We start from the raw sequence: 72,089 nt of genomic DNA, 5'->3' as shown, positions 1-72,089 counted from the left end.
TCCCAGCACCCTGAGATCATTACCTGAGCGGAAGGCAGCCACTGAACTGACTGAGCCCCCCAGGTATCCCTGGAACAATGGCAGGGTTAACCAAAGCTGATACTCAGAAAACACTAGAGCAAGGAAGAGACAGATCTGAGGGATCTGAGGAAGGAAAGGAGAGGAAGAAGAAAAGAATAGTTTTAAAGGAAAGAAGGGAAAAGCAACAGGATAGAACAAAGTCTCTCACAAACTCAGAGGCTCCGGCTGTGAGTTAAGGCCCCAGTGGAGAACAGTTGGAAAAAGCCAGTCCAAACTGGAAAACCCCCAGCAATGTTGTGGGACCGAGCCAAACCCCAATGCCATGCCTTACATTTCTGGCTGTCTGACACACATTGATTTAATAACAGACCTCCGGAAGGGGTGGGGAACTGGGGAACCAACCCTTCATTAGCTGTGCACATAGATGTTGTGGTTTCTCAGAGGCAATAATTAACAAGCCTTCCTCTTCTGAGTTCCGAGCCCACTGACAATAGATACCAGTGTTATTTAGGAAATAAGATATCAACTTCATCATGGATAAAACTGGATTGGAGAACTACAGCTTGGATCTGCTGCCAAGAGGAGGTGTTGGATGTTTTCCAAGTCTAGACCACCATCCCATCTTGGGTGGAGTTTGCAAAGCAGTAGACCTGCAGGGGAACATTTAGCTGCAACAGAAAAAGGCACCCCTTTGGTGAGAGCAGCCCCCTGGGTGCATGGCCTGGCACACACAGTGAGGGCTGCAATCTCAGCCCCCACTGGTCCTCATGGCCACGTGCTTTTATTAGTACACTAACCACTCAATTCCTCGCTGTTCTGCCAAGTAAGCACTCACTCCTCAGTCTGCACACTGGAGAAACTCAGCCTGGCTCCAACCTCCCGATCCTAACAGAGCACCAGGGAAACCATGGGCTCTAAACCTGCCTCCAGAAAAGACCCTGGGTCCAGGTGTCCTGACAGTCTTGGAGATGAAGCAAACAAAGGAGACATTGTGCTCCTTAAGCGGGCCTGAGAAAGTGAAGACAAAGCAGACCACGCAGACCCTATAATGGGCCATCACAGTCAAGGGACATCAACTCATGCAGAAGTTTAAAAAGTTTTGACCGAGACCCACAGTAAGAGATATGTTTTAGTTGGTGGGAATGCAAACTGGTGAAACCACTGTGGAAAACAGTATGGGGGTTCCTCAAAAACTTAAAAACAGAACTACCGTATGATCCAGTAATTCTACTACTGGCTATTTATCCAAATACGAAAACACTAATTCAAGGAGATATATGCACCGCCCCTTTTTTTAAAGAAAGGCAGACTGCCACCTGCAGCACCTTATTTGGATATGTGTGGAGTCTTGGAAGCTTGACTACCCTAAGTTCTCTTACAGGTGGACCTTGAGAGCTTGTTTGGAGGTTCTAGCAGGGAAGCGCAGCTACTCCTGTACCCTTGCCTGAAGAATAATCCTCCTTCCCGGGGGAGGTCATCTTCTTCGACTGACTAAGTGTGCAGCTTCGGGAGGGATGCACAAGGAGCAGTGAAGGGAGAGGAGACACTAGTGACAACGGGGTGACAGATGTTGCAGCCAGATCCCCTTCACATCCTATGCACCCCTATGTTTATTACAGCATTATTTACAATAGCCAAATTATGGAAGCAGCCCAAGCATCCATCAACTGACGAATGGATAAAGAAGATGCGGTGTACATATATAACGGAATATTACTCAGCCATAAAAAAGAATGAAACCTTGCCATTTGCAACAATATGGAGAGAACTAGAAAGTATAATGCTAAGAGAATAAGTCAGAGAGAGACCAATACCATATGATTTCACTCATGTGGAATTTAAGAAACAAAACAAATGAGCAAAGGAAAACAAAAACAAAAACAAAATAGAGAGACAGACAAAGAAACAGGCTCTTCACTATAGAGAACAGACTGATGGTCACCAGATGGGAGGTGGGTGGGGGGATGGGGAAATAGGTGCTGGGGATTAAGGAGGGCACTTGTTGTCATGAACACCGGCTGCTGTATGGAATTGCTGAATCACTAAATTGTCCACCTGAAACTAATATTACCCTGTATTTTAACTAACTGGAGTTACAATACAATAAATTAATAAATAAATGCATAGAGATATGTTTTATATTGTGATCCATCGCACATGTGCACACACATCCCAAACTGAACTAAATCTTTCAGTAAACATATTTACAACATTCTCCATATTTATGTGATGTAAATCTCAACCTTTATTGATTTCAACCTTTAATCAGTCACAACTCCAGTTTGAAAAGTTCTGGTCTAGTGGAAGTCAAACTCCTACCCCATCAATCAAATAAATGATTCTTCCTTCCTTACGGAGGATTCCGTGACAGGGGTGGAGGGAAAAGCATGCATCACCTTCCTGATACTTCATACTTCATCACCTTCCTGCACGTTCTAGGGGCCCCAGAAACGTGGGGAGGAAAAGACCATCGGAGCCTGCCCTGAGTGGTGGATGACAATCTCAGAAATACCAAAATGGTTCAAGTGCTTCTTTTTCTTAAAGAAACATGTTTTGTTTTGGTTTGGTTTGGTTTTTTTTTTTTTTTTTTTTTTTGAACTGTGACTTGAATCAAAAGTATTTTTTTTGTTTGTTTTTTCTACAAATATGCCTCCTGGATGGTTTCAAAGTGTGACCAAATCAATGCATTATCTGGTGATTCAACTGGAACAAACCAAAACAACAAACACATCCTTCAAGCTGAACCAATATTTTGTTCCCTTCAAGCCTCAATGGATCCTGAGACTTCAGGCTTCTGAAGTGTTGATCCCAGAAGCAGGAGGGCCCTGGACTTCAAGCCATTCTGTCCCCCTAACTTGTAGCCTGTATCCCCATTGTTTTCAGTTACTCTCAGTTCCTGTACGATCCCCAAACACTTAATGCCTCCAAGCCTCTGCTCACACAGCTCCTTCTGCTTGGACTGCCCTTCCTTCTACCCCTTGCCTCCCTGCCTGCTTGCCTCCCTACTCATCTCTCAAAGCTCAACTTCATGATCACTTCACTCATTAATTCATTCACTTTTTCAACAAACTTTAGTTGAAGATTCACCATATGCTAGAACCCATCCTGGTTTCTTGGGGAATCCAAAGGTGAACAACAGATGGTACTACCTGACACAATGCATGGCATTATTCAAGTGCACTAGGCACTTATAAAATAACGTGGTGAGGGTGATCATCCGAGCAAGCATACAGGGTATCATTAGAGCACAGAGCAGGGTCCCCTAACTCAATGTAACGGGTCATATAAAGCTCCCTGGAGGAGCTATTGCTTGACCTAGTTGAAGACGTGGAGAGAGTGGGGATTCTAGGGGTCAGCAATAATGGAATTAAATATCATTATTCCCAATTTACAGATGAAGAAACAAAGGCACAGAATGGTTAAATCCATTTCCCAAGGTGCAAAGTTATCAATTAACAGAGCTGATATTTGATCTTATTGCACACTGACTCCAAGGTAGGCCTCTTAATCAGTAACTTGAATCATCTTTCATTTGCCATAGGAATTCAGACAAGAAGGCAGCACCATGGACAAATAGGAAAAAGAAACTCAGTGGGGTAGGCATGGCTCTTAGATCCACGGTGAAGCCAAGTACTAAAGCCCAGAGAGGATGCCAGAGGGGGTGGGGCTTGGGACAGGGGATCGAGACAAACCCGCACGCACAGGACCTGTAACAGAGCATTAAGTCCTTGGACAATGAATTTATACTTTGTCAGCCTCCCTTTCTGTGTCTGTACGATGAAGCTAGCATTGTGTCACCCTGAGGGGCTGTGATGAAGATTATATTAAGTGGATAAAGCACCAAGCATAGTTCCTGGCACACAGCACGTGCTGATTCACATTACTTCTGCTTTCCCTTTGCAGCCCTTAGGTTTTCCCTCCCGTGCTGAGAATACATGCCAAGGTCCATCCACTTCCTATGCCACAGAGCGAGCAGCAGCCTGAAACCCAACCCCATCCTGGTACAAGTGAATCCCTGGCATAACCCTGCCAGGGAGTGCCTGGGAGCCGAGTCCCAGGGCACTGAGCAGAGCTTGTTAGAGTGGAAACGGGGAGAACAGGGTCAGTCTTCAAGAGCTATCCAAGGAAGCATGGAACCACCCACCCCCTGCAGGAAGGAACTGCTAATTGAGTTATTAATAATACTTAGCATTCTCCCCATGCTTTTCCAAGCTAATTAATTCTGCTCCAAATCCTGGAAAACAAATGACTGGGTGTGTTGGAGACAAGCTTCTGTTTCTGAGATAGAAGGGTGGAGAAGCTTTGTCCTTTGTAATGACTGGGGGAAGGGAAAAACTGTTTCACCACTTCCTAGGGTCAAGTCATTCAGAATTCACAGAGGGCTTTCAGTCCTCGTGGGGACTTACCCTCCACCCCAAAGACCTTCTTCAAACAGGAATAACCACCCAAAGGTACAAAGATACAAGGCTCGCCCTGCCCTAGGACACTGCCCAGAAGTGGCAGGTGTTGTTAAGCTGGTACCATGGTCTGGAGGTAAAAGTTTATCCTTCTATTTCCCCAGAACCCAGGGTAGAGCTCATGCGCCAGAAGACAGGATGTGTAGTTAGCTAGTCAACTCTGCTGCCCTTTAACTCAGTGGGGACTCACTTTACAGACCAGAATCTGTGGGTACCAAGAGTATGACCCGGTTCCGTCCCCTCACGGAAGTGCACAGTCAAGCATGAGACACAGAAGTAGCAGGTAAGCAGAGAGAAAGCTACAATAAAAAGAATGACTCCGATAAATGAGCACCAAGAACCTGGAGCAGTCTGAGAGGAGCAGAGTGGGGTCCTGGAGGAGAGCATGTTTGAGCTGTTTGGGAGGTTGTTTAAGAGACAACAAAACAAAGAAATGGAGAGGTTGGTCAAGTGAGGACTAGCTGTGCCGGTGCTTAGCGTCAAGAGGAAGCAAAGCACATTTGGGAATGTGCACGTAGTCCCATGCGCTGTGGGGGTGGGGGAATTGAAATTAGACAGTGACTTTGTCATCACCGAGTGAAGACAGGCTCGTGGGAAAACACACAGATGTAGAGGCATGCATAATACATGAGGAGGGGCTCTGGTGAAGAAGAAGGGATTGAAGGAAGTTGACACTGCTTTTGCCTTTTGGGGAAGGGTCAAATCGGCGACAGATGAACAGGGGAGTGTCCTGGCTTGAGGCCAGAGGAAGCATTTCTCAGGCATGAACTTTTGCCAGAAGCTCCTACCCCCACAAGATTCTGATTCAGTAGGTCTGGTTGGGGACCAAGAACCTACACTTCTAGCGAGCACCCTAGTTTACACAGATGTGGTTCGTCCACAGGTCTTCCTTGGGAGGTGTGGTAGAGAGGTCTTGGTGCCCAGGCTGGCCTCATGGGTACTCTGACTCTGGTCTGTGCTATTTGCAAGAAATCCCAGAAGGGGCAGCATCCACTGTGAGATGGGTATGGTGCTGCAGGGGAAACTTCCATACCTCCTTCCAGTGTTCTCCCTTTTCAAATCCAGAAAAGCTCCTAAAAGAAAACTTTCCAGATTCCATCCCTTGTAGCAAGGTCCTTGAGAGAAGGAATGCATCTTATTTGAAGGTACATCCCAGTTCCTAGAGCAGAGACTGCCCAGGTGGATTTCACATGCTTGTTTAATAAATGGAACTGATCTTCATTCCTTTTCTGAGAAGTGTCCAAATGTTAGCAGCCATCATGGTTATTTGAATGGATATAACCTGCATAGGTGACTCCCTATCCTAATTTCTCTCTTAAGAAAATGGGAATGTGGTCTCTAGTTATTCTTGCACCACATTTGGCACAGGGACCAATGATTTCATGCGCTGGTGGGGTTCTGTTGCCTGTGCAGTCACTGCAAAGTGCAACGGACATAAGAAAACTCAGATGTGTGAATTTGCTAGTTACTGGCTACAGAACTCCAGGAAAGTGAACTACTGTCTCCATATTGCAATTCCTTCTTTCATAAAGGGAAGGAATTAAATAATGTATTCATTGGTTCATTCACTCAATAAATAAGAATCAAGCACATACAGAAAGACGACTATGCACTATCCTAGTTGCAGGGGGTCAGTGGTCGATAGGACACACTCCACCCCCACCCCCACCCCCACCCCGTCCTGATGACATGCTGCTGGATAAGATCACCCCCTCTCCATACAATCACCCACACCCAAAGCATCTTGGAACTGTCCTCCTTCTATATCCTCCTACGAATCACTCTGTCTAGATAATTCTACTCCCTAAATAACCCTATAATCAATCCCCCCTTTTTCCATCCCCATTATTGTACAGATATTCCAACCATCTCGTAAGTGGTCCTTGCCTTTCATAGGACCCAGTAAGTCTCTTCCTTTTCCGTGGCCCCCACCCATGCTTCCTCAAATGTAAATCTTGATTCTGTTTCTACTCTGTTTATTTGCCCTCCTTGACTCCCTGAAGTCACTGGGTCATAGTGATAATTGTTCTAAAGGGCCTTGCACACTGTAACTCAGTGACTCCCAGCAACCATGCAAAGTAGTTTCCAGCCTGTCCCCATTTGTGCTGGTTATTTGTCTGGTCAGTGTCAGCTCCATTCCTGTCCTTTCGGGTTCTCCTTGATATTGCAGGGGGTGTGGAAGCCTGCAAATGACAGTTCCCAGGCTCCCTGGTCCACTGACCTCTGGCCGGGCTCTGCCAGTGGGAGGCATTGGGGAGAGACTGGAAAGCTAGAGGAAAGGAGCAGCTTGTCTGTGCCTTGTTTTGTTTGCTCCCCACTCGTGCTTCCCCACAATGGTAGTGGTCCTGGTGGGCGAGCAGCTTCTGGTCTGCACAGCTGTAGGGCCTGCCCGATGGCGGTGGTAGCAATGGCCCACCTCGCCGATGCGCAGCACACACAGGCTGGGCTCCTCCTGCAAAGTCCGGTAAGCACCTCCTCACCTCTTTGCATTCTTTCCTCCCATTTATTCTTCCATCTCTTCCCAAAGACTCTAACTAATGATCTGCATTGACTCCGTCCCTCACTGCTGGAAATACCTGCAGTGTGCTCTGTTTTCTTGACTGCATGTTGATGGATACACCACTTAACGCATGAGAAACTGAGGCACAGAGGGGTCGAGTAACTTGTCTCAAGTTCAACAGCTAGGGGATACCAGAAAGCACTGATAAAGGTGGGGAAAAAAAAAAAAAACAACAGATACTACATGAAGTCGGAGTTCCTTAAACATGTCATTCAAAGTCCTTCCTAACTGTTTTCCTGTCTGCCCCCACACCTCACAGTCTAGTTGGAGAATGACACCTGGTAGGGGATTGTGTTCTGTTCTTATTTCTGTTGCTGAATAAATGAATGAACGAATGCCAAATGTACCAGACTTGTGTAAAACCCCAGCAGGATCTGTGACTGTAGCAGATGTCTGATGGATCAGTGAAGAAGCACATAAACAAATGAGTGAACTCTAAGCACACGAGCTGACCTGAGAAGCCATCCGCTACCTCTTGTGTCCCTTCCAGTCTCGGTATCAGAGTGCGCCACATCCAAGACACTGAACATTCGCATTCCTTACACAGAGCCAGTGTACAATAAATACACATTTGTTAAATGAATGGATGAATCAATCAAGCAACCATGTGATCAATCAAAGCCACGGCTCAATGCTGTTTGGAATTCTAGTTTATCAAAATATAAAATTTTCCAGGAGCATGGCACAAAAAGAAGCATTACATTTTCCTAAAAACAAAAATCTTCAATGTAGCAGCCCACAGATAATTAGATGTTAATGTTTCTAACTTGAAAAAAAAAAAAAAAAAGAAGCCACAGTTAATCTCGGGGGACATCCTGTATGAAAAAGGAAAAACAATGAGTCATGGATTCTAACTTCCTATTTATAATCTGCGTCCACAAATGATCTGTTGCTAAAGGAGAAAAAAGCCATTAATCTCCCAACTCAGGGAACAATTTTATATTTTGAATAAAAACAAAATAAACAGCATTAAGGAGAGAAATAAATCAGATATGCAGTAATTAGTTTGAAAGGGCCGGATTTTCCTGCCTAACACTCTCTTTGGAACTTAAGCCTCATCCATCAAAGCGAAAGTGTATCCGATGACACGGAGATTTTCCATTCCCTTTTCAGACAAAATTAGTCAGTTGATCTGAATAGTAAATTGACAGGACCCAGCGGGGGGCGGGGAGGGGGAGTGATGGGGCTATTGCAGAAGTGGGATCTGATACTTAATAACATTTGGTGAAGCCCAGACTCCTGTGCTTTTAACCTCCTACCCTCTTTTTATTCATCAAGTTATTAGTTTTCTATCTGTGAAATCTTAAAAGACCGAGGATTTTTAAAAATAGAATCTAAAAGGCACCTTATTCATTTTCTAACCCAGTGTCCTTATTTCACAGATGTAGAAAGCTCAGCCCCGTGACAGTAACTGACTTGCTTAAGTTTGCGCAACAAAATCCGCTGAAACTCCAGAACCCACATCCTCCCAGCCCTTTCTCACAAAGCTCAAGAAAGACAAAAGCTCCAACAATCATAAAGGGGCTCCTGACTTCAGGTGAGATCTTTGATTTTTTGCACCACTTTCTGGATGGGAGCCCCCTTTATGCTAAATTATGGAGAGGGTCTACTTCCCTTTCAGATTCTACTTTCTGTAAGCTCCCTCAGCCATTTTTCTGTCCAATCAAAAACCTTTCTCCTCTATCACTTGTTGGTACCTTATTCTGGATTCTAATTATTATGTGATATCCCCTCTCCCTATTATTTTTGAATGTCCTACTAGACTTTTTTCAGCAGCAGTTTGGTTAGTAATTCATTTGAGGCACAAACATAATACGTCTGTCCAGATATATTTACAAATCCCTGCATAGGGGTTTTTAAAATATTGTGAATAGAGCTCTGTGTATAGCATGTCTTTTTCCTCTCCCACAATCCCAGCTATTTGGTTTGGGTCTATATATCCAAAGATTAATGATCATATCAGTGGAAAGAGCAGGGAGATGTAGAAAGATTAAGGATCTCATCAAAGCATTGATTGCTAATAATAATAATATTGGATAATATTAATTATATACATAATTTCTAATAATATTAATTATCAGAATAATTCAAAAGTTGGCTATAAGCTATATGCCTATCCATAATGAATAATTAAATTATCATTCATTCATATAACAAAAATCTATTTAACCATGAAAATGATTCAGGGAAGCACATGTATTAACATCGAAAGGTGTTTGCAGGGCCTGGGTGGCTCAGCTGGTTGGGCGTCTGCCTTCAGCTCAGGTCATGATCCCAGGGTGCTGGGATCAAGTCCCATGTCGGACTCCCTGCTCATCGGGGAGTCCCATGTCGGGCTCCCTGCTCACTGGGGAGCCTTTTCCCTCTCCCACTCCTCCTGCTTGTGCTCTCTTTCTGTCAAATAAATAAATAAATAAAATCTTTAAAAAAAATAGGTGTTCAAAGTGGATTGTTAATATGGGGAATGTGAAGATATATCAAGTGACACTTAATATATGATCCTATTTTTTACCAAAAACAAATGAGCAGATTTTTACTGAAAAAAGTATGTAATGATGTTTCCAACTTTTTGTTTGTTTGTTTGTTTGTTTAAATATTTCATTTATTTATTTGACAGAGAGAGACACAGCGAGAGAGGGAACACAAGCAGGGGGATTGGGAGAGGGAGAGGCAGGCTCCCCGCCGAGCAGGGAGCCCGATGCGGGGCTCGATCCCAGGACCCTGGGATCATGACCTGAGCCGAAGGCAGACACTTAACGACTGAGCCACCCAGGCGCCCCTGTTTCCAACTTTTGTATTGCATTTTATAACAGCACATAGATTCCTTTTGCTATTTTAAAATGCAAAGTAAAAACGACTCGGGCCATTGCCCTGCACAATTCGAGAAACAAGGTAAGAAATGATGCCTAAGTGTTCTCACTCGGGGAATATGTAAATACTGGGGCAAAGAAGAGGGTTCTGGGTGGTCCCATCCTCCTTCCCAGGACCATGCTTTATTTTGCGTATTGGTTTTGTTTGTTTTCATACATGACGTTCTCTTTGAACAAAACCTCCCAAGGGCAGATCCATGTGTTCTGCTCAATTTCCTTCAGTAATGATCGGAATAAGTCCTTTTCTATGGGTATTTTCTTGGTGTGGACAAAAGTAGGAACATAAACAGTCACTGAAAGGCTTTGATGTATCAGGTGTCGTCCTAGGACTTTTCCAGAAGGTATCCTGTTTGTCCTCAGCTCTGAGAAGCAAGTATGATTTCCTCTAATTTTGAAATGCAGGAGTAGAAGCTCAGATTTGCAGCGACCTGTCCATATTCTCTCAGGCAGACCATGGTGAGATGGAGAAAGGAACCCAGAGCCAGGAGAAACAAGTCCTGACTTCTAGCCAACTCACAGCATGTGGTCTACCAATGTGGCTGGTGTTGGGGGTTGAACTGTGTCGCCTCCCCAAATTCATATGTTGAAATCCTAACCTCTCTCAGTACCTCAGAATGTAACTTGATATGGAGATAGGGTGTTTACAGAGGTAATCAGGATAAGACAAGGTCATGCTGGTGGGCTCTAATCCAATATGACTGTGGTCCTTATTCTAAGAAGGGGAAATTTGAACACAGACATGTACAGAGGGAAGACCATGTGACCAGGTGAAGCTACAGGGAGAATGCCATGTGAACATGAAGGATGACCAAGCCAAGGAGAGAGGTCTGGAACAGAGCCTTCCCTCACAGCCCTCAGAAGGAACCAACCCTGCCAAGACCTTGACTTTGGACTTCAGCCTCCAGTAGATGAGGCAATAAATTTCTGTTGTTTAAGCCACTCTGTCTGTGAAACTTTGTTACAGTAGCCCTAGTAAACCAATATAGCTGGTCACCCTGTGAACGCAAGACATGTCAGTTTTGATGGGAGAAGGGGTACCCCCAAGAACACAGGGAAGTTTGAGGCCCCTATATAGCTTTGAGGAATGGAATAGAGACACAGAAGGCTTTGAGAAATGGAACAGGGAAGAGGGGGAACATGCCCAGTAAGAAAGAGGCCCCACAAAGCCTTTCTACCCATGTGGCCTATGCCAGCCCTATGACCAGGAATAAATCCACAAGGTAAATTATTCAGAATCGTGTATATTGGGGCCAGAAATGCATTATTTAATTTTTTTGCAGCAGATGTACCTTTTTAATTTGGTTTTATTTTAGGCTAAAATTACAATATTAAATTTTAATATTCAAACATTAGCATGACTTTGCATTCCCTGCATATCTAGGTCTTGGGGAGCCATGGAAGGTTGAGCATCTCCAAGTGTTGGTAGGTGTGTTCACTGAGCAGGGTCCCTATAGATGTTTTGGAACCCAAACAAAAGTTCTTAGTGCCTGTTCCATATCCTCTTTATAAATGATAAAACACAAAATTTATATGTATGCTAAAAATAAAAGATTTTCTGACTGCAAAATCTTGGATTATTTATTGAAGCTTCTATGATTGTAGAGGCATGTGTGTGTGTGTGTGTGTGTGCGTGTGTGTGTGTGCGTGCACGCGCACACGCATGCAACTACATCACATAGGAGGTGCTTCAGTTTCCTTGGTATCCCCAAGCAGGTTCTTTGTCTTTTTAGGGTGGTAATTAAGCTTTGAAAAGCAGGTGCTTCAGTAACACTTCCTATTCTCCATGTGAGGGGCTGCTTCTTAATTTCTACTGTTGGTGAGAGTATGAGTTGGCATCACTTTACTTAGTACTTGGATCTTCTCTACAGCCCCACAGGCTGGGAATCTCTCTGCTGTGACTGATATCCTCACCCTAGAGAAATTCTTTGCCAAAACTTGGAATGAAATTGGGTAGAGAAATTGGTCTCTTCTGGCCCCCTTCTTGATCAGCCCCATCAGTCAAATCCAGCAGACTGCAAAAATGCTGGAAGTTCACTGAAGAGTCAGGTAATGCCAGAAAATTATTATGACATAGTAAGAGCAAATAACTACTTCCCTGCTCACTTAGAATTTTCCTAGAAAATGCTTCTGTTCTTAGGCCTTAGAGGAGGGATGCTCTGCCATATAACATAACCTAATCAAGGAGCTGACCTCCTTTGCCATATTCTGTAGTTCAAAGCTAGCCACTGGCTCTGCCTGCACTGCAGAGGAGGAGATTATACAAGGGGTACCTCATTGAGAGTTAGCTCAGGGTGTGTCTATACCACACTATGATGCTTAGCATAATTTTGAACCCCTTCCTGGCCCTGTTCTTCTGCTTCCTCCCTCCATACAGAGGAGCAAAAGTGGATGCCTAAACTGGTGGAGTAGAGAAGAGATCAGAGCACTGCCTGGCTTTTCTCCTCTGAGTTCAATAAATATTTTATACACCACCACTGAGCCGGAAATTTCTTAAGTAAAGTGAGCAACTACATGAACACTAAAAATGATCACCACATACATTTCCTGTGTTCCATGAACCTTACTAAATATTTCAGTTATTTTGTTAAATCCAGGTTTTGATCACGAATCCCATTTTGTAGAATTGAAGTAAGGATTCAGAACTTGAGCAAGATCTGTCTGACTCAAGAGCATCCATTCTTGGTACATAGTAATAGACCAGAAAAAGTCATGGAACGCTTAATAGGTTTCAGGCAGTGTTCTGTGGGCTCTACATATATGAATTAACTCACTTAATCTCATTCATGAGGTAGGTGCCACCATTAACTCCACTTTACATATGAAGAAACTGAGGGTCGGAGAAGTTAGTTAACTTGCTTTAGATCATGTGGCTGGCAGGTGGCAGAACTGAGATTAACCAGAAAGGATGGTCCCAGAAGTCATGGTCTTAATCTCTGTGCTATCCTGGCTGCCACTGCCTTGAAGGAGAAAGAGTGGATCTTAGTGTATCTACCCACCCAAGGGCTAGCCAAATAGATAACTCATAGCATCCCTGCTTCTCTGTGCTGTCTACAGAAAGAGCACATAAAAAAATAAAAAGATGAAAAAAATGAATAAAAGTAAAAGGTTCTTCATCAAGAATTATCTTTTCATTTTAGAAGCCACATACTTTATTTGAATTTGCTGGTCAAAAATAGACTTAGAAAAAAAATTAAACTTAGAGCCTTCTGAAATATTTTTATGAGAGCAATGTTTTTTTTTTTTTAAGATTTTATTTATTTATTTATTTGTCAGAGAGAGAGAAAGAGCACAAGCAGAGGGAGGGGCAGGCAGAGGGAGAAGCAGGCTCCCCGCTGAGCAAGGACCCTGATGTGGGACTTGATCCCAGGACCCTGGGATCTTGACCTGAGCCAAAGGCAGACACTTCACTGACTGAGCCACCCAGGAGCCCTGAGAGCAATATTTTAGACATTTAGTCCAAACAGAGAAGTACAATGACTAGAATTCTAAGCTATGAGTTCAAATATGGAGTTAAACTGAGCGAATATTTGATGATATTAAGTAATTATTGTTGTATTCATTTCCTAGCACTGCTGTAACAAATTACTACAAACTTAGGGGCTTACCACATCACAGAGGTATCATCTTATAGTTCTGGAATCTGAAATGGGTCTCACTGGGCTAATGAAAGATACCGGCAGGGCTTTGTTCTTTCTAGAGGCTCTAGGGGAGAAACTGTTTCCTTACCTTCTCCAGCTTCTATAGGTCACCCCTGTTCCTTGGCTCATGGCCCCCTGCCTCCATGCCCAAGGTCAGTGGCACTAGCTGTGTGCTTCTTGTGTAGCTGTCTCTATGGTTGCCCCTCCCTGCTCCCCTCTTCCCTTTAAGAACTTTAAGGACTCTTGTGATTTCACTGGGTCCACCTGGATAATCCAGGATAATCGCCCTATTTTAAGGTCAGCCACTTAGCAACCATAAATCCATATGCAACCTTAATTCTCCTCTGCCATGTCACCTATTTGCAGGTTCAGGAATCAGAACATGGACATCTCTGGGGAGCTATTATTCTGCCTGCCACAAGTCTCAGTTTGCTCTGGGTTTGTTTTTCTGCAGGGGGAAGTGATCATTGTATTGTGGTTATTATTTTTTTAACCCTTATCTTTCAGGGATAACATGTTGCCTAACTGACAGATGAAAGGATAGGATGTTTGACATCTCCTCCAAAATAATGGCAGAGAAAAAGAAGAGGGAGATCGAGATAAAGTGGGCCAAAGCTGAGCATTGTTGACTGGGCAATTCTGCCTACATGCGAATACATTTAATATTTTTGTATAATAATGACTGAAAATAGAGACTAGGGGACCAAGAGACCATAGCATAAACTGAGTCATTCTGTGTGCCAGCCGCTAGGCAAAACGTCTCATTTGACTCTCACAGCAGTCCTGCGAAGAAAACATTCACAGCCCCCCTGACACCCAAAAACCTGCTGCTCTGACAGATTAGATGACTCACTCTAGTATCCACGTTCTGAATCCAGGTTTTCTGTGATTTCAAAGCCTGTGTACTGAATCATTTTTTTTAAGTTAAATCCTCAAATACAGGTTAAGTGGCCATTTAAGGCACTGGTAAGGTGACAATATTTTAGGAGATGTGATGCTTGGTCTCAAGGAGATCAAGGCCTAGAAAATATCTGCTGAATTGTAATTCTGGTCCTGGCTCCGACCACTTACAAATGATGACGGGCAAATTATCTCAGTTCTGCAGACTTCCGTCAGGCCTCCATGATGGGATCATGGAATCCACTTTGCAAATTGTAGAGGAGAGTAAGGAAGATCAAATTTAAGTTAAAGGTATTATGAACAGAGGCGCCTGGGTGGCTCAGTTGGTTAAGTGACTCTTGGTTTCTGCTCAGGTCACAGGGTCCTGGGATTGAGCCTTCTGTCCTTATGTTGGGCTCCACACCCAGCACAGAGTCTGCTGGAGATTCTTCCCCCCCCCCCCCCCGCCCCTCCTTCTGTTCTCTCTCTCTCAAATAAATAAATAAAATCTTAAAAAAAAAAAAGCCATTTTGAACAGTTAAGGGCTGTATAAGTAAGAAGGACAAAATGCAACAATGGTGATGATACTGTGTTTGGAGATGAAAAGGCCCATGGCCCACACACAAAGAAGGAGAGTTTTCATGTACTGTCAAGGTCTCCCAAGCCTTATGTTTTTTTCTTCACGAAAGCAACAAATTCACACATATGAGTGAGGCTGACCCTAAGAACACCCAGGACAGTAACATTTCAGAGTGACTGCAGAAAAGCTCGGTCATGGCACTGAAGTCTCCTCCTACCTCAGGGACTGTCCTCGGCATGCAGGGACAGCCATGTATGGGAAACAGGGATTACTTTTGCTGTGATGACTGGGAAAGCATGACATGGTATATTAATGAGGAGACAAGAACAGATGGTGTCAGATGCACATTAACCTTCAAGGTGATGTCCTTCAGGATCCAGTCCCAGCTGGAATCTGCAGGTTTATCACCCATATCCCAGTCATATATACCTTTCATTCCAACCTGACCTAAAATGAAGTTTCTGGGAAAGTCATGCCAATTTATTGCCTTATTCACAATTCTCATGTGAGCACACCTTTCCTCCACCCTTTGCTTGGTTCTTACTCATTCTTTAAGATTCAAGTCAGGTCCTTCCTTAGGAAAACTTTGAATCCAATATCCCTGCTTTGACTTCCACGAAATTCTATGACTTCCCAACTATATTGTATTATCCATTTTAGCACTAGACCAAGAGGTACTGAAGGCAGCTGTTGACTTTCCTTGTCCTATCTCTAGTTTCTAGAGAAAGACAACATAGTGTTTTGTGATTATATGTTGAATGAAAGACAGTATGTCACAGAAAATAAATATTATTTAAAGTACCCCTCCTTTTAAGGTTCTTTGTAATTGAAGGTTTCTTTGCTGAGCACTGCATTTCTTGTGAGTGTGCTAACAAAGAAACAGCAACCTGAAATCTATGTTGTTCATCATAGTCAAGAAAAGAGAGACCTGGAGAAGAACAAATATTGTTAAAATATCCATACTACCCAAAGCAATCTACAGATTTAATGCAATTCCTTTCAAAATATAAACAGCATTTTTCACAGAACTAAGACAAACAATCCTAAAAATTGTATTGAACCACAAAAGACCTCAAAGAGCCAAAGCAATCTTGAAAAAGAAAAGCAAAACTGGAGGTATCACAATTCCAGATCTCAAGTTATATTACAATGAAGTAGTAATTAAAACAGTATGGTAGTGGCATAAAAATAGACACATAGATCAATGAAGTAGAATAGAAAACCCAGAAGTAAACCCACAAGCATATGGTCAATTAATCTTTGACAAAGGACGGATGCATATACAACAGGAAAAAGACAGTCTCTTCAACAAATGGTGTTAGAAAAACTGAACAGCCACATGCAAAAGAATGAAACTGAACCACTTTTTTTCCACCATATACAAAAATAAACTCAAAATGGATTAAAGACCTAAATATGAGACCTGAAACCATAAAAATCCTTAAAGAGAGCACAGGCAGTGATCTCTCTGACATCAGCCGTAGCAACATTTTTCTAGATATGTCTCCTAAGGCAAGGGAAATAAAAGCAAAAATAGACTACTGGGACTAATTACATCAGACTAAAAAGTTTCTCCATAGTGAAGGAAATAGTCAGCAAAATTAAAAGGTAACCCTACTGAATGGGAGAAGATATTTGCAAATGATATATCAGATAAAGGGTTAGTATCCAAAATATATAAAGAACTGATACAACTCAATACCCAAAAACCCCCCCAAATAATCCAATTATAACATAGGCAGAAGATAGGAACAGAACACATACAGATGACCAACAGACACATGAAAAGATGCTCAACGTCATTCTTCATCGGGGAAACACAAATCAAAACTACAATGAGTTATCACCTCACACCTGTCAAAATGGTTAAAATAAAAAACACAAGAAACAACAAGTGTTGGTGAGGATGTGGAGAAAAAGGAACCCTCTTGCACTGTTGGTAGGAATGCAAATTGGTGCAGCCACTGTGGAAAACAGAATGGGGGTTCCTCAAAAAAATTAAAAATAGAACTACCCTACAATTCAGAAATCACACTACTGGGTATTCACTTCAAAAATATGAAAACACTAATTCAAAGGGATACATTCACCCCTATGTTTATAGCAGCATTATTTACAATAGCCAAAGTATGGGATCAGCCCATGTGTCTATCAATAGATGAATGAATAAAGAAGATGTGGTATTTATATACAATGGAATATTATTCAGCCATAGAAAAGAATTAAATCTTTCCATTTGGAACAATATGGCTAGAGCTAGAGAGTATAATGCTGAGCAAAATAAGTCAGTCAGAGAAAGACAAATACCATATGATCTCACTCATGTGTGGAATTTAAGAGACAAAACAAATAAACAAAGGAAAACAAAAGAGAGAGAGAGAGAGACAAACCAAGAACGAGACTCTTAACTATAGAGAACAAACGGATAGTTACCAGACAGGAGGTGGGGGAGGGGATGAGGGAATGGGAAATGGGGATTAAAGAGGACATTTACCATGGTGAAAAAATAAAATAAAATGATTTTAAAAAAAGAAGAAGGAAAGAAGGGAAGGGTTCTTCCAGATGTTCCCTAGAGGATCTCAGGCCATCCGTACACATCCATTGAACACAGTTTTATTGAGCACCAGGCAGTAAAGATGCAATAGAGAGCAAAAGTGCTGTGGTCCCTGCTGTCAGAGAGGTTACAGTTAGCTCATAAAGTGTCACCAAAGCAAAGCAATAGTGTTGTCCCTTCCATTTTTGTCCCCCCAACCTCCAGGAGATTGGATTTTGCCCTTTGTGGTTTTTTTTTTTTTCCTGTGTAACTTCAATACTATTGTGATATTCATTTCCTAATAAAATCAACCAATGGGGGGAAAAAGAGAAAGAGAGACTTGGAGGAGCACAAGATCAGAAACAGTGGAAAAGCACTCCGCTCTGGCTATATTAGTTTCTAGAAGGCCAATATCTCAAAATGCCATTGACTCAATACAATGGAAGTTTATTTCTTACTCACAAAAAGTTTAATTTTCATGGACATAAAGTTTCTCACTCATGTAAGCTCCCAAGAGATTATCATGATGGCTAGGGGTAGAGGTATAGATTAGAGTTAGAATTACTTCAGCCCCACACATAGACAGGTTGATGGGGGCTTCAACACCATCAACAGTCCCTGGACTTCAACAGTGAATCAGCAGTGGGGGGGGGGGGGGGGCGGGGAAGAGAGAGGATTGTCCGTGGCTGGTTTTTATGGCCAGGTCATCAGGAAGTGGTATTCACCACTTCCACCCATAAGCCAATGGAAAAATCAGTCCCATGGTGACACCTTATTGCAAAGGACCCTGGGAAATGTACTCTAACTATGGGTCCAAGTACAAGAGAAAATCACCTTTGAAGAACACAGGGCAGTCTCTACTGCAAGGGCTGAGAGATGGAGCGTATCAAGAATGAGAAGAGTCCTGGCAAGATGGAAGGTAGAGAAAAGGCAGATGGGGGGGGGGGTGGGGGCAGAAGGAAAAAGGAAGAAGAAAGAAGAGAAGAGAATGAGAGCCTGGACTGCTCAGGAAATGAGAAAGTAGCTTCCATAATCCACATGTGGATTGCGCACTTGCTTTATCTTGCTAACTCCACCTGACCCCTCGGTAAGGTGGTATCATTTTCCCCATTACAGATAAGGAAGCTGCAATTACCAGAGCCATGTGGCTGATTACCAGCAGAGTTAGGAATAAGAATCCAGACTGCAAATAGTATAGACAGCAATAATGAAAGGTGATATTGGGTTAGCACATCCTCTATGTTAAGAATGTTAAGAACCTCACCTGAGTTATTGAATTTTAATCCCAAGGTGAACATATGAGAGAGGTACTAAGTACCATTCCCATTTTGCAGATGAAGAAACTGGAGTAGAACCGACAAATCATTTATCCAAGTTTTCTCAGCTCTTAAGCAAGAGGGCTGGTATTTGCTCTGACTATGAGTTTGCCAGATTAGCTTCATCTTTCCCTGCTGACCAGCCCAAATCCAGCTCTGTCAATTACATCCATTGCTTCCTGACAACACATTCACCGTGTACAAACCCCTTTGAATATCTATCTAGTCAGAACCCCCAGCGGAGAGAATATATTTTGGAGCCTTCTGTCTGAGAAGATTGCTTTATGATTCCTTCCATTTGGATGATCAACCATCCCAGTTTGCCTGGAACTGTCCCAGTAATGGCTCTGAAAGTCTCCCATGCCTGGAAACTCCTCAGTCATGGGACAATCTAGGAAGGTCTGTCACCCTACTTTCAGCTCTGAAATCTGTGTGTTTATAAAGTTTACACAAGATCCTCTGTCCTACCCTAAAAAGAAGAGGGTCAACTGGGCACACCCTCAGAATCTCAACTCTTCTCTTGATTGGAGCCAAGTCAACCACACCGTACTCTCTTTTTAACTCACCTCCTCTAGCTGGTTAAGGAAAACATGTGAAAAATGAGACACCATTGGCAGGAGTGAGGAGCCATAATATTCTCAGTGGATTGTTCAGTTTTATCATCTGCAAAGACTGTAATGGGGAGGCCATTCTTCATTTTTAGTAAGTCACCAAAGCAGTACATTTGAGACGAGGCACCATTAGAAATCAGCAAGTCTCTCTCCGGCCTGTGCCAAGAGAATTCCTGCAAACCAAGAGAATTCCTGAAGCCATGGACAGAAGCTGAGATGACAAGCACTCAGGGGGAGCTTGCACTTCTTTAGGGGCTGCTCATGTGGCAACACTGTTTGGGGTATAACCTGGAGTAGTGACTCAAACGTGGCACGGAAGTAAGGGGGCTTTGGCAACATCTTCATCTGAACGGATAGCACATTCACAGGGCATCCAGAGAAGAAAAGTTTGCCTGGGTGGGATTTGAGATTTGAGTAATAATCAGCCATTACCAATTCCCTCACATTACTGCAATTTCATTTTTTCATGTAAATTATATTAGCCAACTTATGGTACATTATTAAATAGTTTCAGATGTAGTGTTCAATAAATGACCAGTTGCATATAACACCCCAGTGCTCATGACATCACATGCCCTCCTTAATGCCCATCACCCAGTTACCCCATCCCCCCACCCACCACCCCTCCAGCAACCCTCAGTTTGTTTCCTAGAGTTAAGAATCTCTCATGGTTTTTCTCCCTCTCTGATGACTTCCCATTCAGTTTCCCCACCCTTCCCCTATGATCCTCTGCACTGTTTCTTACATTCCACATATGAATGAAACCAAATGACAATTGTCTTTCTCTGATTGATTTATTTCATTCAGCATAATACCCTCCAGTTCCATCCACATCAATATAAATGGTAAGTATTCATCCTTTTTGATGGCTGAGTAATAGTGCATTGTATATACCACATATTCTTTATCTATTCATCTGTCGATGGACATCTCAGCTCCTTCCACAGTTTGGCTATTGTGGACATTGCTGCTATGACCTTTGGGGTGCAGGTGCCCCTTCGGATCACTACATTTGTATCTTTGGAGTAAATACCTAGTAGTACAATTGTTGGGTCATAGGGTAGCTCTATTTTTAACGTCTTGAGGAACCTCCATACCATTTTCCAGAGTGGCTGCACCAGCTTGCATTCCCATCAACAGTGTAAGCGGGTTCCCCTTTCTCTGCATCCTCGCCAACATCTATTCTTTCTGGACTTGTTAATTTTAGCCATTCTGACTGGCATGAGGTGGTATCTCATTGTTTCATTTTAAGGCATTATTTCTTTAGCTTGTCACCCTTAACAAAGGGTGTCATCCTCTGTGTCTTGGTCTGCCTGGGCTGCTATAACAACATATCACAGACCAGGTAGCTTAAACAACAGACATTGATTTCTTACAGTTCTGGAGGCTGTGAAGTCCAAGATCAAGGTGCTGGTGGATTTGGTTCTTGGTGAGAGCTCTCTTCCTAGCTTGCAGATGACTCTTCTCTCAGTGTCCTCACATGTTGGAGGGTGAGTGACCTCTGGCTCTCCTCCTCTTGTTAGAAGGATGCTAATCTCACCACAGGGTCTCATCCTCATGACTTCATCTAAACCTAATTACTTCCCAAAGGCACCACCTCCAAATACCATCATATTGAGGAGTAAGTCTTTAACATATGAATCTGGGGGTACTCAAACACTTAGTCCATGACACCCTGTGTCAGGAGCTCTCCCACCTACAGGTTTGCCCCAGGCTCTGCAACTGATCATGGTTTTACACAAGGAAAATACACACACACACAATTTTGTTTTAACAAACTTTTAATTTTGGAATAATTTAAAGTTTTTAGAACAATTGTAAAGATTGTATAGAGAGTACCCATATGCCCCTCACGTAGTGTCCACCATCATTAACATATGACATTATCATGATATATTATCAAAGCTAAGAAACCAACACTGGTCCATTATTTTTAATGAAACTCCAGCCTTTATTTGTATTTTACCAACTTTTCCATGAATGCCCTTTTTTTCTGTTCCGAGACCCAATCTGGGATTGTACTTAGTTGCCATGTTGTTTTAGTCTCCACTGGTCTGTGACAGTATCACAGTCTTTCATTGTTTCTGATGACCTTGACAACTTTGAGGAATGTGGATCAGATATTTTGTAGAATGTTCCTCAATTTGGGCTTACATGATGAAAAACAGTTTTTATTCCATAATGCATCAGCCAGGATTTTGATTCTGCTCTGGCCATATGACCTATAACATAAATCGGGCCCTGCCTCATTTTGGTGACGCAGCATCTATTTTACATGCGGAACTTACGTAGCTGGGTATTATCCCTCTGTCCTCGGTCCCTCCAGCACTAAAGGATGTCTGATCCCGAGGAAAGAGCATGGGCATTAGAGCCATAAAAATTTGGATTCAAGTCTTGACTTTGCATTTACAAATTTTAATCTTGGGCAAATCACTTAACTTCTGTGAACCTCAGTTTATTCTTTAAAAAAAAAAAAATGAGAATGGGGCACCTGGGTAGCACTCTCTAGTTGAGAGTCAGACTTGGTTTTGGCTCAGGTCATGATCTCAGGTTCTTGAGATCGAGCCCCACGATGAGCTCCATGCAGTCTGCTTGAGCTTCTCTCTCCCTCTGCCCCTCACCCACATGCTCTCTCTCTCTCTAATAAATAAATCTTTCTAAATATAAGAATAAAAGCTGAGTTCATGGTATTATTGTGAAGAATAAATGAGCTACCATGTAGCCCTCGGAATATTACATAGAACATGTGGGTATTTAATTAACATCCATTTCCTCCCCCCTACATTTATTCTTTCCAACCACCCAGAGCCTGCCTCTGAATATCATCTGTTGTCACTTGTTTGTAATAAGAATATATGGGAGGTGGACTCATCACAAGAAAAAAAAATGCATAACTTTATATGGGGACAGATGGCAACGAGACTTACTGTGGTGACCATTTCACAATATATACAAATATCAAATCATCATGTATGCCTGAAACTAATATAATATGTCAATTATACCTCAATAAAAAAAGAAAATGTAGGCTGGGGTAACTCCCCAGCTCACAATCCCCCCAGGAGTGTCATCATCTTTGTGACTCATTCTTTTCTTAGAGTAATGGATCTGGGGTAGAGGGACATGTGACCCAAGTCAGCCAATGGGAGGGCTCCCCTTTCCTGGTCATACTGATTGGTCCAAGCCCAGCCAATCAGAGTCTTTCCCTGGGATTGTTCCCACTGGGGTTAAGAAAAGAAAGTCCTCTTTCCTCTCTGGTCATGCAGTTAGTTATAAGGATAAGCTGCTTGTAGACTTGCTTCCTGCCATGTGGAAATAGCCAGCCTGACAGCAGGAAACCAGCATGCATGAAGAAACAGCTGAGACATGCAGAGAGCAATCAATGGAATTTTGGTACTTGGGTCCAGTGATTCCTGAGGTCAGTCTACCGCTGGCCTTTCCATAGTTTGGTGATCTGATTAAATCAACGATCCTTTTTCCTTAAACTACTTTGGACTGCGATTTTTATAAAGTACAATTAAAGGGATCTCAATAGATTGCTTTACTGAACTTTGCTGCCTACTGCCACCCATTCTAAGCGCCTTGCTCCATAACGCGTTATCTTTTCCTCCCTTCTCCTGTGGTCTAGTTGGCACTGAAGTGGGCCTCCCTCTTTGGCCCTTTTCCCAACACTGGCTCTAAAGTTAGAAGTCTAAATTACTCTGACACAGACCATCTATTAAAGGAACAAGAATCAAAATCTCTAGGAGTTCATCTGTGAGAATGTGCTGAAAAGAAATAAAACCACAAATAATGTCACCTCGTGGCTCAGAATGTAGACTCCAGAGACCATCAGACCTGAATCTGCATCCTGCCTCTGTCACTCACTAGTTGTATGACTTCCAGGTAACCCACTTCACCTCTGAGCCTCAGTTTTCCCATTAAAAAAATGAACATGAGAATACCTTTCTCATGTAGTCTTTGTGTGGATTCAACACGATAACATACATGTGATGTCAAGCACGGTGCCTGCTATATTGCTGATACTTTATAATACCAGTTATTAATAATGATAATTAAAATTGTGTAAATCACCTGAATCCACCAATTCATCTTGGCCTCAGGAAAGGTAGTAGGAAAGGGGTAGTCAGGCTCTGTGTCTATCCTGATGTGCTGTAGTATGAAACACACATGAAGCACCACTCATGATGTGTTCATTCCAAAAAGAAAAAAAAAAAATCTGAATCTGAATCAAATACATCCTCAAGGGCTCACTTATAGGAGAAGGGCATGAGAAAGAAGAAGAGGTTAAATGAAACTATAAGGAAACAAACACTTCCAGAAAGTGGGACATACTAAAAGACAGATGACTTGATTTCTGCAATGAATCAATGGCAGAAGGAAAAGAAAGAGAGATAGACAGAGACAGAGACTGAGAGCAAGCCATGGTTATGCTATTATCTCACCATATTATACTCAATGGAGAGGTATTTGAAAGAGCACTGGTGTTAGGAGCTCATATCCTATCAGCTACTGTCATTACACAAATAAACTTGTGTGATTCATCAAGGGGTGATAATCCACGAGTTGATGCGAGGTTCAAATGAGACAATGTCTATGAAACATGGAATATGAAATCATATGTCTCCATAGTTTTGTAGACATTATCTCATTTAAATACCCATACGCAGAGTTCCTACAATGCCTACATTTCTCTCCCTTTGCTCATACTGTCCTCCTCTGTTTCAAGCTTATCTATAGCCTGCCCCTACACCCACTGATGCAGTCAACAAACTCTTACTGAATAGCTATGTGTGCTCGGGATGGCAGTAATTATAAACACAGTAAGACAAAGTCCCTGCCCCAAGAGGATTTACAATGCAGTCATCTTGTCATGGCCGAGTCATGACTTATAAAGGCAGAGGCTACTAAATGTGGCAAAGGATTTGGGGCAGGCAGTCATGGTTTCAAATCTCAGCTCTGCCATTACTAGTTGAGTGGGCCAGATCTACTCTCCACCCTAAATCCCCTTGCTCTCAGCTCTGGGAGACCCATGTATAGGGACAACTTCAACAGGTCCCAGTGCCCTCTGGCTTCCTACTGGGTTGGCCCCCAGAAGAGCTTAGAGGCAGAGAGGACAGGCAGGCAGGACAACTTCTTCCCTGAGCTGTGACTTAGGACTTGCTGTGTCCTACAACCAGAGGTCCCTGCTGCTCTCAAAGTGGCCCTCAAGATACTTCTCTCCTTCCCTCCTCCTTTTAGTCCTATGGGTAACAGCCCTGCTGCTAACTAGTCTTGGAACACTGCACCGCCCCTGTGGCTTCCTAATGCTGCCCACACCTTTTAAAATAATCCTTCATTAGACTGTTCTGAAGCAGCCCCTTAGTGTGAACCACCTGTTTCCTGCTGGAACCTTGACTAGTCCATGGGGTAATCTTGGGCAAGTCTTAAACTTTTGGAGCCTTTGTTTACTCATCTGTAAAGTGGGACGAAGTGTAATCCCTTCCTCCTGGTCCTAGGCAACTTTGGTTAAGGAGAAGGCTGGGAAGTATGGGGAAGACTGAGAAGGGAGAAGGACAGATCAGGGTTCAAATCTGACTTTTGTTCTTACAAGTTGAGTAACCTCTGGCATTTGGCAACAAATCTCTTTGCAGTTCAGTTCCTTGTGGGCAAAGGATAATAGCCCATGTTCAATAGGACCAAGTTTTAGGTCCTATTTGAGATCCCAGCGACGGGGACAAAGCTAAGTAGCCATGTGTTCTAAAGAGAGGAGCTAGACCCCTTTCCAGGAGAACGTCTGGTCTGTATCCAAATCAACATTCCCAACAGCTTGCTTACAGGAAGGCTAGAAGCTTCCTTAGAGAGAAGGAGTTCTTCCAAAGAGCCTAGTAGTATTGGGTATGGGGTTGCTTCCACTCACCCATAGCAAAATGAGGACATCTAGGATAATCAATCTTGGAGAGAGGATTTGTTGCAAGAAGGCAGACTGGGTGCTTGTGGGATGTGGAGATGCGGGGACTAGTCCCAAGCTGTACAGTCCTGGAGCATAGTGGAATTCTCGGGTGATCTTCAAATATATTCTGCTGGCATTAGTTGCTAAGAGACTAGTGCCTAGCGCTAGCCTGGAGAAGGAGGATGGGGCTCATCAAAGCAGCCCAGAATGGCAAAGCAAGTATGTGTGCATTTTACTGGGGCCATGGAAGGCAGACAGATTCACTTATCTGCTCAAGCAGACTGGGGTACCAAGAGGTGCAGACACTGAGAGAAGTCACAAGAGGTTAGTCTAGTGCATTGCCAAGCTAGTGTCCCTGATGAAAGATGCCATGTGGATGAGCCAACATTTGGATCCTACCATTTGTAGGGCCTTCAACAGCTTAGAGAATACCATGAAAAGCATCCGCCACCAGGTCTCTCACCCTTCTCACTACCCTAACCTTGGAAAAACCATCAGCTATTAGGTGAGTCAGGTAAGAAGTGGAGTAAGGATTGCTGAAGAAGAACAGATCAAAGGCCCTTGCCTTTACTGGTATCTCAGTATCAGGACATTCCTCAGCTGGGCAGAGGGAAAGAAGCTCTAAACTGGATATGAGATTAATTTTTGATTTAAATTGGACTGGACATTTTAATACTTGTGAGTGACCAAGAAGTTATAGACCGTCCCTGATATGCCGTCAGGGGAAGGAAGAGGCAAATGAGTTTGAAGGCGATAGGGAAAAAAGCAAAGCCATTTCCTGATTGTATCAACCAGGTCCAAACTATTTCCAACAAAGCTTTGTGTTTATTTTGCAGTGTATTGGTAAAAAAAAAAAAAAAAAAAAAAAAAAAAAAAAACTGAAATAACCCGGCATACTACATCCTTGTGAACAGCAGTAGTATTATTAAAGATTTCAAGATTTCAATGTGTATGTTATGTGTACAAGGTAATAACACACGAAGTAGGCACATTCCTATAGGGTTAATGCAGAAGAATGGTTGCCCCCAGTGAGCTTCGGTTCAGGGATCTGTTTTCAGGGGACTCCAGACTCCTGAGTGGCCAGGTTGGTAACCAGAGGCTAAAAGCAAAATACAAAAGGTCCACATGGTCTTTCACCATGACCACTGAACTGACATCTGGTCCAAATCCAACCACCAATTGGCTCCCTTGCAGAGCAGACCCACAGAAGAGTCTTCAAATTCTTAGAGCAGCACACAAAATACTTGGACTCTGGTTTCCAAACCCACTTTCCACAAATGCCACCTTCCCTGTTAGTTTCTTCTCTCTGGAAATAGTCTGCCCTGCTTTTTGATCGTGGCTGTCCTTGCAGAACAATCACATTCTTTCCATTAAGACTAGAATACCTTGGTTTCTATGTTCTTTTAGGCTTCTTTTTCCCCCCCTTTAGTGATTCACCAACTGTATCATTTAACTGATTATATCCTTTAGGGATGGGCTCTGCGCTGGGCGTGGAGCCTGCTTGAGATTCTCTCTCTCCCTCTCCCTCTGGCCCTCCCACCTCCTCTCTCTCTCCCTAAAAAAGAAGCAGAAGCAGAAGATTATTCACTCCCAGGTTTGAACACTCAGCAAATGTTAAATGGGGGTGTGCTTGTGAGAGCACATTTGTGTGAATATCCAAAAGCCATTGAAGCTTCTGCGTAATCACGTCCCTCCCTAGCTGTACCTGTGTGGCAGGGCATGAGGGGGGAGTATCCTTCTTTAACCACTTCGTGGTTAGTATTATGGAGACTACACAGACTCAGACAGCCAGCCGGTATCAGAGTCTTGGAGACTACACAGCTTCAACTACCAGTACCCCTTCACTGTGCTCACTGCCTCTGTATGCAGATCTTTCAGTGACCTCTGGGTAAGGAGTGAGACTCCTATAAGCCAAGGAGAAAGGGAGGTTTTTTTCCCTCCTCTGATTTTTGCCTAAAATATACTGTGTAAAGTTTACGGAATGTTTTGGCTAACCCTCCAGGTTAGTGGTTCTTCATGTTTTGGAGGACATGTGTAGCCATGGGACTCTCCTGAAAGATTTGGAAATATTTCTCAGAAAGAGAAGGCCACAGAAGACATAGAGACAAAATTTGCAGAATTATCAGAAGGGTCATGAACACTCTCTATCTATAGACCTTTGCAGATCGGTGAACTCCAGGCTCCGATTGCTGTCCTCCTGGAAGTAAAGGAGGACCTCCTTGTCAGGCACCCTCTGAAGATCAGTAAGAACCAGAGGATCAGTGAATCCAAGTGGTTTCTCTTCCAAGGAGTGCAGGAAGGGAGCAGACAAGGTCCGCTGCGTGAACACTACTGAAGGGTGCTGTATGGGAGGTCCTCGACTGAGTCCTCCGCCTGCACTTCCTTGCAGCAGAAAGCAATGCTCACGAATGCTGCACATTTCGGGTAAATTTCCTTGAAATCCAGTTTGGATTCACGACTGTGATTCGTGTTATATAGATCGCCATAATGCTCATGGACCAAGTACCTTTCTCAGCTGATGAATTTTATGAAAACCTTTTTTTTTTTTTTTAATGTTTAGCTAACTCCTTGATGGGACGCTGCTATATGCCTTATATTTCACGGCCCCTAATTCCAGCATCCTCTCTCCTTCTCCACCACCCAGGTTGCAGAGGAGACTAATGAGCACATGTTAGAAATACAGTGATCCTAAGTTAGGGAGAGCCCCTGCTGGTGGCCTCCTTTGTCAGACCACAGGTGGTTGTCCGTGAAGGAGCTGATACAGAGCGCCAGGGGAGTCAGTCTGCCATTTTCTCTGTTAAATGCCATCTTAACCAGATTTTACCACTAAACATATAGCCTTTGGTGGAATGAGGGGTGGGAGGTATGGAAATGAGAGCAAAGGTATGGAACTCTCATGGTGAGAATCATGAAGGCAAAAAGAGTCTAACTTTTATAGACTAAGAAAAGTGGACTGGAAAAAGAAAAGGAAAAGGAAAAAAAAAGATAAAGAAGAAAAATAAAACCACAACTAACCTAGAGATGAACCACTTAAGCACCCATCTCATGGCCCAGTGTCACCCTGGCTTAGGAAGGCTCAGCAAGCGCCTGCCGCAAGAGCTTTTACCTCAGGGAGGATGAGGAGGGGTGGCTTTTAAACTTCCCTTCATAACAGCTATAAGCGGGGTGAAGAGCCTGTACTACTGTGTTGATTTAATAACAGAGGTCACCTTGCTATCTGCACAGCTTTCTCTTCTGCTTTTTTCTCAAGTGGGAAGCTTAAGACCTGTTTGTTGTTTAGATGGAACTGTCTAGAAAAAAATTTGTTCAAATAATGAAGGTAGTAAAATGATAGAGGAACCCCAAGGGAAGCGGCTCCCTCATTATCATGGTGACCTTGCTAGATGCAAGGGTGGTGTTGAGGGTATGTGAGAGAGAGAGAGAGAGAGAGAGAGAGAGTGTGTGTGTGTGTGTACAACTTCCTAGCAACCCTGCAAATGTAGGAATTTTGAGTTGTCATTTCATATAGGAGCACACTAAGGCTCCCAAAGACTAGACGGCCTCCCTGAGGACTCTCACTTCACTCAAAAATCAACAGCACCCGAATTATGTTGCTGATGTTATTGGCTCCCAAACCCCTCAGGGTTCCATTATTTACCCTGTTTCCAATTACTCATTTAGCAAATGGATTTGCAGATACTGGCAATGATGTGCTGGATGCCGTGCTGGGTTGTAGTAGGTTGTAGGGATACCAAAATGAGGAGCCACCATCCTCAGGAAGCCCACAGTCTAGGCAACTATTTTCTACTGAAATATTGGGGAATTTGCCTTAACCACTAAAGCACTGGGCTGCTCTGGTTGGACTAAAGCAACGTCACTCTCATCTTTCGCCCATTTCTTAAGGAGCTGTGCCAACCTCACTTACAACCTTTGCACTCCTTATCTCTTTTCCCCTGGGGCTGACCTCCAGGCTACAGGTGAAAGTCTGCATCTGCTCTCTGTGTCCCTTTCTGCCGGTTCCCTGGCTCTGTCTGTCCACCACATGCCCTGCTCCCCCGAAGGCCCTCTCCTTGGCCTGGTCCTGCCTGTTAGGGCCTGGACTCGATCAGTTTCTTAATGCTGTGACCAGTGACTCGGTCCATTTTGGGAAAGGAAGGGAAGGCAAGGAACCCGGTCAGAAAGGCTCCTCCTCCTCAGGGGGCTGAGGGAGAGGAGTCGGACTCTGAGGGAGTGCCCCAGGAGAGGGTAGAATAAACTTATAGAGTGTAGGTGTGATAAGCAAGGACTTTGGAGTCTTATAAACATTTTCTCACCAGTCTTTCTGGCTATGTGACTTGGAGGAAATAATTTATCATTCCCTGCCTTGGTTTGTGGGGAGTTAATAAACTCCTTACAGGGTGACTCGAAGTAGTGACCGAATTATCAGAGCAAAATAATTATCATTATACAGCATTTGGCAATTAATTTGAGGAGTCTTAGATTGCCATATGAACACTCAGTGAGATGTGGTCCCCGTGGCCTTTGTGCTGGATGTGTTCCATTGACCCACCCAGATCCACTCTCCATCCTTCTCTGTGCCCCAGGAGGCTGACCTGGATGAATCCATCAATGAGCCCCCTTGTCATTTGGTTTCTCATAGGCTTTGGCCAATTATAAAGGAGGGGGGGAGCAGTGAGGTAGGGTGTTTACTCTCAGAGTCACACCTGGAACAGGCGACCTCCTTCCTCCTTGCGTCTTGCTTAAGTCAGGCAGCTTTCTCCACACCGGCCCCTCTCTGTTCCTGTTCCATAACCACTGTCACTCTGTCCCTTGGACCTGGGCGGGGTGGGGGGGGGGGTGATAAAGGAACCTTATTCTTATCAGCCCTCATACTGCTTCTTCCCTCAGGGTTTCCTTATATCCACACATGACCTCAGTAGTCTCTTGATTCAACTCTCCTTGAATGTGACTAACCTGAAGCTGATGTCTTCTCCCCGGACCTTGAGCGAAACCACCTCCCTCACTTTGCCTGAGACGCTGCTGGCTCCAAAAGAGGGCCAGAGTCCAGTGTTGAAGTTCTTGTCTTCTGGCTTGAGTCTCTGTGGGTGGGATGAATGAGAAAGAAGTACTAGTTCAAATGAATTACCCTGGGGAGGAGAGGTCGTGGAGGAATAAAGGGGAATGTTGCAAGGAGATTTTGAGCCCCAGAGAGGAGCAAACCCTAAGGAAAGATCTGGTAATTGGAATTAGGAACCACCTATCTCAATCGTCTCACCTCCCGAAATCACCCTACCACAGCTTCCTCCCTGTCCAGCACCCCCAGCCCCTCCCTCCCCAGGACTCTGGGGAGCAGATCTAGAACCACACTGGCTCTGGGGCAAGGAGGGGCTAAGAATGACTGAGGAAGAGCAGAAGAGATGTTCAACTTCATTAGCAGCCGAGAAAAGGAAATTAAACAACATTAATGGTTTTAAACAAACGAGGAATGCTTTCTAAACCAGGGCACATTCTTAGATTCACGATTTTAACGCAAAGACTTCTGGTTTCAGCTCAGAGATGTAGAGAACTGGAAAGAACTTGGCTCTCACCATCACAACAACAACCAAAACCGCTGGACAAACTACAAGTTAACAGATTTTCTTGCACCTGTCAGAGAACGCAGGCCACAGGGCTATCCTGGAATCTGGGAGAAGCAGGCACCTGCAAAAGAGGCACAGGATTCAAGCATTTGCTCATTTACTGACCTGGGGCAGATGCCAGGTGAGATCTGCCAGGTAAGAAGATTCAGTTAAAATCATGTGTGATTATATGGGTTATGTGAAAAATACATAGAGATATATACATAGATGTATATAAATTGACTCACACAAACATATGGTGGGTATGCAGTAATTTGAGTTAAGGGTAGTGTAAATTATGCCATACTTAGTTCATTTCACAGTGGGGGTTTAATCATTCTCATTTAGTTCATTGTTACCTTTACTTTTCTTTTACATTTTATTTTTAAATATTTCAAACTTACATAAAATTACAGAGAGTAAGACATACATCTGCAGAGCTCTCGCTCCCCAGATGTAACCAATGCTGATATATGCCCCCTCCCATGCTGGCCGCCCCTCCTCTGTTGAAATGAGGCTGACCCAGCTCCTTGGGCTCAGCAGACTTGCAGGAGCCCAGGACAACGTCCGCCCCATCTTACCGCCCCTGCCCACCGCACCACACCCGCACAACTGGACCTCGTATTCTCCCCCAGTTTGGCAATCCATCCCCTTCCTCTCCAAATAGGACTCAGTGTGGTGAGAAACATCAAAGTTCATCTTTGTTTCGCTTGGAGCTGGTGAGTTTTTGTTTTTGTGTGTAAGAAAAAGGATCTGCTCTCAGCCTCAGCTTTGAAACAGAAATTGGTCTGTCCCCAGACTAAAATAGCATGCTTCCTGTCCAAGACCTTAATGATAAAACCTCTGGTTTTTTGAAGTCCTGATATATACTGACTCATTTAATGTACTGTTCCATTTGTCTTTCCAGCAACACTGAGAGGTATATGGGTTGAGCCCTGCATTCCAGACAGGAAACAGAACCGGAGAGGTCAAGGTTTACTCAGCCTTGTGTATCTGTCAGGCACCAAAACTGCACTTTCCCTTTAACGATGAAGGTACAGATCGCCTTTCATTTTACGACATCTAGATTGGTTACTCAAAGGCCTTTTCTGCATCCGCGGATACATTCCAGAAAACGGAGGTCGGAAGGTAAACGACCTCCACATTAGTGAGGACAAGTGGGGCTATCCAATATTTCTTTATAGCAAGGCCTCTAAGTCCTAGATATGATATTATTTTGAACTTAGAGTAAGGGTACAGCAGAACTTCACTACCATCTGTCCTGGGTCAGTTACATCTAAGCAGCCCCTGAGACAGCGATTTGGGTAAAGGCAGGTTCAATGACTGCGGAGGGCCTTCGAGGGAAAGAATGCAGGAAGCAGGATGGGAGGGGAGGAGGCTAAGCAAGGATGTGGTCGTGGCAGGATCTAACCTCGGTGTGACCGCATAGGGAGTTCTGGAGCATGAAATACACCCGTTCACCATTGGCACTTTGAGGCAGTGGGGTTGGCCGTTGTGGAAAGGTAAGAATTATCCTCAGCAGCTGGGGAATTTGTGTGGGGACCAAGTGAAGGGAATCTGGAAAGGGAACCAACATCCCAGCTCCATTGTCCTCAAACATTTGAAAGATTGATGGATGAGGGCCATGGGTATTCATTTGCATTACAATAGAAAGACGCAGAATACTTAAAATGTTTGAATTGGAACTAAAGAAAACCTGCTACCTCTTAGATGATTGGACACACTGGATAAGGAGATTAAGTTTAGGGAGGTGGGAAAGCTGGTCTTTAATGGTTAATTTCCTCTACCATTTGCAAAACCATTCAATTGAAGTGGGAACGAGTTTGGTCCATGGCTTACTACCTTCAGCACCTTCTGCTATTCTTTCTGATGATGTCTTCACGGAAGGCCCATTGCCAGCCTTGAGACTGCTGATTTCAAGGCACTTCTAAGACAAAAATAAAAATTCCATTACTTTCTGCGGGAGATGACTGTCTGCTCCTTTTGAGCTGGGCCAGAGGGAGCACTCAGAATACATTGCTGGAAGTAAATGGAATTTTTCTGCTATTTAAATTGCAATTCACCCCTGAAAACTCCATTTTATCAAAACTCCTGGTTAGTACTATTTTCCATGCTCAGGTATTCTCCCCAAATACACATGCAGGAGATGCAGGAGCCCTGGGGAGCCTGTTGCAGAGACAAAGTTCCTTAAAGAGGCCTCAGGTACTAACATCTTCACAGCCAGGTAACAAACAAAACCCAGAAAGGACTGACCTTTAACTTGGTAGACAGGTATGCGGTAGGACAGATGGCACTCTACCGGAATCAGAGGATTTAATTTGCCTCTTGTTACCTGTGTGCTCATGAGAAAATCATATAATCTCTCTGAGCCTTTTAGTTCACATCTCTGAAATGAGTTTTGGAACATCTTTCTCATCTATCTCAAAGAGCTATTGTGACAATTACATTAGGTTAATTTTTATGAAAGTGTTATACAGAAACCTACAATTAAGCCTATGGTAGGCAAAATTCTAAGACAGCCCCCAAGAATCCTACCCCCTGGTATATATACATTATATAATCCCTGCTCCCTAAGTGTGAATATGTCCTGTGGATGTGATAGGGTGTCACTGCCATGATTAGACTATGCAACTTTAATCTCTATCTTCAGACTGTAGAGAGACTTTTCCTGCTGGCTTTGAAGAAAGTAAGTTTCCAGGTCATGGTTAGGACCTAGGGATGGCCTTGAGAAGATAAGATGGACTGCCTGCCAGCATAAAAACAGGGATTTCAGTCCTACAACCAAAATTTAAATTCTACCAACAACCTAAATGAGGGTGAAAGAAGAGTCTGGCTCCAAAAGAGAACTCAGTCCAAGCCTTGTAAGACCCTGAACAGAAAATCCAGTTACTCTGTGCCAGGTCTTCTGACCTACAAAAACTATGACATAATAAATGGGTGTGGGTTTAACCTCTAAGTCTGTGCTAATCTGTTACATAACTATAGAAAATGGATATACAATTGGTTGTTCTGAAATGGTTGACTGAGGACCTCTCAAACCCATTTCTCTATAAAAGCAATGAGAACACTAGTGAAAACTGTCAAAATTAACTGTTTCATAACTCTGAAAAATCACCAGTGGCTTGCAGCAACCCAAGCAGCATTTATTCAAGAAAAATGGCTGAATCCCGGCAGGGACAGCGAGCCTTGTGGCATTTTTAACTGGACTTACGCTCATCACTCTCTCCCTAGCTCTTCAGTAGCACTGAAAGCCAACAGCCTCACAGCTGCAATAGCTGTGAAAAACAGCAGCTTAGCAGCTACCGAAGAAAGCAAAATGGGTTTGGAACTTCCAGGACGTCCCATTCCTAGAAATTGTCAGCATGTGATCTGTCTGGCAGTTCATGAAAAAAAGCTCACTTTCAAGGATGTCTTTATTTGATCTAATCAGAGCTTGCTCTTTGTGAGGAGCCCTACCCACAGAGTATTTGTCAAATACAATCAGTGGCAATTGTTTAATATCACAGCTGCCTGGAGGTGTATTAACAGTTGGAGCTAACAAGTGGCAAACCAAAAATATTAAAAAGAAAAGCTGGGTAATGAGATATCCATAGGCATCTTTGAAAAGCTCCAGCATATTCCTGGGAGTCTAGAAGCCCATGTGCATTTTCAGGACTGTGCGTATGCCCCAGAAAGCCCTGAGAATGTCCTACCCTCTCACCTCTGGTTATGCTGAGTCTCTTCATGAGCAAAGAATTAAGTACAAGTTAGAGTTGTAAACTGTCTGACAGAGCACCGAAAACATAACTCTACACACACACACACACACACACACACACACACACACACACACACACACGGAGCCCTTAAAAAGGCTGGAAGATTATTAGTTCAAATAGCTTTATGGAAATCTCTCGTTCAGCCATTAGCTAACCACTAAGCTAAATATATAGAAACTTCAGTAGTCACACATGACAAAAGAATACAGATTTTATAGAAATAGTCCAGGAAAGTCACTAAACTAGCAAATAGCAGCAATAATAACAAAGCCTGGAGAAGAGAGAGAATCTTATTTTCAGAGTTGACACATCATACTATTTAAAATGTCCACTTTTAAGTAACAATAGCAAAACAATACAGGACATACAATGAAATAGGAAAGTGTGGCTCATACAAAGAAAAAAAAAAAAAGTTCACAGAAACTGTCCCTGAGAAAGCCCAGACACTGGATACACTAGGTAAAGACTTAAATCAGTTATCATAAATATATTCAATTCTACTTGCTCATGATGTATTATCCTATTTATATATGCTTGGATTTGATTTGCTTATATTTTGTTAAGGATTTTTGCATTTATGTTCACAAGGTGTATTAGTCTAAAGGTTTTTGCTACTTGTGAGTCATTCCAAAATAAAAGAAACCCACATTTTTTTCTTTTGAGTAACTACTCTGCCCCCAAGCTCTACTAGCCAAGAAGCAATAGAGCATACACTTGCCTAATCACTATGTGACCTTGGACAAGTTATGTGAACTCTCTGAGGCTCCATGTCCTCATCTATAAAATAAGAATGATATTAATACCTGCTTCTTTGGGTTGCTGTGGAGATTGAATGACAAAATATATATTGTTATAGGTGGACTTGTTCTCTCCAAAAAAGATATGCTGGACTCCTAACCCTCAGTATCTCAGGATGGGACTTTATTTGAAAATAGAGTCATTGTAGATGTAATTAGCTAAGATGAGTTCCAACTAGAGTAAGGTAGGCCCTTCCTCTAATTTGACCACCGGTGTCCTTATGAGGAGATAACTAAGTGGCAACAGAGACACAGGGGAAAAATGCCACGTCATGAAAGAAGTAGAGACTGGAGATACACCACCACAAGCCAAGGAATGCCTGGGGCTACCAGACGCTAGGAAAAGGCAAGGAAGAACATCCATCGGAGACTTTTAAGAGAGTCTAGCCCTGTGAAGATCTTGACTTTGGACCTACTAACCTTCAAAACTGTGGAAGAATAGACTTCTGTTGTTTTATTTTTATTTTTACTTATTTTTTTGTATTTTTTTTATTTTATTATGTTATGTTAATCACCATACATTACATCATTAGTTTTTGATGTAGTGTTCCATGATTCATTGTTTGTGTATAACACCCAGTGCTCCATGCAATACATGCCTTCCTTAATACCCATCACCAGGCTAACCCATCCCCCCAGCCCCCTCCCCTATTGTTTTAAGCCACCTAATATGTGGTACTTTGTTATGGCAGCTCTAGGAAACTAATGTGCATATGAAGCTCTCAGAACGACACCTGGCATATGATAACTCCATAATTCATGTTATAATTAGTCTAGATGTTTTTCCTTCTTGTTTGTGTTAATTTTAAAACCATTTGATAAATTAAGTAATTAGTCTACTTGGGCTATCATATCAAAATACCACAGACTGGGTGGTTTCAGCAACAGAAACTTATTTCTCACTGCTCTGGAAGCTAGAAGTCCAAGATCAGGGTGCCAGTACGGTCAGGTTCTGTTGAGGACCCTCCTCTTGGCTTCCAGACATCCACCTTCTTGCTGTGTGCTCACATGGTGGGAAGAGGAAGCAAGCTCTCTGGTGTCTCTTCTTTTATTTATTTATTTTTTAATTTTTATTTATTTGAGAGAGAGCAAACTAGAGAGAGTGAAAGGGCATGAGCTGGGGGGAGGGGCAGAAGGAGACGCAGACCACCCCCGACAACCCTGGGCTCCAACCCAGGACCCTGACATCATGACCTGAGCTGAAGGCAGGCACTGAACTGACTGAGGCACCCAGGTGTCCCTCTGGTGTCTCTTCTTATAAGGACACTAATCCCATCGTGGGGGCTTTGCCCTCATGACCTCATCTAAACCTAATTACCTCTTGAAGGCCCACCCTCCAGATACCATTACATTGGGGGTTAGTTAGGTCTTCCACATATGAATTTTGGGGAACATAATTCAGTCCATAGCTGTAGGCATTATTACCTCTGCTTTATGGGTATGAAAATGGAGTTTCAGTGAAATTATAACACAAGAAAAATATAAAAGGATAATGGTATTAAAAGGAGAAGATTCTAGTCGACATGTAACTTCATCATGGGCATTTTCACACATAGCCATGTATGTTTCATAGCAACAGTGGTGTTACAGGCCTTGGACTCAGAGAGCCTGAGTTCAACTCCACCTTCTGCCACTCATGAACTCTGGGACCTTGGGAAAGTTACTTAACTGCTCGGAGTCTCAATATCCTTACCTGCAGAAGGGACAATTCCTAATGTCATGGAGTATGTCTGAGCACTAAATGACAAATATAAAGAGTGTCCCAGAGTACCTGGCACAAAGCAGACATCAAATAAAAGTTCAAACTTCAAAGATAAATATACAAAGATGGTTGATGTAGCTGTGATTGTTAGAACAGATGTGAACAACTTCAACATCCAACAAGTTACATAAACGACGATTCATTCCCGTAAAGAGATACTGTTCAGGCATAAAACAGAATAAGAGAGATTTATGTTGACTTACTGGGTTCTTTTCCTGTCCCTATCTGTTGTGTGATTTAGGCAAGTGATTTAACCCCTCTGGGCCTCAGTTTCCCCATCTAAACTATGAAAATAAAAGCAGTACCTAGTTCACAGAGGGTTACACGGCATACAGTCCAGAGGAGATACTAAAAATCTTCTCAGGCACATAGCAAGCACATGATAAATATTAGCCATTATCACATTACAGTTCCATTTATATGGAAGGAAGAAAGGCTAATTGGTTAATATCTGGAAAAAGATAAGAATCTGCTATTAACTGTTGTTTCTCGGGAGTAGGAGGGAGAAGGGCTTCACCTTTCCCTTTACCCTTTGGGTACCACTGGAAACAAACCAACTCCAAATTATTAGCTCTCCTCTTTCCCTCTTCCTCACATAATGAAGAGTAGACCAAATGGTAGCTGAGCACTTTCTTCTCCTGCCAGCCAGGGCTGTTCCTCAGCCAGGACATACGAGTACAACAGCTCAAAGACTGCCATTCTGGTGGGTATATAGCCTCCTTGCCCCCTATGATCCAATAAGGAAGGTTTAATTCCTTGCCTGCTGGGGGCCTTTGAGAGCCTCTGGGATGCTGTTTCACCATGACTGTGGTTTCTTTAGGTCCTTGTAGTCCAAGTTAGTAAATAACCTTGACTCACTCTTTGTGCTAGGGACTGAGCTCAGTGCTGTGCACCCACTGTATCTGACTTTAAATAAGTCTTCAAGGTACTTATTCTCATTTTCCCAAAGATGAAACAAAAATTACTTACATATAACTGGCCTGCCAGCACACAGCTCATCAGAAAGTCTCTCTGGCTTCCATGGCCATGCTCCTTTCATTGTGTCTTTGCTTTCATTGGCTCACATTCCCTCTCTAAAAATATTCCTATGTTCTGACTCAACAAGTTATTTTCAAAAAGTCAGTTTTACCAGCTTTGTAATTCTGGCTTGTACCAACTGGTTCAGCAGTTTCAAGAGAATTATCAACTCTGTGAATAATTAACAAGCTGAGTTTGAGCTGTGGCCTAAAACTGACCACTGAACTTGCTTATTTGCCATGAGCAGAAAGACAAGGAAAACCTCCGTAGATCGGCACTTTTTCTGTGCCTGGAGAGGTAGGGAAGCCAGAAGGGTCATTTTCACTCTGTTTCCCCTCTAGGAGATGAAGGCCCCTGTACTTGGGGACTGGGACTCCGCTCCTAAGGGACTGGGCAAGGTTTTGGAAATGAAATAGTCTCAGGTTTAAGTCAGAATCAGTTGTGGGACATTGGACAAAGTTACTCCCTCCATACCTCAACTTCCTTCATCATTTGTAAATGGGGGTTATAGTATTTATAGGCACTTAAGCTAATATTCTGCAGAGATATTAACATTTTTCAGCAGTCATCAACCCATTGACGTGCTGCACAAAGAGCAGCAGCTGAGTGCTGGAGGCCCCAGCTCTGCAGGCCTGTACCTGTTAGTCTGTGGGGATATTATGGGGGCTCCAGGGCAGTGGCCAGGTGGCCGGGAAGGTGAGGGTGCTGTGGTAGTGAGGGGTGGGTTTCGAGGAAGCAGCTATTTACCGACTGCTATGGAAGTGTTTTAAGATTTTAATATCTGCTAAGGGCTGTTCGAGTGGCTACAGGATGAATAGGGGTTCTTTGCAAGGCGAGTTTGCATTTCTAGGGGAATTTACTCTGTGCTTCGTACTCTGGCTAAACTTTTTTCTCTCACATGATTCCACATAATCTTCACAAAGTCTCTGGAAGGTGCTACCTCAGGCCCATGCTTTCAGTGAGGAAAATGCCTCTCTGAAGTTTACAATGGCGAGTAAGTGGTAGACTAGTGATCTGAATTCATGCTGACCCACGGCAGAGCCAGCCTCATGCCTGCAATGGGAGAGAGTAGGAAATCCTGCGCAATAGTGCAAAACTGAAGTTGAGAACATGGGGAGAAAGGATGAGTAAGAGAGCTGGGCTGGAGGACACTTCAAATGAGAAATAACAAATCTGCTAGACATGCAGAGTCCGTGGGCAAGAATGATTTTAAAAACACATATCCCACCTGCACTTTGCAAATGGAATAAAATGTTGACAAAACATAAATCTGCACTGAGGGTAGACAGAGGTTCTTCTGCACTGTGCTTATTCAAGCAACTGAAATTTTGCCCAAAGAATAAGTTCAAGTGAGAAAAAATCACAGCCCTTGCACATGGGGCTTCATGTTCCCTCAGCTCTTGGTCATCTCTCAGTTGGATTGTCCAGTTTCTTGCCTTCATCGACTCAGTTTTTAGAGTACCAGGGGCCACTGAAGAAGATGTAGGTGGAATGTTCCACCTCATCAACTTTCAGCAGCACTGAGGAAATCTGAAGAGAAGCTTTTGTGATTGTGTGACTTGAAAATGCTTGCAAATGAGAGTGAGTGTAACCACTGGAAGCACCTGCCATGTAGCAGGAAGAGCGTTGGCCTGGGAGTCAGATAACTGTGGGTTGAAACTTGTTTGGCCCATTTCACAGCTCAGCCATCTTGGACGAATCATGACTTCATATTAAAATGAGAATCACAGTGGCAACTTCCCAGCTTCTGCTGGAGATGAAATGAAGTACCATTTGTAAGGTTCCAACCACGGGGTTTGGAATACAGTATGTGCTCAGTAAACATTTTATTTCCTTTTCTCAGAGGCTCAATTTCTACACCTATTCAAGGAGAAGGGTAATAATATCTTAAGAAGAGGGTGCAGAGATTTAATCCAATACCTGTTAAATATACGTTGACAATGAGTAATGTTACCAACACGTTAAATAAGTGTTGTAGTTGCTGGAAGGAGTTGATAAACTCTTGTCCCTAACTACATCTCAACATTGAATGTCTCATTCTATCTTTATTGCTTTCAAGTATCTTCTGATTTTTGATTCTGATTCTTCCAACAAGACTATTGAAGCATTATATATACCTCTGAACACAATTCATATCTCCCCCTCATGCCTAGCCGGGGGCTGTGGAAGCTGCAAACACGTGGTGAACATGGGCATTTCCAAAGGAAAGGCTAAGGAGGTCATGGGCATTAAAATGAAAGGTTTGTGCAAAGTTAACTGTTAAGTGGTAAAACTATGAGGCTCTGGATATTTTCTTCCCTTACCAGTAAATCATCAATGTTGGGATTTTGACTGGTCAGAAAACATTAAAGTGCAGACAACTTTGGGGGGGCCATGATTCTGCATCATCTTGCTACATGGCATCCCAGTGCAGTTAGGAATTGTTTGGTAAAATTTAGTTTCAGATATCAATGTATATTCACATATATACACACACATACATATATGTACGCATTTAGTTGTGATACACAGTTCATTTCTTATTGTAGGTCAGTAGTCAGAGTGTCTGAAAATGCTGCTCTAAGCAAGAAGGAGAAACCTTGGTGTGTTTAGGGGAAAAAATATAGGCCTGTGAGGCGGGACTATAGTTGTAAGAGGGAGTGATAAGAAATGAAGTTGGCTGCATAAGCAGAGGCCAGATTGTACAGGCCAACAGGCCATGGTAAAGAACTTAGATCTCATTCTAAGCACCACTGGAAGCCACTAAAGGGAGTAAACCAGCATATCACACACTCTGATTAACATTTTTAAAAGAAGGATAATTTTGGATACCTTTCCACTGTTTGCTCAAGTTCACAGATTGGACTTTAGAATTCCCCAGACTGGCCCAATAACCAAGTGCTTTGGAGAGAATTAGAATGCTTGGAATAGAATAAAACTATAAACCACTGATTTGAGTTCTTGGAGATACCAATGAGACTAGCTCAGGTGGTAAAAAATAAAATTCCCATAGAAACTCAAACAACAATGTACTATTTTTCACCTATAAGTAAACAAATATTTTCAAACAGCTTTACCATAATTGGCACAATCTTTTATACAGGGTCACACAGCCGTTCCTATCAAAATCTAAATTTTGCTGGGGTGCCTGCGTGGCTCAGTCTGTTAAGCGTCCGACTCTTGATTTTGGCTCAGGTCATGATCTCAGGGTCGTGAGACTGAGCTCTGCATGGGGTTCTGCACTGGGCGTGGACCCTGCTTAAGATTCTCTCTCTCCCTCTGCCCTCTTTACCCCACCCCCTCAAAAAAAATTAAAAATAAAAAAAAACCCTCTAAATTTTGCATAATCTTTAATCCAGAAATTTCACTTCGATGATTATATTTTCTTCAGAAATACTCTCATACATGCCAAGAAGAGGTATAACAAAAATGTGGTATCGTTTATAATTAGGAAAAAATGGATATAGTTGAAATGAGCATCAATGAAAAAAATGCATAAATATACAGAAGCTTTTTACTATGAAATACTAAACAGCTATTTAAAAAGAATGTTCTAGACACTTTCTGTAATAATATGAAGAAGGTTTATATTTATCAATGAGTAAAAAAAAGGAGTGTCACAGTAATATGGGTAGCATGATGTAATTTAAAAACACTGGGAAAAATACATGCAGCTGAGCACGTCTGAATGTTCATAGAAAAAAATCTAGAAGGAACACACAGCACACCTAATATTGATAACCCTTGGTTACAGGTGGAACAAGGTGAAAGAAGGCAATGGAAAATGTCCTTTCTTTTACTTTATACACATTGGTATTTGAACTTCTTTTAAGCACATATTATTTTTTAACTGTAAGAAAAAGTAATAAAATTATATTAATAAAAAACGTTCATAGGCTGAAAGGGCAGGCAGAGAGAGGCACTAACCAGGAGGTAATAAAACAGTTACAGCTTTAAGATGATAGGATGATATCAATGCCTGAGCTTTACCTCCTAGGTTGTCAGGTTGGGGAGAAACTAAAGATTCAGATGAAATGATGCACTTGTCGTGTGTGTGTGTGTGTGTGTGTGTGTGTGCGTGTGTGTGTGTGTGTGTGCACATATATTTATGATTTTTCTCCAAACACCTGGAGCCAGAGAGTTTTAACCATTACAAAACCAAACGTTGCATCATCTCTGACCATCTTAAGTTTCTTTGGCTTATAACCTGCTCCAGTCTGCAATTCACCTGTGAGATTTTGGTGCGTCATGAACACAGGGCAAAAGTGGGAAAGAGAAAATGGCTAGTGAGAGCAACCGATCCCTGAGCATAAAACTTCCCGCCAGGACTACTTCTGAGTGATTTGTGTATATCACCAACTCCAAAACCTCGCCTGGTGGGTGACACATCCTTCCCACTTTACAGATGAACACACTGTGGCCTCCCAAGCGAGGCAAGGGCATCTGGCTGAGTGGCACAGGAATGGTGGTGCGGGGCTGACAATCCAGGCCTCACTCCCATGCCAGGCAATGCTTCCCACAGTGCCTCTTGGGTCCCTCAAACACAGAGGAAGCAGCCTCAGTCCCAACTGTATTGGAGCTGCTTGGCTATGCCTGAAGTCAGCTGGATGATGGTGCTAAAGAGAACAGAACACTTTTAATGCAGTGAAATTATCCTTTTGGAGTTTTCGATAACGTGCCCTAGTTGGCTGAGATCTGTATTAGCACTACGAGGAAGAAAAAAAGGACTTACTGAGCAATTTATAGTAGTTGTTCTCACGTCCCCCCTCCCTCCCAGCCACATACAGAGACAGATGTGTTTTGCTCCCCAAATAAAGGGTTGATGAGTTGGAAGCAGGATTAGGTTAGAATCTTCCTCTGGCAAGACCTCCTCCTATCTGCTTGACTTTGCCTGGGAAGGCTATTCTGGACCCTCCCCCATCCCCACGGCACGGGGTTAGCTGCCAACATGTCCAGCCCTCACCGGTGCTAAATAATGCCTGGAGCCTGCCAGTTCTCCATCAACACACCTTCATCAAAGGCTTGCACTTACTGTGTGCCTGTCTGTCTTGCTCAGCAGAATGCGGGTGGGCCGCTGGAGCACAGGGACCACACGGTATTCTTCTTTCTAGCCCCAGTGGGTAGCACATTGCCTGATGGACGTCAATACATACTTAAAGAATGAATGAATGCAATTGTAGCCAGACACACCGTTCGGAATGGCAAAGAAAACAGAAGGGCCCCGTGCAGAGAAGTGCCTCTTAAGGTTTGATAAGAGCAGCTGAAAGTAGTCCAATTCCCCGCTCGGGAGTGAAAGAAATGAAGGAGATGTGTCTTGTGTACAACTATGCTGTGATACTGTAATGGTGGATACATTTTTCAAAAGGATAGAAGGCACAACACAAAGAGTGAAACCTAATGTAGCTGTGGTTGATAATGCTGTGTCAGTGTTGGTTCATCCAGTGTAACAACGTGCCACCGTGACAATGCACGCTGACCCTGGGGGAGGCTGTGTGGTTGGGAGAGGGGGTATGTGGGAACTCTGTGCTGTCCATTCAATTTTGCTGTGAAGCTAAAACTGCTCTAAAAAATAGTCTATTACTGTTTTTTTTTAAGTACTAAAATAGATGTCAGCACAAAGAACTGCCACCGTTTGATGCTTTATGGCTTTATGAACAACCTTGCTCTTGCTGAAATATATAAAGAAACAGATCCCATTAGAATAAAATAGAATAAATCACGCATATCCATTGAGATACAAGAGAATTCTCTCCATGGGCTTTGATGTATTGGCCAACAGTGTAGTCAGGTAGCAAAGAGAAATGTACCCTAGTATGCAAAAAAAAAAAAAAAAAAAAAAGACGAAAGAAAGAAAAGAAAAGAATATCAGTGTTTGAAGAGCAAAATTAAACAATTAAAAACAGAACAACAACAAAAGACAACGAAATACTTTTTCCAGAGAAAATACCATGTCCAAAGGAGATACAGATTAATTTACTCTTATCACCACCTTTTTCCTCATCCATGGCCCAGATTTGGTTTCTAATATTAAAGATTATGACAAAATTTGCCAGTTCAAAAAAATTTTTTTGCGTATAATCCTTATTTTTTTGCATTTACATGTTAATTTTTCTACATATTAATTTTTTACATGAATGAGGTTTAGGGTTACAGGCAAGGACGAAGTACTAATTAGTATTAATTGGTTATAATTAAGTATAGCAACTATCAACTTCTAGAACCATCTCAAAGGATAAAGTTGCGCTTGGAATCTTGTCGGGGACTCCCGCTAGAGTTGGGGACTCCACACACAGAAATGTAGATCCAGGCTCCTAGTTGGTAAAGGGACTTGCTCAAGGTCATATATCATATTTGTAGACACGCCATTTGTGGCAGGGCCAATATGGCGCTCACGGCACACCTAAGTGCTCCATGATGCACTTGGTTTACATTATCTCACGTAAGCCAATGAACAGCCCTGTGGATTAGACAGTCCTAATAGCCCCAATTTTTAGATAAGTCAAGGAGGCTTAAAGAAGTTACTAACTTGCCCAGCGTCACACAGCAAAAGTCAGGGGCTGGAGCGAGATCTGAAGTAGGACCGTGTGACCTGAACTCAGCCTGAAAGGGGACAGAAGAGGGGCAGTTGGAGTACGGATTATCACAATGCTCAGCCACGAAGGGCGGAGGTAATTAGGGAATGGTCAACATTCACCCAGGGCTTGTTATTGTTACTCAGAGAGTTGCTTCCCCTCTTTCTGCCTCTTCTTGCCTTGAGGGTCACTGCCTTTGGAGCTGCTGCAACAAGAGTGAAAATCTACCTGCCCCTCAGATAATGCTGCATGACAAAAGCTGCAGCAGAAGAAGGTTCTCTGTATTCTCCTTGGGTACGGAGAAGGGAGGGGCAGCCAAAGGGTAGGAAGGGCCAGATGATCTTTCAGTGGAGGGATCCTAGCCTGGGCCTTTGGAGACCAGCATTCCTATGACCAGGCCAGAAGCTGTGGCTTATAAGCTGTGTGACCAGGGACAAATGGCTTCATTTCTCTAAACCTATGTCCTCAACTGTAAAACGAAGCTATCAGCAGCTGTCCAGAAAGGCCATTGTGATGATTAACACTGGACTGGGGATGGGGGTGGGGGGGCAAGGCGACCTCATCAGTGTTAATATTATCTATCACTTCTAATCCCCCCTTGGCTCTACAGCACCTAGTACCTTAAAAGTTCTTAGGCAATATTTGAATGAAATATTATAAGCAAGTTAAGTGGTTCATCTACTAAAGATCAAAGCCCAAGAGACATTTCAAACCCTCCAGCAGTGGCTAAAAGACTGAAGTTTTAGAGTTATCTCTATCTTACCAGTGTCTTGTAGCTAAGAAACACTCCATAACTAAAGGGAAGACCTCTCTGTCCCAGAAAGAAACTTCACTGTGAATAAGGTTTTTGAATACCTGTAATATCCTAGATTTTCTCTAGTCAATCATAATAGATATTGATCTGGGCTTTATGTACATTGTTTCATTTTGTGCTCATAACCATCTGAAGTAGGTATTATTTTAGTCTGATTATATTATATACATATTATTTTTCAAGTACAGCTGAAATTCAGAGTTCAGTGAATTTGACCTATGTCCATAAGTCACATTGTACAAAAGATAAAATAAAACTTCCAAGCAGGTATTTAACTTCTCCCAAGGTTACCAGCTTCAGAGTAAGCAGAGCCCTGAGTAGAGAAACCCAGGGAGTCTGACTGTCAAGACTTACCCACTCGTCAGTTCTTTGTGCCTGGGTCAGACCCTGTACCTAGTGGTTAGTTTAGCCTAACCACTGAGAATCCTCAGTTAACGGGGTTAAGATGAATGCACTATCAAGGTCATCAAACCTTGGAAGTTAAGTACATTGTTGTACAAGTGTCCCCCCAAAAATGCAGCAAAGCTCATCTTTTGAGTCACTGATGGCCACCCCTGACAAGGCACCAAAGTCTGTATTCTAGCAGTGGCCTGTATTGGCCGAGTGAACAAAATAACATCTTCTGTAATCATGACGCCAAGACCACGGCATGAAGGCTGTCAGACTTGGGCTGTTTTCCCTCTGCTTCCACCCAGGCTGACCTGTGCCACTCGTCTCAGTCGTATCAGGCAAAGGCCTGAATTCACACTCTACATCATAACCTGGCTGGCAATGGAGTTCTGGGAGAGGGAAGGACGGGGTCACCCATTTGCTCCCCCTGTTCCATCTATCCTAAAACCACTGCTGCCCCACCCTCTTCAAACCATAGAGATGACAGCACCTTGAGACGAAGTGACACTGAACACAGAAAACTATGGATCTGGTTTATCTTTGTATGTTAGGCACTGAGAATTTCGGAGTCTCCCAGTTAAGTACTTCGTGAATATTAGTTATATTAGTCACATCCTGTTTGCCACCATCTGTACCTTCAGAATTTTGGTCTGAATTCTCTAGTGGGAGTACTCCAATTAAATCTACACCCACCTGCTTTATTTGAAGACCTACCAACCATCAGCACTTTACAGGGCCACCTTTATTATAATCTGTCGTATACACAGGAGTAAAATTGATTTCCCCTGAGAAACAAACTCTGGAGCAGGGAGATTGTTATCTCTGTGTTCCAGTACCTAGGCTGGAGTTCAGCATCCTCTGGCCCTTTCATTAATACCTAGCGGTATCTTGTTGTGATTACAAACGCACACCAATCATTCTTGCATCTACTCTGCAGATAAAATGGCTATATTTGTTCAATAAGCAGTTCCCCCAGTTAATTCAGTAAAAGGAAATAAAAGCCCTTCTGCATGTATTCCGGGTCTGTTCATTTTGGAAGTCTTTTTAAATGCTTCCAAACATGTCATTTTCCTACATTAAGCAAGCTCGGTCCACAAAGAAGAAATGGAAGAGCAGCCTACACCAAGATCAACCAAGAATAAAGGCACATTCTGTAGAAGGCTCCCCTCCCTTTACTTTCTTGTGCAAGGAGAACCATGATAAATTAAGGACTCCCACTCTAGGGATAAACGGCCTCCCTACTGCTGAGCTCCCTATCACCTTCGGCATTCGCGGTTCTTCATATCCCTAAGAGCCCGTTGACAACGCCCAGGCTTTTGAACCTCACAGGACTGGCACAGTGGCTTCAGATGCTAGCCAAAGGAGTGCTGGGGGCCTCCCACACACCAGTCCCAGATGCCACATCTGCTCTTCTACCGACTGCTGGCATCTGCATCCCTTATTATGCCAACAGTGCCATGTGGTCACATTTGTCCGTTTTCTGTAATTCAATTACCCAGTGAGTGCATTCCCTTTGTCTGAAACTCAATCACCCAAGATGCAACTGATCTTAATACCAAAATGCCCCAGTGTAGATTCCAATATGGGAGTGTGGTGATCAGCAATGTTTGTATTGATTCTGAAAATCAATGTGCACTGAAAATTTATGTTTATGAGACATTTTTCAGGAACACTGAGAGCCTAGGAGCAATGGGTGATTAATTCTCGCAGAGCAAATGCAGGGAGGGCTTTGTCACTAAATGAATTCATCAAAATGTTTACTGAGCAATGTAAAGATGAGACACACCAATATTCTCAGAAAAACTGCAGCTTGATTTTTGAACCACATACAGCAGAAAGATGTATACAAGTGGAAAAAAATATAAATTCAGTTAACACTAATAGATGGTTTATTGGAAACTCTTATAGCGTTTTCCAAAAGGACGACAGATTTTATTTTAATAAGACGGTGGAGAGGAAGTGGTTCAAAAGATGTCATCAATCTTTTATTTAACTAAACACTGCCCTTCATTTTGAAGGAAATGATACAATTTCAAATCAGAACCTCCTTCTCAAGAAGTGGTATGAGAACATAACATTGATTTAACATACATTCTTCAACAAAAATACAGTTTACACAATTCACTAGGAAATAAAATATACATAGAATTTACTGTGTTAGTTAATGTAATTCTCCAGGGTTCACAAGAATTATAGCTAACAAAACATAGTGAAAATTTGAATAAACAGTCAAGTTTGTAGTTACCATGATTTAAAAAAAAATTTTTTTTTTCACAAATGTAACTTTCCAAACAAAACCATTTGTTGACCATGATCGTAGATTTTATTCTAATGTATTTTTTTAAAAAATGGTTAGACAATCACATGATATCAAGAGTCTTCAACACAGTGGATTCCATTTTGTTAAGAAAAAAAATAGAAAACAAGTAGTCAGTAATTTTTCTTCACTCTCCATAGCATATGTCATATAAAATTAAAGTTTTGCTTCCAAAAATATGTTTCCATGTGGTTGTTGTGTTGTCTAGTGGTGTTCTTAGGGCCAGAAGCACCGAAGACACGAGAAGTTGAACCACTGATGTGTAACTTTTCATAAAAACTAAAAATTTCCTTAAAGGTCTGGTGTCAAGTCTTCTGCTATAGGCATTTTAGTGCTATAAAGTCATTTTAAATTACATGTGGAATAAAAGCTACAAAAACCAAGTTCTTTCGATACAAAAAGTTGTGTAGCTGATGTTGTGGGCTCCTTTGACATACATAAGCAGTCTCAATAAAATATTTGCTCAAATAAGAAAATAGAATTTGTTTTCATTACTTTTAGTATGTGTTCCAGTCTGGGGTTCCGCTTATCCCTGCCACAGCTTCTGAAGAACGTTAGAATCAATATTTCTTTCAAAGAACATACATAATTCACAGTACAAAATAGTTCTAAAGTCTTATTCCCAAGGAGAAACAAAAAATTATTAAATATATATATATATTTTTAAAGTGCCAGATGTAGCCATAGCCTGGACATTGCCAACTCACTTATCCACAACACTGCCACCTTGAGGAAAGAGCTGCGTGGACAGATGCTCCTTTCTTGGAGCCTGCAGTGGTTGGTTGTTGCTTTAGAGCCTCACAGAGCCCTAAGAAAACTTCCAATGGAATCATTCTTCGTATTACATGCTTCATACCTCTGGTAGCCAGTAAAAATGCTTGCATGACATGGGAAAAGTCTCTGGAGTGGATGGATTTTCTCTTCTAGTTCATTTTCAAAAACCTCTTGTCTAGAGGCAGACTACTACTATTGGTGTGGATTTTCTGAGTTCTTCCTTCAGGTGGAGACTTCCCACAAAAAGCAGTTCCTTTGTAACAACAGTCACTGGTGCACCTACCTCCGTGGGACCAATGACATTCACTTTCTAACTGAGGGCAAAGGAGGCCCACAGAGATAGGGGAGCAGAAAAGCTAGCTGGCTAGCCAGCCAGCCCAGAGCTGCTAGACAGTGCTGTTCTGTTCTTCTCCACTCTTGCTGTCTGCACACTGGTCTTTCAACTACCATGTTAAGCATAAAAACAAAACAAAACAAAAACCCATTATCTGTTAGATACTTGAGGCTCTCCTAAATATCTTTTACCTTGCTTGGCTTTTCCATGAACAAGAGAATATAAACACGAAGCTGAGAACTACACATGAAAACTAGATCTACATTTCCCACAGGTGACTGACATCTCCCCAAAGTCCCAGACTATGGCTGAGTGTGGTTCCTCTGTAGCAAAGGGATAGAACCTGCTTGGTGATCCTTGTGAGAACAGGGAACACAGCAAATGCCCCTAAAATTAAATTATTTCATACTGAGGTGCTACGACGGTCTAGGCTTTGAAAAATTATGGCATCAACTTCCAAGTTTGAAAAAAGTATACAAGGAAATCCTTCAAGTCTTGTTGCATGAGTTAGAAACCCCCAGGGAGAAGGCCCAAGGATGGCCACAGCTTAATATACGACACTCATATAGGATTCCATTCCAACTCTAAGAATTTGTTCACAAACGGACTTGTTCAGTGTCATCTAAAATGACACCCAAGAGAAAGGAAAACTTCATGCGACTTTTGAGACGGCGTTAGCAGTGCCAATCTACAGCAAAACAACACTGTGAAATCGAGGGCACACATCATCCAAGTGCTCACGTGAATACAAGAGATGGGCTGTAAAAATTTCTAGAAGCCCCACAGTACAGCAAACAGGATCAGCGGCAGATCCCAAGAGTACAGGCCAGCCTGCTGCCGACACATCTCACAACCACCAACCTGTGCCCTAGGACTGTCACCAGATTCGGTGCTGACTACACCAGGTGGCATTTAATTTGTGATGGCTGTCACCCCTCTTAATTGCAAAATCGCACTGAAAGGGGGGAGGGGGCGTTCTCCAAGGAACAAAGACAGGGCTGCGATATAACAAGACTTTGCATCTTGATTAAATTGCATCAGGTGTGGCTAGCAAAACACCTTATCATGAATAGACCGCAAGCCTAAGATTTTATCACCGGCAGAACAAAAGTGAGTGAGGGGGATGGGGCAGTGAGGAGGCAAAAAAAAAAAAAAAAAATCCCAGGTCCACCACCGAAGCCTTACAGTTTACAAAAGGTTGCCTTCACTGTTCAGGAAGGGGGTTAGGTGATCAGTGGGAAATTAACTAATTTCTGCCAGGGCAACCCCATTTGACTGTTTCTGTAGTGGATACTTTATGGCGGGGGTGGCACCCGCGAACCCCGTGTGACCTGCAGATGAACACAGCCAAGCAGTTTTAATTAGATCAGAGACACAGAGGGCTTCCTTCCTTTGATAACAACGCGGCTCCAAGTGCCTACAAAAGCAGGCTAGAAACAAAGGCGGCAAGACAGAATCATAATTGAATCCCTCCCCTAGCTGGCCTGTGACAATGATTTACTCGGAACCTGGGAAGTGGTGGCTAGAGCAGGAGACTCTCCTAGAAGTCAGCTCCAGAAGATGAATTACTTGGCGGTGGGGGTGGGCAGGGGGCGATAGCAAAGTCTTTGTTGTGTAGCCCAAGTTTACCCAACTATTTATTATACTTCACAGGGGGCTGCTTGGTTGTGGTCTGCTGCTCCCAGACCTGGGCCTGGTCTCTCCAGCCTTAAACTCAAGGAATCCCCCAAAGTCAATCACCCGGCTTCCCATAGCCCACACTCCCACATACACCCCTCGCGGGTGGGGGTAGCAGATCTGCGGCTCTCAGTGCTGGCGGGGCGCCCCCACAAATCCTCTCAGGCCTCAGTACAGGGCACCCCGCAAGCCCAGGGAAGGAGGGGAAGCAGGAAGGGCGCAATGGCAGGCACTGGTACTCTGAACTTTCCTCCACCCCCGAGTGCGTAAAAGGGTCGATTTTGGACCCAGGGCCAGCAAGGATTAAGTATCAAGCAAGTCCACCATTTGGCCCACCTCGGAAAGGAAGACTGATCCAACGGGAGGGCAGGAAGCGCCCTCGGCCAAAGTGCTCCTACCTGCTCCCTCTTCCTCCTCCGTCCAAGAATAACAAGCTCAAGCCACAGCTGGCTGCGCCATTTCGCCAACTCTCCTTTTTTCCAAATGGCCCTGGAGCCCAGATGGGGCCCGGAAGGTGCTGGAGGAGGGAGTGAGAGAAGGGAGGGGGCGGCGGCGGCTGCTGCTGCGAAAGCTCCCTCTCAAGACTCCACACTCAGAGGGCCCCTCAGTGCACCGCCGCCTGGCGGGCCTCCTCCTCCCGGGCCGGCGCAGGGGGGCGCCCGGGAGGCGGCGTAGTCCGCGCCGAGTAGCTGTCGCCCTCGTCCGGCTCGGCGGGATGCAGGTGCGTGGCGAGCTCCTGCAGCACCGCCGCGCGCCCGATCTGGTCGTTGCGCCGCTTCTCCATGATCAGGTCCTCCAGGCTCTGGAACTCGAGCGTGTGGCTGCGCTGCGCCGAGAGCTGGATCTGCAGCCGGTAGGGCTGTTTGCCGATGCGCAGCTCGCCGCCAATCTTGAACTCGCGCTTGCCGTAGCGGCACCAGGCGGCGAAGCTCTCCGAGTTGCGCCAGCTCAGCTCGCGCTCCTTGGCGCCCACGTGTGCCAGCGCGTTGCGCACCACGGCGCCCGGGCTCAGCGGTTTGTAGCGGTACAGGTCGTTCACCACGCGGCCGCGCCGGCCCTGGCTCGCGTCCGTCAGGAAGCTGTTGCTCACCTCCAGCCGGTGCAAGTGCACCACCTGGAAGTTGCCCACGTATACAGCCCAGTGCGGGTACTGCGCCTGCGACACAAACTCCACCAGGTCGCCAGGCCTGCACTTGTTGAGCAGGTTCTCGGGCGTGTAGGTGCTCAGCGCCGCGGAGCCCGGCGCGAAGCTCTTCTGGTATATGCACTCGTCGCGGTAGAACACGGAACACTCCACCTCGTGCAGCCGCGGGTCGTAGGGCTGCGGCGGCGGCAGTGGCGGCCCGTCCCCGCCGTCCGGCAAGCCGTCGCCGCCGCCACCATCCGGCCCCTGGGGCGGCGGCTGCGGCTCCACGTCCTCGTCGTCGTTGGAGAAGATGTAGGAGACCCCGATGCGGGGCCCGTCGTCCCGGTCAACGCCGGTCGGGTCGGCCGTGGGAACTTCCTTATAACTTAGGTGGGTCAGTTTCTCCACCTGGTTACCCATCACGCTGCGGATACACGTTCACACAGCCGAGAGGGGAGAAAGCGAAACCACCACTAGGGTCATTGGCACGGGTCCCCGGACAGGGGCGGACACCACCTGTTCGGAGAGGAAAGCAAGAAAGCCATGTAGGAGCCCTTCCATGAAAAGGACAATTTCTTAGGAGGAGGAGGAAGGGCTGGGGGCAGAGCACCTGGAGCCATTTTACGGGGATAGCTCCTATCTCCACCTCTAGGGTCACGGTCGCAGGAGTCTGGGCAACTCTAGCTCTACCCCGCCCCCAGCACTTCACCTCGCCCGGGCAAACGCCCATTGCATCAGCAGCTCCAACCGCTTCCGCCGGCGCCCTACCTGCCAAGCCCAGGCAGGAGGTAAAGAAGAGAAACTTTACTCCAACCCCTCTTTTCTTAACCCTTCTTTTACCCCAGGGCCCTAACTTAGCCCCTGAGACGGCCCCCAAGCCTCCAACCTCGGGGAAACCGGCGAGGATCCCGCAGCTTGGCCCGCGCAGGTGAGCCACCCTACCTGGCTCACCTGCGGCGCTTTCCCCTCCCGTCTCGCCCGCCCCTCCCCCGCGCGCTCGCCCGCCCTTAGGTTCGGGTTACCTGCGAAAACTCACCCACTGAGAGGTGGAGGCCTTGGGGAATAGGGAATTGGCCCTCCCTGCCCCCCGCCGCACCTTGAGACTTCTAAGGTGAGTTTGCAGGTGTGGGATCCGCAATCGCTCCTCTCCAGGCGCCGGTGGCAGCGAGGCTGGGCAGGGGGGAGCAACGCATGTCTTGCCCCCGCGGCTACGTAGCGCCCCAATACTTGAAGGTGGGGAGCAATGCCTGTTTACACCGCAGCCCTCCCTCCTGCTGGGGCTGCGGCTCCCCCTCAGCCTGCTCTCGGGGGAGGTGGGGCGCGAGAAGGCGGAGAAGGAAGCAGCCTTGCTGCCCGGCGGCGGCAGCTCCGGCTCGGACCCGGCGAGCAACAAGCGCCGGAGCGGGAGGGACGGGATTGTAGATCCGGCTCCGGGCTCCCCGGGCGGGAGCGCAGCCCCTAGCATTTAAAGAGACAGACGCTTGCTCCCGGAGCCCAGGTCTTTCCCACACGGCTCAGAGCCTCCGGGATCCCCGCCCCCGCCCCGCCCACCCGGGCCACGGGGCTCCGCCCAAGCCACGCCCCCGCGTCGGAGCGGGTTTAAATCCAGCTGGTAAGTAATCAACCCGAGGGCTGGCTGACACCCTGAACGCTGATGTCTCCGTCGACCACTGGGAATCCCGCTTGCCTTCTTAGAGCAAGGGCTTGATGTGGGGGTCTTCGCTGCTTGCTCACTTCGTATTTTTCCGAGCTGACGGCTTTAAAGAGAAATTGGAAGGCGTACGCCACCTGCCAGTGTAGAGATGAGAGAGGGAATAAGAGTTTTGGTGTTGTGTTTCCCCTTCGCCTCTTCTCGCCCGGAGACCTGGAGAGAAAGGAATAGTCATTAGGTAGTAAACAGACGTTTGCCTCTTCTTTTCTTTCCTAGAATGTATTTCTTGCCAAGGGTCACAGAAAAGAATTTTTTACTGGGACAGCTCAGGAAGCTTTTCAGTTTATTTCTAGGATGAATGCTGTGAAACTTCACGGTTGGAAAAAAAGTTCACAGAAAGGAAACACTTATAAAACAGAACGAAGACTTAGTTCTGGCTTGCTTCCAAGCCCTGCGCTCTATTTTATTGCATGTCCCTGGAAGTTAGCACAAAGTAGATTTCATAACTTCTGTTATTTCGAGAGTTACCAGGTCATCCGGTAGTTAGAGAAAGCATTTGCTCTCTCGTTGTTTTCCTTGGGGATAGGGGATGTAGGAATTGTCTAATTGTCCTTAAATGAAGAACAAATGAGCAGAGGCCCCTGGTGGATGTATTTCCTTCTTGCTGACTTACAGAAGGAAGTGACAGGAGAGGAGTATTGCCTATTAACCTCCACCTCAAGGAGACACTTGCTCCCCCCATGCTGATTTTGCTTTTTGTTTTTTGTTTTTTTGTATTTGCGTGTGTGTTTTGTTTTTCCTTTTGTTTTATTCCCTACCTAAGATGCAGGTTACCAAACTGTTCTTTTTCTTTTAAAAAAATAATAGATTGGAGTGGGGGTGGAGTGCTGTTAATAGACAAGCTTAGGCACTCAGTGGAACACCAGACTGATTCGTAGTGGAATCAAGAATGCACCTTAAGACCTCTTCCACCCTGTTTTCCATCACTGTTTCTTTTACCTAAATTTTTCCAGGTAACACTATTATTTATTCAGTATGCATACCAACCAGTTGAAACAGGAATATACTAACACTACTGCAATCCTTTTTAGTTTGAGAGAGAAAAAAAAAAAAAATCAATCTACTTAGGTACTTTTGAGCCCGAACAATCAATATTGGCATGGCTGTGATGGAAGTTAGTCCTTCAGCAAGTCCAAGATCACAGTATAAGTTAGGCCAAAAAGAGACTTTTGTGTGCCTGCTGTGCAGATTAAATTAAAATATTTTCTACACAGCCTCAGGCACGTGCTCTGAGGTGTTGCTGTTACCTGAATGCTTTGTGTCATCACCATGTGAGCTCATGGAGGTACCCATTTCACAGGGACGAGTTAGGCTTACAGAGGCAATGGCGAGTCATCCCATGTCTTAGTTAGCCTGAGAAACCTCTGCTAGGGTCAGCAGCGGTAGGCCACTTTGCCCCAGCTGGTACTGGGTAGGTTGGCTGGGGATGGGAGAATGCATAGAAGGACACAGAGGTAGGACAGTTTGCTTCCAGCACTCTGGGACAAAGATCTAATGAGTAGGAAGCAACATCTAGTTGTCTATCTAGGTGCCTGTCTCCTTGTCTTGAGGAGCTGTGTTCAGGTATGTGGTGATCGTGGCTCAACAACATTTCTTGAATTAAGCACATAGAAAGTCTTAGAGGAAACAGGTTCTGAGTCATTTTTATATCCCAATGCTTGGTAGTTAGTAAGTGCTCAATAAGTGCTTGATGGAGGCTTTAGCAGAATTCTTGGCCATATTGATAGCCTGCCTCCTGTGTAGCTTCTTCCATTGATTCCTGATTAGGGCCCAACCTCCATCCGGTCACCCGGGGCTCTCGGTCAGAGGCTATATAAGTGCTCTCAAACATTCTTTGCTCATCTCAAATAATTGTTTAATGAATTTAAAGTTAAATTAGCTGTCAACAATTTGGAGACTTGAGAAATCTCATGTTTAGATTTCCAACTTTACTTGAAAAAGCTAGCTATGTGAGCCCATCAGGCCCACATTCCATGATGGCGACAAAAAGCTAGAACTAAGCGATCATTGCCTTGGAGATGAGATGTACTCTCCAGCTGGCCCCCATCCCATCCTACCCACCTCAACTACCCCAGTTCCTTGGCTGGCCTGGGGAACCTCTGTGTTGGCCATCTCTGCCATTCAAGTTCTATAACACATTGTATCACTTGATTATATATAATTCAGCACTTGACCCTATACCATCTGGTATTATTCTTTAATTCATGTATTTAAAATGTCTTTTCTAGAGAGAGCTTGATTCAAAACCTATTTCTTGAAGACGTACTAGGTACCTACTTGTCTCATCCACCGCACATTATTCTACAAATTCAATAGGCAGCATGCTAGGTTTTATAGGTATTCATGTCCCCATGGGGCTCAGTGTAGTGGAAGAGACAGAGAATAAGTAGACTTCTTAGGACATGTCCCGAAGGAAGGGGAAGTAGAGGGTGCCTAGGGGAAGTTTCAAGGCATGTGGACACAAGTGAATTCCAAAATGCCTGCCATCAGGAGTGTTGGACTCCTGAGGGTGACACAACTCTAGATTAATAATGACAACTAACAGTGAGCTCTTGATTCTATTATTCTGTTAAGTTTAGAGAGGCCAGGTGACTTCTCTCAGCTGACAAGTGGGGTGATCTCACAGGTCCCTTTGACTTCATCGACTTATTTGCTACTTGCCTCCTCCTATCAACATATAAATGCTGTAAGAGAAAGGATTTTGTCTACTGTGTTCTTGGCTTTAACTCTGGAGCCCAGTAAGAGCAGCAAAACTCAAGTATTTGCCAAATCTTAAAGACTGTGTTTGTCTCTACTTAAAAGGTAGGAAGCTTTGAGGTTTGAAGGTCCTCAAGCTGGCTGCCCTTGGAAAATGGACTGGAAGGGATGGGAGAGGAAGCAGGTCCGGTAGAAGGCCAGGCTGTGGGAAGGAAGGCATTCCGCACAAATGGAGCCTGGCGGACAAAGGAAGAAGCCCGTGAAGGCACCATCCCCAAGGGCAGCCGCTCACTGGAGACATGTTCCCTCGATTGGGATTCTCGGCCACACTGTCGCTTCATCCCCTCAGCCAGGCTGTGACCCAAGTGTCACATCCCACACACCTCCTTGGAGGAGACACTCAATAAAAACAAGCTGTGTTGAATGCCAGTTAGTCACTCTCACATTCTTCCTGTCCAAAGCAGTGGGGAATAATCGAGAATTGATATTTCTACCTGACAAGGCACTGGCCCTGACTCTGCAGGTGTAGTCGTTCAAATGGCTCACTCCAAGAATGTACAAAACCAGAGCACGAGGGCAGAATTATCTGATTAGGCAATCTGGAACTCTGCCTGTTCCCCGGGGTTGGGCCCCAGGCTCCCGGTGGCAGCAGATAGTGAGTGAATTTGCTGGAAAACAGGTTCCTCCACACCTCCTTATACTGGGAAACTCCCAGACTTACCTGTGCCTGTTCCCCGCTGTTGGGGGTTTTGTTGAAACCATAGGAGGTGAGCCATAGCAGAATGGGAGCAGGTGATGCGGGCTGGTGTCCTGTTTGCCAGGTGCATGACCTTGGAGCCTCTCTTCTCCATTTCGTCCCCTTCCCCAGTCTCTAAAGTGGGGCTGATGATACTCCTTGTCTCACTTGCGAATCCTCCAATGAGACAGCTTACATGGAAGCATCCTACAAACCCTAAAGCCTGTGGAGATGCCAGGCATTATTCACACAGCAGGTGTAAGAGCCAGATGATGATTTTAATATGAGGAGGAAAAGGCAGAGCCATTTGTTGTGGGCATGGTCTTACGAAATTTCCATACTGATCCTGTTTTTACATTCCCCAGATAAGCACCCAAAGGCCTAGGGATAGGAATCTTGCTGACTGTAAGTGGGAGAAGCTGGATTCAAATCCAAATCTGGCTGGTTCCAAGCCTACTTTTCCTGCTGCATCAAGCAGCCTCAGGGACACCAGCATATATGTTCCTGCAGACGTTGGCCAGTCCGAGGACCAGGGGGCTGGTGTGTCTGCTGGATTAGAGTGACCAACTTGTCCTGGTTTGCTCGGGACTATCCTGATTTTAGCATGTCCTAGGCCAACTGGGACAGTTGGCTGCCCTACGTGGGTGCTTCCCCATCCTGGTCATTGCTCTCCCTGGAGTGTTGCCAGGGATGGAGCAGGGATAGGAGATGGGGAGCAAGGTGAGTCAGGTGTTTTAGTCCAGACTCCCTGTCACAAAGGGCCCCCATCTCCAGGTGAGGTTACATACATAGCAGCAACTGCATAAGCAGGGCCATCGGGTAAAAAAGACAACAAATAACCTGTTTGGGGCATGTATTCTTTTTTCTGTCTCTTTTTTTAATTGGAAGCTTCACAGGAGGTGAGGACTGGGCCTCTCTCCCCTCTGAGAGCTGGTGGCCTGCAGCTGCCCTCCCCACCCTCTCAGCCTGGCTGTCTTGGGCTTTAAAACCTGCATAAAGAGTTTTGCACTTTAACTGAATTATTCCTTGACCTTCAGATTAAGGAAGGAATCATAGAGGCTGCTGAGTGGCATCCCTTTCCTTGGCTTCGGTATTTGACTTGCTTTTTCCCCGCAGATAACCAGAGCAGGCTGTCTCAAGCAGGCCGGGCCAGAGCTAGGCTGCCCTGTGGGTAGGCACGGAGAGGAGACGCCCGAGAAGGGGTCTGGGGCTATAACGCCCACACAAAACCATTAGCTTTCCATCCATTCGTCCTGTGGCTAACCTGTGAGGAGACTTTTAATCCTTTTCTAGAAGAGGGCTTACCAGTGGGAAAACACTGATGCCTGTCCCTTCCAGATCCTTGCTGTTGCGGGAGGCCCCTGACAACACACTGTTGATGTTGAACCGGAGAGTTTGATTTGTGCCGGGGAGTCTGAGCTTGTAGCTGGGCTCCTGCAGGAGCCTCATGAAAGATGCATTTCACCAAGTGGTTCCAGGGGAGAGACTGGCTTAAATTACAGCTCTATAAATCCAAATATTGGCATATCTGCAAATCCAAATGTAGAGATTTCAAAAAAAGTCTAAATTCTAAGAATCTTATTTTGCACTTCTTGTGCAAAAAAGGGGAGGATGAGATATTTAGAGAGGAGACAAGGCTGTCAATAATGAGAAAAGCTTCAGCACAGCAAACCCAACCTTCTTTTCTTTCCTTGGGCGTTCTTCATGCTTCCAGGGAAAGAGAGCTGACATGAGGGAGGAAGACCGCATTTGTTCAGCATGGCTTTCTGCAGGACAGATTAGGGGGACCACCCACCCAGGATTTGGGGCATAAGTCTCAACAAATCTGGTTGGTCAATTTCTATCTGTTTTCCCCAAGCCAAGGGTACTTACCCCACTATAGTCTGTTCATAACCCAGCAGCCCCTAGCAATCCCATGAGACTATAGGCCAAGCCAGGTCACTGCTTTGCTCAAAGCCCTCCTGAGGCTCTCCCTCTCGGTTGGGGAAGGGCCCAAATCCCTAAAATGGCCCCTAAAGCCCTGGCCCGTCTTCCACATTACCTCTCTGACACCCCCTCATTCACATCTCCAGACACACTGGCCCCTTGCTGTTCCTTCCCCAATGGTGGCCATGCTTCTCTCACATAGCCTTCACATTTGCTGTTCCCTCTGCCTGGAACAGTTTACTACCAAATAACTCCATGGTGTGCTAAGTCTTGACTCAGATGATAGCTTCCTGGCGAGCCTTCTCTGGTGATGCTGTTTAAAATGCCTAGTGCCCTCCCACACACACTCCTTATTCTTCTCTCCTGCTCAGTTTCTCTATCACTTACTCAACTCACTTATCACCTTTTAGGATTCCATTTTAATTTCTATATTATTTTGTTTATTACCTTTCCTAATTAGAGTATAAGCTCTGTGAAGCCAGGGATTCTTGTTTTGTTCATGGAGGTATTCTTAGCTCCTAGAACAGTGTTGGACACACGTTAGGATTATTCTTAATTTAGAGATGAGAAAATTACTTTAAAAATTTACTAAATGCCTGTAGTGTGCCAGGCACTACCCTAAGACAGTTGAATTTCAGAGGGGTTAAGAAGTGGAGGCCGGGCTAACACAGCTAAATTCGTCAAGAAATTATAGCTCTGCCCTGTTCAACATGGTAGCCTCTAGTTATGTGTAGTTATATGTGGCTTTTAAGTACCTGAAATGTAGCTGGTCTGAAATGGAATGTATTGTTAATGTAAAATGTACACCAATTTTGCAATATGGTACGAAAAAGTAAAGTATCTTACTAATTTTTTCCAAGTGATTACGTGTTGAAATTGTAGTATCTTAGATCTCTTGGGTTAAAAGATAATTTTACAGAGCCAGGACACCTGCCATTAACATTACTGAGCATGTTCTACTCCCTACCAATGAAACAACCTCCTGAGAGGCATTTGGGGAACCGTAGAAGACATGCTTATCAACGGTACAAATTGTCCTAATAATTATATTTCTTTTGGCCAATCAGCAAGAGAGGTGGGGGCCTGGCTTTATGCCTCAGACTCTGTGGGCTAAGTCCCTCCACTTTCCATGCATTGGCAGAGTTGGGTTTCTGAGTCTTTGAGCTTAAGGATTATACCTCAGATGACGAAGAATTCATGAAAGTGGTAATCAACAAATAAGATAGTAGCAGCTAACATCTGTGAAGTGCTTATTATAAATAACACCATTCTAAGAGCTTTATGTATATTCACTCATCTAAGCCTCACCTATGAGCTAGGCATTATTATCAATATCCTCAAGCATCTTACCCATGACAACACAGCTGGTGATTTGTGGAGTCAAGAATCAGACACAAGACAGTGCCACAGAGTAGGGGTAACCTCCAGCCACCCAGCTGGCCCAGACAGTAGCCAATATGGCTGAGTTCCTTTGTCTTCATACTCCACATTCCTCCCATCTTTGCCTTCATTCCTGAATCTGACTCCTCACCACCCTTCTGGCCTCATGTCCTCCCAGTTTCCCAGTTGCCCACTCTGTATGGCCCAGCCACATCAGTCCTTGGTTTCCTGTCCACACCAAGCTTGTGATTACCTCAGACCTTGACATGTCCATTCCCTGGGCCTGGAATGTTCTGGAATTCCACTCTTCACAAAGCTAAATCCTTTGTATGATTTATGCCTCCAATTAAGTCAGGTCCTTAGAGGAGTTTTGCTAATGAGCTTGTGATCCACCTCACCCTTCTTCAGCCCATTTATTTCCTATGAAACACTTATTACAGTAGTGATTGTATTTGCTTCTTTCATCATTGCCCATGTCTCAAGGAGGTCAGACTGATGTGTCACTGTTGTACCCACATTGTCCAATGTAGTCTCCTACACAGAGTAGATGCTTGACAATTATGTGCTAAGTAAACAAACCCTTCTTTGGATTAGCCTGATATTCTCATTTTGTTTTGCTCAGGAGAAGCATTTCTTTAAAAAGTGATTCTGAGTAGTCAGGAAATGACAGATGTTGGTGGGGATGTGGAGAAAGGGGAACCCTCCTACACTGTTGGTGGGAATGCAAGCTGGTGCAGCCACTCTGGAAAACAGTATGGAGGATCCTCAAACAGTTGAAAATAGAGCTACCCTAGGATCCAGCAATTGCACTACTGGGTATTTACCACAAAGATACAAATGTAGTGATCCGAAGGGGTACGTGCACCCCAATGTTTATAGCAGCAATGTCCACAATAGCCAAACTGTGGAAAGAGCCAAGATGTCCATCGACAGATGAATGGATAAAGAAGAGGTGGTATATATACACAATGGAATATTATGCAGCCATCAAAAGGAATGAGATCTTGCCATTTGCAAAGATGTGGATGGAACTGGAGGGTGTTATGCTGAGTGAAATAAGTCAAACAGAGAAAGACATGTATCCTATGACCTCACTGATATGAGGAATTCTTAATCTCAGGAAACAAACTGAGGGTTGCTGGAGTGGTGGGGGGTGGGAGGGATTGGGTGGCTGGGTGATAGACATTGGGGAGGGTATGTGCTATGGTGAGTGCTGTGAATTGTGCAAGACTGTTGAATCACAGATCTGTACCTCTGAAACAAATAATGCAATATATGTTAAGAAAAAAAAAAGAAGAAGATAGCAGGAGGGGAAGAATGAAGGGGAGTAAGTCGGAGGGGGAGACGAACCATGAGAGACGATGGACTCTGAAAAACAAACTGAGGATTCTAGAGGGGAGGGGGGTGGGGGGATGGGTTAGCCTGGTGATGGGTATTAAAGAGGGCGCAGTCTGCGTGAAGCACTGGGTGTTATGCACAAACAATGAATCATGGAACACTACATCAAAAACTAATGATGTATGGTGATTAACATAACAATAAAAAATTATTTTAAAAAAAGTGATTCTGAGTTTCAAGTATGTGTTCAGTTCACAAAACTAAGGTGTGAAGTGGAACCAGGAAGAAGCTGATGGAGTAAAGTGGGTCAAGGGGGAGAAATTAAAAAAAAAAAAAAAAGGAAGTCAATAAGGTTCTATTAAGGAGAAAAGATATCAAGAAAGGATTTTGCTAAAGGTCATGGCATTGGGGGTTGATTGCCAGTTGAGTGGATGAGTTATCTGATGAGACTGCAGGAGGAAAGGATGGGATGGGGTTCTCCCTCTACATAGGGAGGACTTACCTGTGGGCTAGCCCTGCCCTGGATTCTGTGGCTGGGGCTGAATGTGCCCCACTGCGCATGGCAGCTGCTGTGTCTGCCAGTCCCGTTCCAGGAATCCTTACTGAAGGCCTACTTTATGCCATCCATCGTTCTCACTTGCTGTGCAAAGGGACCAAAATCTGGTCCTTGCCTTCCGGATGCTCAGGGCTCCATCACACCAACTAGCATCTACTGAACAGCTTAGGAGATGTTCAGTAGGAGATGAATGCATAGAATTAAGCCTTTGTCTTAAGAGTCCCAAAAGCAGTTGGGGATGCCAGACAAGGGATATTTAGAGACTGAGCCAAAAGGTTGAGTATATAAGCTATGTTTACCGAGCTTTTACAAATTGGAGAAGCTATGATCACTCTGTACATAGCTCTTGTAGGGGAGGAAGCAAATAATTTTGCTTTGTCTTAGGTTCATTGGCTGGAGTCCTCAAATTAGACTAGCAGATGACAGGTTAACAAGAAAAAACAAATAAAAGCTTATTAATGTATGCATGACACACATATATAGGAGCCCTCTGTGATGAGTAGATGAAAAAGGTGGTTGCAACTTGGGCTTTTTTATATTTTAGCAAAGTACAGTAATTTTGTAGAGAAGTGACATGACAAAGGGCTTTGAAGTTCTATGGAAAGCAAATTGTGGGAAGACAAATATACGGAGAAACTAATGGTAAACTAATGGAAATTTTCCCTGTGTCATCTTATCTCCAACGGTACAGGAAGTGGAGAAGGGGGACACCTTAACAAGGGGAATTTATGTCTGTCTTCAGGCAGAGAGGGGGAGGGCAGAAAGCGTTTCTTATATCTGCTTCTTCTCAGTTGCCTTCAACTCAAATTAATCCTTGTGCCAAAGCAACACCTTTTGGGGTAGCATATTATGCTACTCTTCACTGTGAACCAGAGAAAGATGAGGTCTTGTCTCTGAGATAGCAGAATTCATTCTGTGCCAGGTACCATGCTAACTATTTGTAATCATTACCTGGTTCACCCTTCTCATGGCCTCACAGGGCAGGTTCCATTTATGATTCTAATACCCATTTTAGAGCTGGGGAAAGTGAACTACCTAAAGCGTCAAATCAGCCAACCAACAGGATATGGACCCAGACGGGTCTGAATGCAAGCCCCACTGGACAGGGGACTCTGGTGCTCCAGCCACATTTGTCCCAGTGATGTGACCAACAACAACAGGAAGGAGCTTCTTGCTAAGGCAAAATGCAGCCATTAACTGTTTCTTTCTCTTCTTCCTCCTCCTCCAGGTGGGGTGTGCTTCCACTAGAGCATCTAGCTCAAGGGTTTCAGACTGGTGTCTTAGACTTTAGCACACCCATATAGATTTCAGTAACAGACTGATAGAAGATGGCCCCATTGGGGAAAGGGACCTGAACTTTCTGTATCTGGACAGCCCAGGGAGAGGGGAAAAAGAAACAACCTGGGGACGCTGACTAATTTGACAAATGAATGTATTACTGTGGGAGGGTCTGAGTCATTAAAGCTTTGGGGACATGCCAACTATGATAAATAAATTGGATTTCAATGTGCTGTACTGAACGAATCACTACATCCCTGCAGGCACTTAAACACGACACCAAACTGGAGCATGAAGTTTGCCATTTTGGCAAAGTCAGAAAGATTCCCATTCCCACCTGGCAAATTTCCCTCACCTAGTGATTTACAAATTCCTGCCCCAAAGTGTCAGGGACTTGACCAACATTTACCAATACCGCACTCAGCCCCTTTCTTTCCCTTGTCCATAAACCCCAGGGGCTCTTGCCTCCTGGGTCATTATGTAAATGAGTTATAGGCAGACCCTAACAACCATTAACTAGGAACACTCCACCTTGACCATCTCTAGTTAGCTGGATTTCTGCTTAACTGAGGTTAAATAAAACCTGCCTTGTTTTATTCCTTGCTATTGAAAATCTTTCTAAACTATGTTAGTTCACCTACCTGCCTAAGTTTCTGGAGCAGAATGAAAATAATTACATTTTTGTTTGATGATCAGACATCTTGCAGTGCCTTGGGGCACTGTTCTTGCTAGTGGTTAGGATTAAAATTTCGCTTTTGTTGCCGACTTTTGTGAGAAATTGGGCACTAACTGTTCTAAGTTGAAAAGAAATTAATTCAATTTTGTTGAGAGAAACATACCATCATGACTTCCCAGTGCCTAGCAGAGTGTCAGGAGCATTTTCTCCAAAATGCTGATGGAGTCAATGATTGCCTGATATGAATTTATTTCTTGCAGGTTTTTTTTTCTGCCTAATAATGATTGTATCTGCTCTTTATTGATTGCTAGTGATTTTTCCAGGTGTTGTGCTAAGCCCTGTGTATGCTTTACAGCATTTCATCCCTTGTTGCCACGCAGTGGGTGGGCTTTATTGTACAGATGAAGAAAAGGAGCCTCAGGAAGGCTGAGTGACTTGGCAGAGGTTCCCAAACCAGGAAGGGACAGAACAGAAATCACATTACTCGAGGGGTTTTATGGATGGCAGTTTTCTTCTGCATGTGGGGCTCGATATACCAGAACTGCCTCAAAACCACAAGAAAATGGAACCTCTAGGAAGTGAAATTGAGGTGGGACAGACAGACATACACCCCATGGTCCTTGACTCTTCATCTATGAGGGAATCAGTACATCATAGTAGTGTTGAGCAGTGATTTTCAAATTATCTGTAGGGAAGGACCAGGCTGTTTGTTTTGTTTCCTGGTTTTGTTTACAATTTCTAACTTTTTGTGTGTAACACCTTTGTAAAATAACATTGATATAACTTACTAGATGAATGCAGTAAAAATAATAAAATGATGTACAAGCCTTAACTTTTGCTACTAGATTTAGCAGATATAAAATAACTGTCAAATAGTTATAAAATGTCTAGCAGCTCACTCCCAATTTTTGTTCTTCTTTCTCTGTGGACAGGTAACAAAGAGTAGGTGGACCAACAGAGGTGCTCCCATTCCACTGTATAGTGCTGGGTCCTGGGCCCAACTGCCCCTCCTCCAAGTGTGGTCTGTGACCTTGCAGCATGGGCCTCCCCTGGGAGCCGAGCTTGTGGGAAAGGCAGTATCTCAGGCCCCTACTTCGACCTGCTGAATCAGAATCTACATCTGAACAAGGTCACCAGATGATTCTTGTGTGTGTTGGCGCTTAGGAAGTACTGTCTTAGAACATAGGCTCTGAAGTCTGACTGCCTGTTTTAATCAAGCTCTTACCTCTTACTTCTGAGTGACCCTGAGCATCTCACTTAACCTTTCTGTGCTTCAGGTCCCTAGCTGTAACAGCGCCCCCCTCTACCGTGAGCTACTGTGGACTACTGTGAGCACTGTGGGGTCATATACCTGGAGGGCTGAGGCTAGAGGATTACACTCAGGGAACCTAGCCCCAAGCCCTGCGGAGCCCTGCACTGTAAAGTAAGGGCTCTGTAGCTATTGCTGTTGTTGTTAATGATTTATCATTATTATTATTATTATTATTATTAATTTGTACTAAGCCATCCTATTGTCTTTGAGGTCTAGGCATCCAGGCCAAGGATGTTTACTTTGATGATCACCTATCTGTTAGCTGTACCCTTTCCCTGCCTGACCCATGTTATTTAAATGGCTGCTGAGGCCATTTAAAACCCACTTGGACAGGTTCCTCACCCCACTCAGGACCATCTGTTCATACTAACCGTCCGGAACACAGTGAGTCTGCAAGGGTCCCCTCCAGGGCTGGCAAGTTCTGGCCTCCCAGGATGTTGAGGGCAGATCTCACTGTGGCTTGGTGGATCTTTCTGGCCCATGGAGCCATGGCAGTTCAGCCGGGAGAGAGTCTGCTGTGGGTGGTGGGGTTTCTGGGGCAGTCGTGACCCTAGCTGCTCACTTTCTTTCCTTCTGTTATCTCTACAGAAGAAAACCAGCATGTGCACTAGTGAGACTAACGGTTCCATGAGCCGCGGCCAGGAAAAGGCAGCAAACAAAGTGAACAGTCAGCCAAGGAACGTTTGCTGGAGATTTACGTGGAAACCTGCTCACAGATGCAGGGCTGCTGGATTTATAACAAGGGTGGGATAATTTGTTCTTGTGTGCTAAGATAAGGGTAAACAAATTTCATGCTGTGATGTAAGCTCCTATCTGCAGAAGTCAGGAAAGATTCCTTGCCCTGCTGCCTAATCGCGTGCTTGACAAATTATCCTCAGAGGCTTATTTCTCTGGCAACTTCATCTAGAGGTCACGCTGGGGCCTGAGTGTGAAAGGTGGAAGGACATGCCTGGTTGCAGAGAAGGGAGACTCTTGTGTTCTTGTGCATCCGGAAGCCCGGAAATGAAAGTGGCCACAGTGCTGGCTATAGTATTTGGAAACCCCCCCAGGGATGCTGGGGTGCCGCTGAGCAGTTCTGTGGGATCCGTGGGCATGGTTGAGGAAATATGGCTGGAAACGTGCATTCCCATTTCACCCCACACTTGGCCTTAGTCCAGCAGAAACACACACCCTGGCGCTGCCCTTTGTACTGCCAACAGCAGGTAGATAAGTGTCCTGTGTTCCCAGCGAGCCTCATCACACATGGAAGGAAGCCTCCCCTGGGCTGCAGGAACTTGCTGGCTGTCTCTGCCACCCCTTCTGCTTCTCGAGGACCAAGGCACTATCTTGATCATCTTTGTATCCCCGATGCAGGAGCTACTCTATATAGTTGAATAATGTTTACAGAAATAAGAAAGCAAGCTGGAGCTCAGAGGGTGAACCTCTAAGAAATGTTGGGGCGCTACTTAAAATTTGGCAAATGATTATTCTGTTGTATACATTATTTGGTGTTTTGCATATATTTGTTTTTTTAAAAGATTTTATTTATTTATTTGAGAGAGGGAATGAGATAGAGAGAGTATGAGAGGGGGGAGGGTCGGAGGGAGAAGCAGACTCCCTGCTGAGCAGGGAGCCCAATGCGGGACTCGATCCCAGAACTCCAGGATCATGACCTGAGCCGAAGGCAGTCGCCCAACCAACTGAGCCACCCAGGCACCCATGCATATATTTGTTTTATAATCCTAATTATTCTCTATGTAATTATTATTACCCTACCTTACAGATCTTCCAACGGAGGCTCCAGAACCAAGAAAATACAGGTGTCCTGTCGTGAAGCCAGGATTAGAACTTACTACCGTTAGACACCCAACCCTTCTTTGCCCAAGCCGATCCCAAAGTCCTGATTCCAGGGTATATCGCTATTCATGTTCCTTTAGGAATTTCCCTGGGCCTAGGCCTGGGTCTCGTTTTTCCCATCTGTAAAAAAGAGGGAGAGACAGATTAAGATCCCATCAGCTGCTTGTCAGCAGGTGTCAGGAATGCAGGAGGGGGACGTGTGCTGTCAGGCAGACGGGGCTTTAAGGCTTGGGCAATGTCAAGTGTGAATCCCCAGTAAGCTGGATGTTGCTACACAGTCTTGGGTGTGAGAAAAGTGAACAGGGAGCCAGTCGATAGCACAGGGCCTCCTAGCGGCCATTCATCCCAGGGGTTAGAAGTCCAAACTAGGACTGATGAGTGTGACCAGGCTGGTGTAATAGAGAACAGTGATCCCAAAAGATGGGCGTGGTCCTGTTTGTGTGTTTGCAGAGTAAGGCACACATATGTGCACATTTATGCACACACGGATACGGTCATCAAGAGAGTGTCTATGCGTAGCCAGAGACACAGAGACATAGGATGAGATTCTTCTATATTGCAGATGATATCATCCAAACTCTCCGGCTTCCCAATATAGGACTCTGAAGATCATGAAGGTCTCTTATTAATCTCCCTCTGCCCATGATTTCCATATTCTTGGTGCAGACAGTGTGTATAATATATTACATTCTGTGGAAAACAAAGAAGGTAATATATGTGTGTGTACATGTGCATATGTACACACATATATATATCTCACTATATATATATTGTTTTTTTCCATGATTTTTCATATATAGACTATTTCTGAAAGTTTATCCAAAAAGCTAGTAAGCACAGTTGTCTCTGGGTAGGGATCTAAGTGCCAGAGGTACAAAAGAGAGTACCTTTGCATAATATCCTCTTTTATAATATTTGAATCTGTTAATCATGGATATAGATTCCTTATTCAAAACAGTAAACTAAAAACAAACAAACAAACAAAAACCTATGGTTAAGCATTTACCTTACACTCAGCTGTTTTTGAATTGGTTCCTCTGAGCAGCTGATGGTTTCTGAATGCCATTAACTCTGAGTATGATACCGTTAAATAAGGTCCTTTAGGGTTCATTGGAAAGAAGTAGATTGAAGGAAGGCCCCTGGAGGTGAGGAGGATGGAAATGCCTTAGGGGGTGGCGGTTCCTCCAGCCTCAGCCAGGAAAGGTCAGACCACCGGGGCCTGGCGAGTGCCAGTCATTCTAGCAAATCAGTTAAGAAATAGGGTGACTCTCCATCTTAACACCTGGCTGAAGTGGGTGTATTTAGAAGTATTGGGAGATTTGAACTGGACTTAGGGAACTTATTTTTTATTTTTGAAAGTAATTCGGCTACAAATGCCAGACATTTGCTCCTGGACTGAGCTGTGGACCACAGAACTGAGATGCAGACTTTAAAAAGAGAGTCAGCTGACTTTATTTAATACCTGCCTTGGGCCTGATTGTGGGTAGGATTTTGCAGGTCTCATTTCATCTTAAACAATCCTAAAAAGTATGTTTGCGTTTTACCTGTGAACGAAGTGAAGACCACGGGACACTAGGGGTTAATCGAATGTGGCCCCAGATGTCACAGCTAATGTAGCAGAATCACAATATGACACGAAATTCTCTTTGATTCAAACCCTAGAATTTGCCCAATACTGTCTAAAGAAAAGGAGTGGGAGCTTCTTGTCTTACTGTATTGGCAAATACTTATCATAAGGTAGTGGCTCTGAAACAGTGGCTACATCAGAATCACCGGAAAGGGTTGTTCAAGCGCTTACTGCTAGCCCCGCCCCCAGAGCTCTGGATTCAGTAGGTTTGGGGTGGGGCCTGGGAATTTGCATCTCTAACAAGTTCTCAGGTAATGCTGATGCTTCTGGTTTGGTGACTCTCCTTTGAGAACCATTGTCCTCAAGAGACTAGAGTAGGGTTCATAGAGCTTAATGGTGATTTTAGGATCAAGTGTGATGGGAACAGGGCAATTTCATGCTGTTTATATTTCTTGTAATTATTTTCTTTGGGTTTTAATGAAATACTTCTCAAAAATATCTACCTATCTTATCTACTTTAAGGTGAAAGAGGAAAATGCCTTTGTGTTTACACATGAGCCGGAGAGAAAGGGGGACCAGCGCATCTTGCATCTTATGGTATGGCATGCAGAGGGGGCCACAGGACTCCCCAGGGGATAGACCAAATCACTGATCAGGACTCTTCGGATCACTGGTGACAGAAATCTAACTCATTTCTCTCAAGATCGAATTTAGTTATGTGAAGCAGCAGCTCACTTTAAACAGATGTCTTAAAACCAATTTTTTGTTTTTCTTATTTTTCTCTAACAAAATCAGGTCTGGCATCTCTGTGATTCTTTTTTCTTTTCTTTTTTTTAAAACCCATGGTCTCAAAAGAGCTGCTGTGGCTCCAGTGATCACATCTGTATTCTAGTAAGGAAGGTGGAAAGTGGAAGAGATGTGGTCTGCCTCCTCGATTGTCCTATCCCTCTTAAAGGCTTCAGCTGCGTCACATAACCACATATAGCTGCAAGGGAAATGGACAGCGCATTTAGAGGATGGTACATGCCCCCCCTACACAAAATCAGTATTTTTCAGTCAAGGGAAGAAGAGCGATTGGGTATTAGGAATGCACTGAACAGTCTTGCACAGCAGATTGGGCACAATCTGGAAGACAGTGGCTTCAGGAGAAAGGCAAAAATGAGTGGTTTCAAGAAAGTTAGAGGGGTTAGCTTTTGCTGAATAACAAGCCACTCCAAAACTCAGCGTCTTTTAAAGTTTAGGTTTAAATAAACACACATTTGCTTATGAATCTGTGGATGGGCAACTCACGTGGGAGACTCACCTGTGCTCCATGTGGTGTCCACTGGGTTTAGTGTTGCATCCGTGACCCTAGAGGGCTGGCTGGGACAGCTGGGATCTTTGAGACACGCGGGTTCTTCTTTCTACATGGCTTCTTGACCCACTCTCCTCTTTTTTACATGATAGCAAGAAGGTCCCAGGGACCCAGAAGTTATTTACTGTGGAGCAACAAACCACTCCAAAACTTGGTGAAATGAACAACCACCCTTCCATTTGCTCATAACTCTGTGCACCATCATTTTGGGCTGGGCTCAACGTGATGGTTCTTCTGCTCATGTCTGGTATCCCTTATGGGGCATAACTGGGGCCAGATGATCCATGATGGTCTTCCTTTTATGTCCAGCAAATGGTGCTGGCTATCGGCTGGGCCACCTCTCTCCAGCAAGCTAGCCTGGGTTTCTCCCCACGCTGACTAAGTTCTAAAAGCAGCAAGGGACAGGGTAGGTCCCAACGCGTACGTATTTTTCAAGCCTCTATCACATCACATTTGCTGATGTCCCACCAGCCTAAGCAAGTCATATGGCCAAGACCTGAATCAATGTGGGAGGGGACTGTGCGGGTTGTGGGTACAAGGAGACATGATTTAAGTCTACCACATGTACCTTAAACGAAGGACTTGCATGTCCACAGGGTTGTCCCTGTCATATCTTTGCTTTTCTCTGCATGTCCTCTTCATTCCTTTAGACAAAAGCCTTCCCTGGAGCCACACCTGCCCTCAGTTCCAGAAATCACTTTTTTCAGTTTCCCAGCAAAGGGAAAAGGGTCTTCCTCCCTTCAATTCTATTCTGAATGCTGCCGGGAAGAACTCTGATTGGTCTGCTTTTGCTGAGATGCCCATCCTGCAGCTAAGTAATTAGGATACAATTATTGGCAGTTCTCACTAGAAGTGCATATTTGGATAGGGGTTGCAGAAGAAGCGATGTTGGAGACACTATTCTAAAAATAAAGTGGTGTCTCTTCTGGAATAATGGAGATATACTGGCCAGAAAAGACAAATGTATGGGCACAGACATCATTAGGGACCTTTTTTTTTAATTAAGATTTTATTTATTTATTTGTTTGAGAGAGAGAGTGAGTGAGCATAAACGGGGAGGAGCAGAGGGAGAAGGAGAAGCAGACTCCTGTCTAAGCAGGAGCCCAATGTGGGAGATGCGGGGCTCGATCCCGGGACTTCAGGACCATGACCTGAGCCGAAGGCAGACATTTAACCATCTGAGCCATCCAGGTGCCTCATTAAGGACCATTTGAACAGAAAACCTCACAGACTCTTGTGAATGTTTTTTATTTGTTTTGTTAGTTGGTTAGGAGGGTTGGTTCTCTAAGAATTTAAGCTAAGCTTAAATTCAGGTTCTATAAAAATGTAATCTAAGCTTAAATTCAGTTTCTATTGTTTTCCAAAAACTCTACACCAATCTATACATTTCCCCTATTTGACTCGAAAAAATGCAGACTAACATCCACTGCTG

At 44.2% G+C, this 72,089-nt stretch overlaps 1 protein-coding gene and 1 long non-coding RNA gene across 3 annotated transcripts; one reads left to right on the top strand and one right to left on the bottom strand.

Annotated features, from left to right (window-relative positions):
• Nucleotides 1-8,399: 8,399 nt before the first annotated feature.
• Nucleotides 8,400-10,847, top strand: LOC148164603 (uncharacterized). The gene is made up of 2 exons (XR_015768082.1): nucleotides 8,400-8,575; nucleotides 9,656-10,847. It is a non-coding gene; the product is annotated as an uncharacterized LOC148164603 (long non-coding RNA).
• Nucleotides 10,848-48,034: 37,187 nt separating this feature from the next.
• LRATD2 (LRAT domain containing 2) lies at nucleotides 48,035-53,793 on the bottom strand. 2 transcript variants are annotated; one of them, XM_028105699.2, is made up of 2 exons: nucleotides 53,327-53,793; nucleotides 48,035-52,806 (listed from the first exon to the last, which is right to left on the bottom strand). In XM_028105699.2, the coding sequence occupies exon 2, from the start codon at nucleotides 52,708-52,710 to the stop codon at nucleotides 51,769-51,771; it is 942 nt and encodes a 313-aa protein (XP_027961500.1). In that variant the 5' UTR covers nucleotides 52,711-52,806; nucleotides 53,327-53,793; the 3' UTR covers nucleotides 48,035-51,768. The 2 variants fall into 2 exon arrangements, with proteins under 2 accessions (XP_027961500.1, XP_027961499.1); XM_028105698.2 differs by having other exon boundaries at nucleotides 53,387-53,793.
• Between the last annotated feature and the right edge of the window lie 18,296 nt (nucleotides 53,794-72,089).

Source organism: Eumetopias jubatus, unplaced genomic scaffold (assembly GCF_037043125.1).
Source record: "Eumetopias jubatus isolate StellerSeaLion01/CBP00866 unplaced genomic scaffold, mEumJub1_p1.0 scaffold_4, whole genome shotgun sequence".
NCBI lineage: Eukaryota > Metazoa > Chordata > Mammalia > Carnivora > Otariidae > Eumetopias > Eumetopias jubatus.
Note: the sequence above shows the minus strand (reverse complement) of the source record. Positions and strands in the feature narration are given on the sequence as shown.

Bases quoted from the DNA above. Each gene is read 5' to 3' on its own strand.
- LRATD2 (XM_028105699.2), bottom strand. From the start codon at position 52,710: ATGGGTAACCAGGTGGAGAAACTGACCCACCTAAGTTATAAGGAAGTT.